This window comes from Ipomoea nil, unplaced genomic scaffold (genome assembly GCF_001879475.1).
Source record: "Ipomoea nil cultivar Tokyo-kokei standard unplaced genomic scaffold, Asagao_1.1 scaffold2144, whole genome shotgun sequence".
NCBI classification, from domain to species: domain Eukaryota; kingdom Viridiplantae; phylum Streptophyta; class Magnoliopsida; order Solanales; family Convolvulaceae; genus Ipomoea; species Ipomoea nil.
The window spans coordinates 4,568,738-4,640,826 of NW_017618572.1; the positions used below are offsets into that span (position 1 = coordinate 4,568,738).

Here is a 72,089-nt window from a genome sequence, read left to right on the forward strand (position 1 = left end):
TAGGAGAGCTGTGAAGGGGAAAGTGATCGGGGCCATCAGTGAATCGTAGTGCATCCCGATCCACTTTCCCCGATGCCGTTCGATGATGTTCCCAAGCTGGCGACTGGTGTCGAACTCGACCCGACCGCTGAGTGTTGCGGCGATCTTGGCCGCCTCTCCTTTAGTCAGCTTACTCATCTGACGTTCGACGTTCTCGCTGTTCAAGAACTCGAATCCGCCCGTGGCCGGTACTGCCGGGTCAGCCGGGTCCTCCTCGACCGGCTCTGCAGTGTTTTCTCGATCGTCTGCGTGGGGCTCGGCTTGGGGGTAATCGCCTATAACTCCAGTCGACGTGTTCCGAATGCTTTCGGTCGGGAGATCTTGCCAGCTCGTTGACGTCTCCCCGCTATCTTTGCTCGAGCTCCCTGATCCGCTTGAGCTAGATCCTGACGTCCCAGACGAGCTCGACGATCTTCGTCGCTCGGGGGCTCGTTCGGGGGCTTTGTGTGGTCGTTGAACGACCTCTGGTGAGTAGGACATTATGTCCACCTCTTCGCTGATCTCCTCGACCCCATCGTCATAGTCCGCGATTGACACGTTCTGGCTGTCGGAGTCTGACATTTTGTCTACCTAAAGGCCGGTCGGGGTTAGTTAGGGGCTCGGGATGTTTGGGTCGAGGTCAGTTACCGCCTACGACTGGCTATGCGGAAACGTAAAGCGAGAAATAAAAGCTAAGGACCAGAGAACTTACCGAATGAAAATACTTGAAGGCTTGAAAGCTAGTTGCTTGACCGATCTACTGAAATGCTTCGCTTGAGACTCTCTGAGTGTACCGACCGATTCAGGAAGATTGGGAAAAGTTCAAATGAAGTCCCCAAAGGCCTATTTATAGTAGAGCATTTGGGCGGGAAACTAATCCACTTGCATGACGTGACTGCTCCTGACTCCGAGGTGACCGTTGCGGTCGCAGAGGCTGGCAGTCGTCGACGCGTGGCGCGAGGGAATGACAGCTGGTCGGTCGGTTTGACGGCGGGCGGTTGGGCTTCTTCATCCCGTCCCGTTTTTTCCCGGACGATCAAAAAGGCACGGGCTGGGGGGCTCTTGGTAGGGAATATCCCGACCGACATGCCTTCGTCCTTTTGTTCTTGTTTGTGTAGGTTACAGGTCGGATTTCCTAGAAGAACCCGGTCGGGCCGGCGTGGTCGACCACCGAGCGGTAGCCCTTAGGCGAGAGAGCTGAGAAGGGACACGTGGCAGCGCTACGTGTTGACAGGCAGGGCACCTGGGAGGACGACACGTGGTTGCTACGTGGGTGACATGCCGGACGGCCGGACTTGTGTCTCCGGCTTCGCGGCTATAAATACCAGCGATAGCTACAGTGTGGGGGACTTTTGGACGATCGATAGGTTGTTATCAGAGCATCCCGACCGCAGTCAATCGGTACTCGGAACAGCCATTTAGATTGTACTTTGGGCCTTCACCTTGATCAATAAAAGACGTTTATTTGCTTTAATTGGTCTTGTGTTAGTTTATTTACCGCTTACGTGACAATTAACACTATCAATATTAGAATGCTTTTAACAGATTTTCAAAAAAAAAGAAAAGAAAATGCTCTTAACAGGTTGGATGGGATATTAATATTAATTCAAAATTATTAATAATTAGATAATTAGTAAGTAATAAGTATGTTTTTAGGAAAGTAGATATATTTTGTTAATTAGAAATAAAAGAGTTTTCTAAAAACATTTAAGTCTTAGATATTTTGCAAAAAAGGACCTAATTAATATTGATTTTATTTTTTAATGATGTGTCACCTCCTCATTCACCGTTGGTGTATAGCATCTATACACCGACGGTGCATCAAATATTAATCCATATATAAATACAATATGTAACACCAAACAATAATGATGATAATAATGCCCTGACCGTTACATCAGTTTTGTATTGAATGTTCATAATGCCTACATAATATATATTTAGAACACTCCCCCTTGGACATTATCTTGCCATCACCATGCCTCATTAAAAACTCGCTAGAAAAACCCTGTGGGAAAAAACTAGTCGAGAAAAGAGTACAAGGTATATGGATAGTATATTTGAATACATTCATGCCTCGTTAAAAACTTCACTAGGAAAACCACGTTGGAAAAACCTAGTTGAAGAAAAGAGTACATGATATTCGTAAACTCATATATTGTACGGATTGCCTTGTTAAAAACCTTAACTTAAGAAAACCTCGTGGGATAAACTTAGTTAAGGAAAAAAAAGAGTACAACCATAAGCATTCAAGACATAATCTTCAGGATTTTGTGGTTTGTGTATTTAAGTATTTGCCTTCAAGGCATAATCTTCAAGATTTTGGGATTTGTGTATTTAAGTATTTGCCTTCAAGGCATAATCTTCAGGATTCTGTGATTTAAGTATTTATATACAACTCCCTCCATTAATATATCATATTCATACCTCGTTAAAAACCACACTAGAAAAACCCATTGGGAAAAACCTAGTGAAGAAAAGAGTACATGGTATGTATATGCTGCAAAAAGTATAATTATTAGTCATTTTAGGACCCAATCTACAGGATTGACTCGAGTGGATGTACTTCTCATCTCCCCCTGAAGATACAATCTTCAAATTTTACATTCTTTAAAGTAAAATTATCGTTTCAAAAGGTTGTAGAGAAGGGATATGGTACAATCTTCAGAATTGTCATTAGAATTTAACATATTTTCTCATGATCATCTGGACAAATAAAATTATTTATTGTTTATTGTTGCTCCCCCTGAAAACAATAATTTTCTTAACCTACGCATATCAATCATATGGATATTTTGTAGGTATACTTTTGCTAACTTGTCATTGGAGCAAATCTTCTAGACAAATATTTTATCACTCTTATGGAGTTCAAGTGAATCAGGATATTTTATATCATGAAAAACTATATACGTTTTTATTTGTCCCAAGTATGATGACTTCATTTCAAAAAATCATCAATATGAATATTTGTACATTGACTTGCTATTCCTTATCTCATCTCAGAACTTAACAGTCGTTATAACAAAGCGAGAGCATAGTAGATTAATGATGAGATGAAAATGTACAAAGTGCATCTATAAGAACAAGTAATGATTATAATATATCAATCCAAGTCATGGCATTTAACACAATGCCAATAGGAAAATACTTGGTGTACTCCCATTTTAAACTCCCAACTTGTACTCTCTCTCACATGCTTTTGATGTAGACATTTTTCTGTGGACCCACATGATGAAAACAACCAATCCTGATTTGCCACATCAGGGAGTATAAATGAGGGAGTAGAATTTTGGGAGTCTATGTAGTAGAACTCATGCCAATATTCAAATGACTTCTCAAAATACGTATTTTATACCCTAAGGATATTAATGGATATTATTTAACATTATTTCCTTTTCTTTCTAGGAGAATCACCAAATCACTCTTTACAAAAATAATATGCGAATTTGAGAATTTTCGGTCTCAAAGAAAAGGGTATTCAAAATGACGTTTTGAAGTATCAGACTTCTGGTCCTGAATCATCCTTTTAGGTTACAATGGTCCTTATCTACTTCGGGAGATTATTTGGACATATACTAAATAGTATGTGAAATTCCTTTTAAAGAAAAGCTCGATCTACATGTCGATATAATACTTGATTTTCCATCTCCTTTATTTTACAATAAGCTCCTTAATAAGTACCTAATGATACATAATTATTTTATAATTTCCTATTTTAAGATGAAATTGTTGGGAATAACACCCAAATAAGTGTGGATTATTTCCATCCACAATAAATTGTGGAGTGAGGTTTAACTCCTACAAGTGTGGTCCTCTCCACCACTCCCCTATTTTAGTGGAAATTGAATGGCTAAGAGAGGAGGAGCAGGTAATTCCATAGCTATAAATACCCTGCTCCTCCTGAGCTCTAAACGCTCAATACATTCTTCTCTTCTGCAATCCTGAGCTTCGGTGTTAACTGGTCGAAAGCAATCGGTAAGACTGTTACCGTCTCCGGGCAATATTTGCTTTTAAGGTAGTGTCTTGCGCACGTCACCGATTGATTCAGGATTTCTTCTATACTCAGCCTATATAAACAGTAGCCTAGATCTACGACATATTCTGACCAATTTTCCAACAGTTAAAAGCAAATATATGTGTTTAAGTTATCATGTTAACCTTCGGATCTAAACCTCCTCTGACCTCGCCAAGCTCGAACCTCTCACCGGTCTAAACTACCGCTGGTAGGAGATTAAGATGATGATCCACTTCAAGTCTGTCGAACTCTGAGCTAAGTATTATTTCTTTAATACATGTGTATGTGTTAATTCTTTTAATGGGTGTTAGAAATATTTTCATGCGTCATCACCAAATTATATTTCATCTTTTGGTTCGTTCTCTTCAGTGTGCACAACATGAGGATTGACATAACTAAGAGATAGTTAGCTACATGCTTTTCAGCACACAAAATTATTAATATTCTGTATATCTTATAACTTAGTCATTATTAAATCTTGTGCTCTTGAATTTAAAGTGTAAGCAGTTATAGTTACGATGATGATATATCACATAATTATCTTTTATAGCATATTGGTCTTGAAGAATTGAAATAGCAAGATCATTATATTACTTAAACATGCTCTCTCACTCTTAACATCCAAGATATAAATGGTTAATCTTGATGATCAATATCTCATGCATATTGTTATGTCTATGTGTAGGCATGTGTTTCTTGGATTTAGTGTTGTTCGAAAATGTTATATATGATGTTCTTCACAAAATGAGATCAAAAAGTGATTATGCATTAGATAACTGGGGAACATAAATTTAAGTGATGCATGATTAATTTATTAGTGGGGGCTATTTGTTCCTTCAAATTGAATATGAGATGCATATATAATTATATATCTTTGTCACATGGTTTTAAAGATTTGAATCATGTACTAAAATTATTTGTATAAAGATATAATAAGTATATATCAAAGTCTTTGGTTGCAATTTGTTTGTAGCATGGAGTTGAAGAGTCATTATTCATGTATACTCTTTGCATAGCTCAGTCTTACCAATGAGATTTGCCTCCTCATATTTTAATATGGCACATGCATACTTATATGATAATAGAGTATCATATGCAAATGATTGTCTTGAGCATTAGTAGTCATATATTATTGGCATTGATCATGTCCCTTAAAATTATCATAATGACATAATTTAGAAGATGATTTGCCTATATCTTTGCATTCAATTGATTATTATCTTTTGAGAGCATGTTAAACGTGAAATATATATTGTGACAAGCATTTTAAAAATTACCATTCCATATTCTGTATGGTGAGTGCTTTGAATATTATATAGAAAATTAATAGCGGTTTACACAAAGATAAGTGAATTGTTATTTTTCACATGTATGAGCTTTATGAATTTGTTGTGTTAGAAGTGATGATTTAACACTACTGCTAAGTGATTAAATCATCAATATGATATAAATCCTATAAATTGTGTACTTATGCACATGTCAATTTACAACATTATGTGTTATTATTGTGGATATGTTACAAACATTGCACTATTTGATGAGATACATACTATATTACAGTCACATAATCTTAAATATTTAAATTGTGTACTGAGTTTAATTTCAAAGGCTTTACTCACATTTATGGTGGTAGCATGGAAAAGTCATTGTTCTTGAATACTCTGTCTAGGAAGATGGTTTTTAAGAAAACTTCGGTTTCACCACTCGACCTGAGAGTTTTAAGAAGTAGGGTGTTGATCATGCAGGCTAGTTAGAGCGCCACTTGATCTTCACCTGAAATAAGGTTGACTCTCATATGTTATTAATCAAAGCCTTGCAATAGAAATTGTTGAAGTACTGCAATAGTAATATTGATCTGCATCCTATGAATGCTTTATATGAGTTTTAATTTTCTCAAAGGAATGGAAAATTATGCAAGTGGCAACTCTGAAGTCTCATTGTTGAGAGATATTTCCGAATAAATATGAGCTCGAACATATTCCTTGTGTATAACATTAATTTCTTATAAGAATATGATGTGAAATTTATGATTATGTTGTTCAACTTGATGTAGCATGTGGATAACATTATTTCTATGGCTTACTAACAATGAGCGTTTATATATATATATATATATATATATATATATATATATATATATATATATATATATATATATATATATATATATATATATATATATATATATATATATATATATGTATATATAATTTAAACTCTTGGTTGAGTCATATAGAAACACCTATAATTCCTAATTAAAGGGTAATTGTGATCAATTGAGATAACCAAGTTTGCTGAAATATATTCAACTGTTGAGCATGTATCAGGCAGAATGCGAAGCTTCTATAATGCTCCACAAAGCAAATTGGAAAAACTCAGTCTACAAAGGAGCTAATGTTGGGCACCAAAGATCAGTCTGGGTAAGAGATCAAATACATTTGACAACAAATATTTGTAAGTGTTGCATTGTGGGGGTAATAAACTCCTTATATTTTCATCAAAAGTTTCTCAGTGGTATTGAGAATAATGATGAAAGAGAATATTTCATGTTAAACATGAAAATATCAAGGGATTATTTACGAGTAAACAAAGTACTCGTCAAAGTGCATGTAAGTTTGGTCAAGAGAATCAACTTACTTGAGGGCTAATTATGAGGATTAGTCGCTGACTCATTGGAAGGACTTAAAGTCCAAGTGGTAATGAATTCGTGGTGGATCCTACTTCTGTGGTCAAACGAAGCCATGAAAAGAGTTACAAAATAGTACACTAGTTGGTCATTCCGACAGTGTGTGTACTTGTGAGGTTGAGCTACAGCTCTTAATGAATTCATAACTCTCTGAGAAAGGGTGGTTTTGTTGAGACAAACCTAATGAATTCACCGCATAATGACATGAGTACAAAGTGCTCTTGGTGACTTATACTCAATTGGGATGGTCTATGTTGAGGTAGACCTAAAGAGATCCCTAACTTGAGTAGAAAAGGGCTAACCGCCTCTTATGAAAGATAATGGGGTTATCCCAAGAAGCTGAGTGGCTAAGAAATATGTTGATAAACGTGGAGTTTTGGGGGTGTCTAGCTAACACCTTCACTACATATACATTGTGATTCACAAACTGTCGTTTGCATTGCAAAGAACAATGCCTATGATAGAAAGAAAAGACTTACAACTGATTTATGTACTTAACTACTCTATAAGCCTTTAAAGGTGGTCTATACTGAGATAGACTTGATAGAGTTAAAAGTGTATATTGAGATGGACTTGACAAGACATAAAAAACTATAATGCGATTAGACTTGTCAGAGTTAAAAGTCTATGGTGAAATAGACTTAGACATGGTGGAAGTCTATATTAAGATAGACATAACAGACTTGTATAAGCTAGATCAACAATGGAGAATGAATTTATACCTCTTGATCTAGTTGGGCAAAAAGTCGAGTGGCTGAGAGACCTACTGGCAGACGTGCCATGGTGGGGGTGTGCTACACCGTCTATGCCCGTACACTGTAACTCACAAAGAAGGCACATAACGGGCATACATGAGTCTGTAAGACAGTTGATTACAACTGGAGCACTCACATTAGAGTATATGGAGCCCGAGAAGAATAGCAAATCCTCTCGCTAAAAGACTAAATAGAAAGGCCGTCCTCGATACATGGAACGAAATGAGCTTAAAATCAACAAAGTAAGCCAAGCTTACGTACTCATAAAGCAACTGAACATGAGATGTTCTAAGCTAGGGTCTACACAAAGGTAGACCACAAGTCAAAGAGTTTGACTTCCGAAGAACCTGCATAATGGGTGCTGATGTGTGCACATGAGTTCAAAACTACCTCTCCTTTGCTAGTTCAAGATTCAATTCACTACTAAGGAGAAAGTTACTCAAGTCACTACGTGTCAGTTCAAGGTTTAAACCACTGGCATTAAGGTCAGCGCTCACTTCCGCTCAGACATCGACCTCATTCACACTTGTTGAGTGTGTGGGGGATGTTGGGAATAACACCCAAATAAGTGAGGATTATTTCCATCCACAATAAATTGTGGAGTGAGGTTTAACTCCTACAAGTGTGGTCCTCTCCACCACTCCCCTATTTTAGTGGAAATTGAATGGCTAAGAGAGGAGGAGCAGGTAATTCTATAGCTATAAATACCCTGCTCCTCTTGAGCTCTAAACGCTCAATACATTCTTCTCTTCTTCTCTTCTGCAATCCTGAGCTTCGGTGTTAACTGGTCGAAAGCAACCGGTAAGACTGTTACCGTCTCCGGGCAATATTTGCTTTTAAGGTAGTGTCTTGCGCACGTCAGCGATTGATTCAGGATTTCGTCTATACTCAGCCTATATAAACAGTAGCTTAGATCTATGACATATTCTGACCAATTTTCCAACAGAAATTACTCAATCAATTGCTTCACTATTTTAAGTTGAGTAAAGCATTTGTACTTCAACAACAAACGTGTTGTGATATTTACTTACTTTCATTTTTGAGAATTATAAATCCATCAAGGATTTTCAGATAAACATTAGTGTCTAATGACCCATAATTTCTAGGTCATGACTTTAATAAACTATCTAAATTTATTATTCTGCCAATTTTTTTTTTTTTTTGAAAACCAAATAAGAACTTATTATTAAATCAAGTGTTCAATACAAGAAGGAATAACATCAAACCAAAACATAACATCAGTTTGAGAACGAGCAGCCCTAGCAAGAACATGATATTCAACATGGGAGAATATACTTGATTATGGGTTTCTACGTTAACCCTTAGGCTACAGACTCGCTTTATATCTCACCACCTTATCATCCTTGTTTTTCCTTTATACAAACACCATTTGTAACCTGCAGGGTTAATACTCCAATGGTGTATAAAAGGAATTATTAGTGAGTTGAGCTATATATGCCTTTAATTGCTCTTTTTATACGTTAATCAATCTAGGCGCTTCTGGCACCTAGCTCTGGATCCAGATTGTCATATAATATGAGAAATTTTGAAGGCAATTGTGTTGTCGACAACTTATAACATTTTTCAAGAATTTCTCCCACATATATATATATATATATATAATAAAAGTAATTTTCAAAATTAACCAGATTATAGTCATTTCCCAATGATATTTATATCTGGTTGTTCCGCAATCCAGTATTATGATTATTTGGTGCACCTATAAATTTACTGTATTTTTCTCGTCGTCTGGACGATTGTCTTAAAGATATAACTTTTTAAGATTTTTCAAGAGCTCTAAGATTTTCAAGAGTGACAAAGATTATTTACTAGATCTTGTTATTTGTGGATTCTTTATTTTCTATCCCAATGAATCTCTCGCACTTCTGGCATCAAGGAGTATCGATAGATATGGTCCAATTTTGGGGAATGTGTATAGGACATAGTCACTCTTTTTATGAAATAGATTTATTTGGAAGATTTATTTCTGAACTTCCGGTTCAATCTAATTGGTACGTGGATTTAATTTTTGAAGATCATTTCATGAAATTTCTCGGCATTCCATTTCAATTTTAATCATATCTCCTCCTAATGCCGTGAACCGATCTTCATGCAGTCTACGTATCCATCGTGTCTCTCTTAGGGGCTTTAAATATTGGAGACAACAGATGGAGGGTTAGATGGGTAGACTATGGTGGTTATGTAATAGATTGGACTGCATTCATAAGAATAGAAACACAGATTTGGGAAATGTTTGTTTGAAAACCACGTATTAGATGTAAGGGGGAAAAATGATATGCAGTGTGCCGAATTTTTATTTTTTATTTTTACATAAATATTGCATTTCCCCACCAAGTATCCGACACATTGGAATTTTGAAAAATAATGGTTTAGCAATAAGTCATAACTTTATTAATTAGCTAAACCATTTAGCTATGAGGATAAGGTACTTGATGCTCTGCCTTAATGTTCAATGTCGTCATATAATAATCGTCAAAAAATGGACGAAGTTCATAGGATAATTCGAAAATTAGGCATTATCCATAAGATACTAGATCATATCCGTCTTTTTAGATAATGAAGAATGAGCAACATATGTCTACTCATTAGATGAAGGATATTTGATCAAAGTAGGATATTTTATCGGATGAAGGCATTTCAATTTATAAAAAAAAAAATTGATGGAGTAAAAGTGAAGCTCTACCCGAACCCACAAAGGAAACTTTATCAATAATTGCAGGAAGAAGTTAGATGCTTGTATAAAGATCTTCCAAAATAAAACATCACTGAAAAGATGTTGAATGAAAAAGTAGGTCATCAATATGACCACCAAGAGTGTTTGCTTCAGGCAAGGCAATTTGGTTGGATTTAACATTGTGATGTTCATTTAGGTTTCAACAAAATGCTTCGGGGTGTGGCACGCACGTGATCGGTGCCTTTTTCACTAACAATTTGAAGCATATTTGCTGCTGGGCCAGAATTATGATCATATGAATGTGGTTGTCGAGATGGATCATTTCGCTGTTTATTCTAGTTTCAAAAGTTATTGTTCTTGCCACCTTGGCCTTACCTCTTCCCTGTCTTCTTCCTCAGCCCCTCTTGGTGTTGCACAATTAGGTGACATCGTGTGCTTCAAGCACCGGTGTAGAGCCAACTGGGCTTGCATTATAGATTTGTGTCAACAGGTGGTTGTGTTTGTACATTTATGAGAGGATGTTGGTGTGGAAAAAGAAGACAAGATCTCGCCAATCAAATTCGTGCCAGAAAAAATCTGCTTACACAACTTTAGTTGGGACACAATTTTGCGTATATAGTTGATTTTTTTTAGAGTCAGGCATTTGATTTAAAGTTTTGAAAGATCAAGGTAAGGCAGTCTAATTATGATTTTAGAAAGGACCAATGAATATGTGCTAGTCAAATTTATCCTTCGGGGATTTCTATAAGGCATAATGGTCCTTTGTAGGAAGGTATTCAGGTGGCGTAAAAAAAATAAAGTGTTGGCTTTCTGGGTTGCGTTGTTCATGGACTTCTCAACTACCGTATCTTCAAATTGACGTAGGATCGAGATAAACTTGAACAAGTGTGGTAATAGTAGCCAGGATGTATAACTTTCAAATCTATGCATATTAAGTCTGGCTAAATCGGAAGGTCCACTTGTATAGCATAATGCATAATCCAAAAAAAAAAATTATGCTAATATAACAGAATATGCATAGAAATTCATAAAATCATATGATCCAAATAGCAATTTCAATTTATGAGCATATTCAATTCAATAATAAATTGAATGGCAATTTGAAAGCAATATAGTTCTCAATGCTGTAAAAAAAAAAAAATCAAATTGCTGGCCCAAAACAATTTATACATATAAATCAGGCTCAAATAAAACATGTGGATAAATATATCACAAAAAAATTGCCCATTGAAAAAATAATCCATCAAAATATGCCCAATTTTATGTTATTTTAAATGGACCAGATCTGGAAGAATTGGGCCATAACCGACCCGACATTATTATAAACCATCATCACTTTCTCCTCTTAGGGTCCGTTTGAAAACCCGTAAAATGACTTCTGGAAAATGTTTTCTGAAAAATGAGTCATTTTCCAAAAAATATTTTCCTTTCCGATGTTTGGCTACACAACGGAAAACTGTCTTTGTGTGTTTGGTTCATTTTCCAAAAAATGAGCACGAAAATAAAAAGAATTGAATATTTTAAAATTTTAATTATTTGATACTTTTGATAAAATTCTTATGTGAATAGAAAACATATATATATATATATATATATATATATATATATATATATATATATATATATATATATATAACATTTTTAAAAATGTAATTTTTAAGTACGAAAAAATGAATATTATTTATAAACTTTATTTTTTTTTTAATTTTGAATTTAATAAAAAAAAAATTTGCAGACCGGGCCGCAGGGCCCGTCAATCCGCATGGGGCGAGCTATGGTTGCATGAACCCTAGCCCACGGGCTTGGTGAGCCGACATGCAAAAGCCCGTAAAAAATTATGCCCGAAAATTTTTGCATGTACATCACTAATGACTTCCCTAAAAAAAGAGGGAAAAGTCATTTTACCCCAAAACATACCCATTTTCTTTTGACTAATGCATCATTTTCCATTGACTTCATTTTCCTCCTTCTTGTCAAACACTGAAAACCCGGAAAACATTTTTCAGAAGTCATTTTCCGGGTTTCCAAATGCACCCTTAATGAAAAACAACCCTAGCAGCCTGCTTAAAGAAAAAAGAAAAAAAAATGCAGCCGGAGAGAGGGAAAGAGATGTCAAGAAGAACAGGGGTCTTCTTCCCCAGCCGCGTCATGCCAAAGAGCACCACCGCACGCTCTCCGCCAAGGGAGGAGCTGAGCCGGTCGACGATAGACCAATACCGCCACAATAGGGACGTCGCTAGTTCGCGATTGCGACAAAATCAACGGTGAGAATGGAGGTGGGCGAACGACAACAACCTTGATCGTCGCCGCCTCTGCCTCCCTCAGCCGGAGTCACCCAGGAGCGCCGACAATACTGACGAAAAACGGTGGATGCCAACGAAAATGGCCTACGCCGCCGCCACAAATGTCCGTCAAAAGGGAAAACGACGAATGCACCATCACCATCTCGTTTCAAAGAAAAAGGAAAATCCATAATTTTCTTCTGAGCCGGGAGTTGCTTCTGGAGCTCAACCTCAACGGCGAGAACCCGAGGCGCCGATCAGGACCCGGTCGGCGACAACCAAGATGCCGACCAAAACAAAGGTCGCAGATCAGTTAAAAAAGTAGGTTTTGATCGTTTTATAGTTTTTGACAACATATATACAGGATATGATTTTTGGGACAACTGCGGTAGATTGGTTTTGATTCATTCCTTTACGTTTTGGAATATATATATATATATATATATATATATATATATATATATATATATATATATATATATGTGTGTGTGTGTGTGTGTGTGTGTGTGTGTGTGTGTGTGTGTGTGTGTGTGTGTGTGTGTGTGTACACACACACACATCTATGAATAGTGATATTGTTGTCTATATTTAAATACAAAAACAACCATATTCATATTCACAAAAGGCATACAAATTGTATAGTAGAAGCAATTGCATATTAAGACATACAAATTGCATATTCAAGAAAACATACAAATGCATATATCAATTATAAATGCATATTCGAGTAAAAGGGGATTTGTACCGTTCACCGTAATTGAGCTGCTGATAACATGTTGTGAGAGATTATGTCCGATGGCCTTTAGCTCCTAACCCGTGAATTGAGACCCAGAGACAAAGAGCAGGAAAGTAAGGGCACAAAGTAATGTATAATTCTCATTCCAACCAACTATCGGAGGTAGGACATTATTTGAACAGGAAACAGTGTGGAGCAGTTGGTTGGAGTGCTCTAAAACTGGATATGGCAAAGGCTTATGATCGTATGGAATGGCCCCTTTTTGAAAGGTATGCTCGTGGCCCTGGGTTTTAATGATAAATGGGTTGATGTCATTATGGTATGTGTCACTACGGTATCCTATAACTTTCTGGTGAATGGGTCAAGTAGTGAATCACTTATACCAACCAGGGGTTTACACCAGGGTGATCCGTTATCTCCCTATCTGTTCATTATTTTTGCAGAAGGTCTTTTTTTGTTGTTGCAACAAGCACAAGATAGGGGATTAATACATGGATGCTGGTTAGCTAGGGGTGCCCCCTATCTCTCATCTTTTCTTTGCGGATGACAGCTTATTATTTTTTAAGGCAACTGTGCAGGAGGCTAATGAGATAAAGGGGTGTCTGACGCTATATGAGAACTTGTCTGGGTAAGCTGTAAATTATCATAAGTCCAGTATATGTTATAGCAAGAACACGACCGATGAGGAAAGGGATGGGGTGGTGTCAGGGCCGTTCCTAAGAAAATTGAGGTCTTGTACGAAAATTAATATTGGCCCCCTTTTTGTATAATTGTATATATATAAAACATATATTGTATTGTATCAAAATATATAATAGTCTATAAAAAATTTATTATTTAAAATTTCACTTGAAAAGTGACATTCTTCTTCTTCTTCAGCCATATTTAGATGTAAAATCATTCACCAATCCATTGAGTCTCTTTTATAATATAGTTGATCATAAGTAAGATTTTAACAACTTTAACTTTAAAAACTTCTTTATGCATAAACAACAGTAATGAAAATAGTCAAGACTAATTGATATTGCAATTGTAGTATCAAAATACAAGAAATTAGATTGTTATTCACCAATCGAAAAAATTCCTAACTAGGGTTAGTTATTGAATTAATAATTTTAAAATTTTAAATAAAATTGAAGAATTAAAATATTTAATTATTTACATACCTTCATCCTTTAATCGTGAAGAATAAAAAAAAAATTGAAGATGCCAAATGCACAAACAACGCACTTCAAATTAATGATTACTGAGACCGAATTCTTGTGTTGTGAATACAAATCTTGCTTGTATGCATTATAATAAGAATAAGAGTAATTTTTTACTCTTTGTATATAATAATTTTTACAATAATCAAATAGGCCCGCCTCAATTTCTATAAGTTATAGGACTATAACTCTATACGTAAATCAAGTCCTTAAGAATTAGGAATATAAACTTTTTAGAATTTTAGACCGTCTTGATTTCTTTATACATAAATTACACCTACACTAATATATAAAATATAAATATAAAATAATATTTATTTTAATAAAAATGCCCCCAAAATTTGGGGACACAATGCACATATATACTACGTATATAATATTTGGGGCCCCCAAAATTTGGGGGCCCTGTGCGCTAGCCCTGGCCAGACATGGCCAGGGACGGCCCTGGGTGGTGTAGATATTGGGAGTGGTTCAGGCTCCTAACTATAAGAAATATCTTGGTTTACCTTCTTTTATTGGCAGGAATAAAAAAGCGGCATTTGCCTATATAGAGGACAAGATCAGGCAGAGAATAGGATCTTGGAACAAGAAGCTCATGTCGCAAGCGGGTAAGGAGATCTTATTGAAAAGTGTGGCTCAAGCTATGCGTACCTTCTCAATGAGTGTTTTCTTGTTGCCTATAACTGTTTGTACTGCTATTGAGCGTCTTATGAATAGATATTGGTGGGGCTCAGGAACTGATCAGAAAATACACTGGAAAGCTTGGGATAAATTATGTATCCCTAAGAAGTATGGTGGGTTGGGTTTTAAAGATCTGAGAGCGTTTAATGTGGCACTGTTAGGTAAGCAAGCTTGGAGGCTACTTACCAATACAAACTCATTGGTGTCAAGAGTCTACAAAGCAAGGTATTATCCCAGACAATCTTTTACTAATACAGTTCTAGGAAATAACCCAAGCCACTGCTGGCGAAGTATTATGACTGCAAAGGGTTTGATTTGTAGTGGGGTAAGAAGGCGGATTTGAAATGGAAACTCTACCTCTGTGTGGGGACATCTTTGGTTGCAAGATGAAGAGGATCCTATGGTCCGGACAGAAATGCCACCCCAACTGTCCAATGCTAAAGTGATTAATTTAATTGATCAAGAAACAGGAAAATGGGATCATGATTTACTTACTGATATCTTTGAACCCAATGATGTGGCTAGGATCATAAAAATACCAATCTCCCCATATTATGATGATATGTGGTACTGGCATGGGGACCCCAAAGGTTGCTACTCGGTTAAAAATGGGTACAGATGTATTGTTGGGAATTATGAAAATACTACAAATATGGGTTTTACCAAAGGGCTCACATTATGGAAGCAAAAGATTCCACCCAAATGGAAAATCTTACTATGGAGAGCTATAAGTGATATCCTCCCTACTACTAACAATTTACTTATAAAAAGGGTAGAGGTTGATCCGGTGTGTGATATGTGTGGAGTTGCCAATGAGGATATTATGCATTCATTAGTCTTGTGTGATTATACAAAGACCATTTGGGCACTATATAACCTTCCATCCCCGAAAGGCCCGAATATTGTGACAAATATTTTTTATGAATGGTTTAGTGCAATGTTAAATATTCTAGATTCTGATGGAATTATCTACGCAGCTGCAATTATTTATCATCTATGGAGGGCTCGGAATGGTGCGGTATGGGATGCGTGTTTGCCTCGGCCGAGAAGGCTTTTGGCCACGGTTCAAGCCTCCATCGCTGCATGGAAGTAGATCCACGGAAACATATAAGGAGAGAGCGCTGCTCGTTTGATGTCAACAGCTGCCAATATTAGATCAGGGTCACTGCCACTTACTGCCCACAGTACCGAACGTGTACATCAACCAAGAGCGCCCAACAATGCTACCCATCGCTCTACGGTGCATCAGGGTTCAGTACAATTGCTGGCCAAGTGCTACGTCGATGTCGGCTACCATCACATGGACAATTCTGCTACTGTAGGAGCAGTATTAATAGGGGCAGATGGTCGATTTATTTCAGCTTACAGTGCACCCTTACCACATTGTTTTTCTCCACTAATGGCCGAGGCATACGCATGTAAGGAGGCTCTATCTTGGTTACGTGATCGTGGAGAACAGACTATTGAGCTCTATACTGATTGTCAAACACTTCAGAGTTATTTGACCGCCCCACATCTGCTGACGCGGTCACACATCGGCTATGCTATTGACGGATGCAGGAACTATTTATCTGCTTTTACTTTTTGTCGTGTTAGTTTTATTCCTAGATCGCAGAATTATTTAGCACATAGTTTAGCTTCTACAGCTTTTCAGTATGATACAGCTATGTATTGGGATACTTCCCCACCTGATGCTATTTCAGCTTATCTATAAATACAACCCATTGGTTGACCTTCCAAAAAAAAAAAAATACAATATGTAACACCAAACAATAATGATGATAATATCATAATAATGCCCTAACCGTTACATCTGTTTTGTATTGAATGTTCATAATGTCCACATAATATATATTTATAACAAATTTTATTATTTCAATTATTTCTTTCTCTCTCTCTTTTTATTTATTTTTATTTTTTTTATTTTTTTAAGTACTATTGACTCTATTATAAGGTAGTTTCTGTTTTATACTTTCTCTAACTATTGCAGCCCAAAGAGTCAATACCCAGCATCGCTCTAACGCTAATAAAGTTATTGGAGTATATTAGGATAGAAGTAATAGGCAAAGTAGTATTGCTATGCACTCTGCGTACAAGAATCAAAGTGTGTCCCTCGTCTATCACAGGGCACGCTATTTATACTATAGGTGCAACGGCTACTTTGTTTAGTGTAACGAACTCCTAGTAATGGCGAGTCTACATTAAGTGCTGCATAAAGTGCTAAAATAAATGCCGGCGACGGTCTCCTCTTAAGTGTGTTGCGATTGTTATGTGTCTCTTCGTCTCCTTGGGTCGGGTATCGTGTCCTGCCCAATTATCTAGTTGTCACTAGCCCACCTACTCCCGAGTTGCGAGGATAGACAAGTTAGCTTGAGACTAATAATAACTGTAGTAGATTCCTAAATTATTTTGGAATCTAATTCCTAAATTAATTTGGAATCGATAAATTTTCACTTTTGATCCCTTGACTATAATACATATATCATTTTTGGTCATTGACTATTAATATTTTAAAATTAGATGCATGATTATGTAATTTGTATTACAATTAGTCCTGTCGTCCAATTTTTCAGCCAAGTTTCCACCTACTATTCTTGGAATTTCAATGAGAAAAATAAATTTTCCAGCAATAGTTGGTCGAAAATACCCTTTTAATTATAACATATTATTTTTCTCGTTGAAATTCCGGTAATAGTTGTCCAGAAATTTGACCAAAAATTGGATGTCAGGACTAAATGTGATACAAATTACAGTCATGTACATAATTTGAAAATATTAATAGTTAAGGATCAAATGTGATACAAATTACATAGTCATGCACTTAATTTGAAAATATTAATAGTTAATGACCAAATTTGATACATGTACAATAGCAAGGGACTAAAATTGATATTTTGTCTTTGGAATCCAAGGATTCTTTATATACATAAATATTTTTATTTTCCAAATATTTTCCCTTCCTTTTCCTTTATTTCTAAATATTTTCTTTCCTTTTTCAGTGTCTCTTTTTCATATAAAATCCTACTCATTAATTTTAATCATGGTTTCTTCACAAGCTCTTGCCAAACTCCTTTGCCTGGTAAATTTCTTTTTTTTTTCTTTATTTTTTTGGGGCGCTACTTTGATCGAGGCGCGTCTCTCAACCGTGGACGAGGAGCGACTTGATAAATTTTTTCGACTGACTGTTCTCTCTATCTTGCTAGATGGCATGCCTCTGAGTGTTTCTGCTTGTTGACCAAGTTAATGTTCCTTGATTTTATAATGAATGTGGTGTATCCAATTTATGACGATGACCTTCCTAGTGATGACAAGGAATACTTTCCAGAGGATGACTATCTTACCCATTATTTTGACAATTTTCCCATCTTCCTTATACTGTTACTAGTAGCAGTTCCTCATATTCTAGTTTCCAAGTCCCAAAACCTCACTCGAAAAAAGAGGAGGCGGGTGTTAGATATACAATAGTCTAACTATAATAAACCATAGTATACGAGAAACCTAACCTCGTATGATAGCGGAAGCGTAGCCGTGTTGATCTCCAGCCATAGTTGATGTTCCTGTTGTGTTGCCTCTTAACGGTAGACCGTTAGCCATGTATTGCCTCAGACCTGACTCAGAACCCTAGATGGTGTATTGGTATCTACTGAGCGGTCTGAGTACCGTAACTGAATGTGCTAACATCCATAATCCTGTATCCCATCAATCCAAGTTTATATTAGGCACAGAGTTTGGTTGACTAATAACTACTAGTTATTAAGTCCAACCAGACCACTTAATAAGCCTAGTAAACTTGCACCACTTAATTAAGGCCCTAATATATAATATATAATATATAATATATATTATTAGGGAAAATATTACAGCGGGGCCTCCCACTCTCTCACCGACAAGTCCGTCATAGAATCCATATGATCTTAATTAGAGCTCTAGGATTTTGAGGAAACCCGAGGTCTTGTTGGCCTCGACATTCTCTTAACCCCCGCCCCCGCCCCCGAGCCTAACTCTAATATTACCAATCCCCGACGAGACACTTATTTTGGAGTTTACCTACTGTCCATGGCGATGGGGTTTCGGTTTCCTCTCCACAATTTCTTAGTTGAGTTTTTGAACTACTACGAGATAGCTCCGGACCAGCTTGTCCCTAATGGTCACCAAACAATTGTTGGCTTCCTCTCCTTATGCCGTGAGAGGGAGGTTCAACCCCACCTAAGTCTTTTCCAAGCCTTATTTTTCGGTTGGTAGGTCCACTTCCCCCGAGAGTAAATGCTTTGTTGCCATATTCACCAGCTCTTGCTTTAGGATTTTTGAGTACCCCTTTATATCTCATGGTGCCCTACCTCCGTTTAACGTCAAGTGGGGATCCCAAGTGCGGTGCAATCCATCCTTAGACATGGGTTCTTCTGTGTGTAGGGATGTGGCTATACTAATGAGGGCTAGTCCTTCAAAGAATCCTGATTGCTGAAGTTGTTGACTTATAATTTTTGAACTTATAACTTGTAACTTTTATGTTGTAATTTGGATAATTGAACATTTGGTATTTTGGTCATATGGAGTTCAATTGCCAGTTTGAACATTTGGACATTTGTAAGTCACTAAGTTGTAACTTGTAAGGTGTAATTTGAACATTTGTCATTTTGTTGTAATTTCTGAACTTGTAAGTTTGTAAGAGCATCTCCAATATGGTAGTGTTCTTGATTTTTCAAATGGTAAAAACTAGGATGGGAAGTTTTTAACAAATGTGAGGGAAGGGTTTTTTAGTCTGGGTTGCTCATGCAAAATGGAGATTTTGTCAGATTAAAAAAAAATAAAAAAAAATAAAAATAAAAAACATAATAGTGAGATGTGTTTGTGTCTCATAGCCAACCATTGAGCGCTTGGTCCAGGTGGGGCGTTTTAGAGGGCTATGTTTTTTTTTTTTTTTTTTTAAATTAACATGATTTCTGCAACCGCCAGCTACGTTTTTTTTAAAATATATATATATATATATATATATATATATATATATATATATATATATATATATATATATATATATTTTAATTTGATTTATCAACATTCTTTAAAAAAAATTAATTTCATTTATTTGTTTAATTTAATATTATTATTAAATTTATAATTATTAATTAAATTAAAATTTCTTAATTATCAATAATATTATTATTACATTTATTATTATCAATAATATTGTTATCAAATTTATAATTATAATTACAATTATAATTTTTAGAATGATAATAGATAAAGAAATAATTAAAATATAGTGAGGTAAAATTGTGGATTCACAAAAAAATTGATCATTTTACATTGTTCTATACTTTCCTTAAGTATAGCAGCCGAAAGAGTCAATACCCAATCACCAGGGTTCGGTCTTTTGACCTTCCCTCAAGCGGAGCTACAAAAGTGTCATATGAACACAAGGTGCTTGGTGTCTATCATATGAATTTTAATTCTTCCCCAATATTAATTTTAATGACCTATTGGATTGCATTGCAATTGTTAACAATATAATGTATAAATATAGTCCATTTATTTCGCACTAAACTACTATTGTATGAGGATATTCATTTTAATGGGTTATAAATACTAAGATATATATATATATATATATATTTTTGCTTTAATAATTTAGTCCTTTAGCATTAATCAAATAAATAAACTAAATTTAGCTATTTTACAATAAAAAATTCGGTCATATTTAACCCACGGAAACCAACCAAGAATCTCCGGTTTCAGTTATATTGATTATTGTGATTGGTCAGTCGATTTTGGATCAGTTATGAAGGTCATTAACTGAAAATCGATCGATACTCACTCTTACTCTCATGTCCCTCTATTCTCCACCCAACTACCCTTCAAACCATTGACCAAATAATTACTATGGCCCTGTTTGGTAAAAATAGTTAGCCTATAGACCAATTTTAGCTTATTTGACCACTATTAGTTATTTGACTTGGTTTAAAAATCAATATAATTGTTTGGTTAATTAGTTTTTTTTGTACTCTAAAATACTAAAATTCAAAAATCTACTCAAAGCAACTTTTCCAATTAGCTTTTGAGAAAAGAAATTATACCAAACAGCTATCAACTAACAGCTAATTTACCAAACACCTTTTTACAATCAGCTAATGTTGTCAACTAGTTATACCTCTAATTAACCCAATCACCTAGCAACTAATAGCTATCAGCATGGTTGCAGTAGGTGCTAGGCGCTGGTCGGGCGCCCGGGCAGATCCTAGCGCCTAGGCGGGCGCCAAAAAAATAGTGGGAGACTTGCAGTTTGAAAATTTTAATGAGGCTATTTTCAACATTCAATCAAATAACAGGCTATTTATATCGTGCACCACGACGCACATATCAATGTGCGCCCAGGCAAAACGCGCGCGTTTCATGCTGACATCGCTCCGTCCATCCGAACAGACCAAACCTCATTATGTGTATTTAGTTAAAATTTTATGTTTATGGTGTTATGAGTTTATGTGTATTCAGTTAAGAGTTTATGTGTATTATGTTAACCAAACCCATTATGTGTATTCAGTTAAAAGTTTATATTTATTATGTTAAGAGTTTATGTGTATTATGTATTATGTTAGATTATGTGTATTCTGTTATGAGTTTATGTGTATTCTGCTATGAGTTTATGTGCATTCAAAACAGCGGATTTTTTTTAACAACTTAACAAAACCACGTCGTTTTGGGAAGCGCAGGACACAGAGTGCTATGTGCGCCCTGGTGCACGGTATAACGATTGCAAATAACACACCCAAATAAGTGAAATAATGATAATTCATAAGTCATAACATCAAAATAATATTGAAAAATAAAAATACTCAAATATAAAATACTCAAATACTTCAATCAGCCAAGCGAGCATGGGTTGTTGCATCATAATAAGTTACAACTGCTCAAAGATCTACTTGAATCAATGGGGGTTTGTGTAGATAGTGGCACTCAAGAGGATCAGCTAGCTGAACAACTATACCAAAATCTGATGCATCAAAGATACTTTGTTGTGATAGATGACATTTGGAGCATTGATGCGTGGAATTCTGTCAAAGCTTGCTTTCTTGATAATGCAAATGGCAGTCAAGTATTGTTGACTACTCGCTTTGCAGACGTGGCTACTAGTATCAGCTTTAATAATGACTTTTCTCACCAAACACAATTGTTAGATCAAACTGAGAGTTGGAATTTATTTTGTGAAAAGGCAAACAAATCTGGCTATGCTGAGTTTGAGGCGATTGGGAGACCCATTGTTGAGAAATGCAAAGGATTGCCTCTGGCAATTGTTGTGGCTGGAGGTTTATTTTCCCAACTTCATACGCTAGATGAGTGGAAGAATGTAGCAGAAGTTCTAAATTCATATGCAACAACAACAACAACAATTGATGAAGAATGCTCAAGGATATTGTCATCCAGTTACAATCACTTGCCTCACAACTTGAAGGCTTGTATTTTATATTTGAGCGTATTTCCAGAAGATGAAGAGATCCATGTTAAGGAAATTGTAAAGTTATGGGTTGCCGAAGGACTCGTAAAGGCATCTGAGGATATGAGCTTTGATGTGGTGGCTAGAAGGGGCATGCAAGAACTCAATGATAGGAACCTAATTATTTTAAGTCAGTCAAGCAGTTGTGGAAGAAAAGTAAAAGCATTTAGAATTCACGATTTATTGCATTCTTTTTGTGTGAGGGAGGCTAAAAAGGAGAACCTTCTGCATGTTGTCTACCAAAATGGGTCTAGTTCCCCTCTGAAAGATTTTCGATGGGTAAGCATCCAATCAGAAACAGTTAACGGACAAACATTATATTCTTCTTTTAAAAACTGTCGATCCATCTTCCATTTTGCAGGAGGGGAGAATATAGTTTTAAATTCGAAATTTGGCGGCCTATTAAGAGTACTCTATAATATTGGCTGTGATATGGCGTATCTTGTCCATTTGAGATGCCTATTATCGTCATGGCTGCGATTTTTAACCATTTCAGATCCATTTAGTTGGAATCTTCAAACACTTGGAGCTTTTAGTATTCATAAGATGAGCTTTTTAGAGTTCCCACAACTGCAACATTTGCGTAGTTCCAGAGGTCTGAGTGATTTTCCCATATTTTTTCATCAAAACTTGAAGAGCATTTGTGGGCTGATTCCTGATCAATGCACAAAAGAATTATTAACAAATATTCCATATCTAAAGAAGGTGAAGATTCGATGTGAAGATGGTTGGAGTGATTGCATTAATAACGTTGCCTATTCACACCAGCTCCAGACTCTGCATCTTTTTGGTAGATTATTAAGGCGTCGGTTGGTTATTCCAAATATTAACCACCTTGTTTGCTTGAAAAACCTTATGAGGTTGAGGTTTACGGAGTTAAGATTTGAGTGGGAGGTAATTAATATTCTTAGCAAGTTGCCTAAACTTGAGGTGCTAAGGATAAACAGTTGTATGTGCATCGGTAGAGTGTGGAAACTATTGGAGAAGGAGAATTTCGACCAGCTAATTTATTTGGAAATTAGTTTCGCTCGTTGCTATGGGAAGCAAGTGCTTGTCATTTTCCAAATCTTGAGCGCCTAGTCCTAATAAAGTGTACGCAACTGGTAGAGATTCCAGCTGAGTTTGCAGAAATTCCAAATTTGAAGTCAATCGAATTGAATCGTTGTCTTCCTTCTGCGGTGGATTCTGCCAAGGAAATTCAAAAAGAGCAACGAGCAAAGAAACTATAATATGGTTGTCATTGAGGAAGACACAATACAGGTTGGTCTATCTCCCTCCCTTACTCTTTTTTTTTTTTTTTTCTTTTTTCCAAACTTGATTTAGTTTCATCATATCCTAATAATTTGTTTTCAATGATTCATGGTAGCCTCGCGGGCTCTCGCAATGATAAACATATTTGAGTTGATCCATATTTCAATATATGAATAATAAAAGTAAGGTATATATGTTTACAGTTTACCTATATGTATCCTCCTTAGCTTCTTCATTTATTTCACTCATGTTTAATGTTTAGTGCTTGAAACCTTCAAAATCTGCTCCCTAGCCAGCTACTTGTAAAACAGTATTTGTTTGTGAATTTTTCTTAAATAACTTTCCCCGTCCCGCGCGTGAGTGATGAATTACAAAACATCTATATATTATCTTCAAATTAAAGTGATAAGAGATTTTTATCAAATTATATGATATAGAGAATTAATTAGATATGTTCCTGTTGTAATGTTTGGAAATGATTTGAAGAGGAGTTAATCACAAGCTAAGGTATAACAATGTACATGAAAGGTATGGTAGGTCAAACTAAACATGTTTTGGTTGCGTTGATGATATGATATAGTCATGTTTGGTAAACGACTGTTAGCTGATTGTGTGAATTAGAGGGTATAACTAGTTGATATATAACTTTAGCTGTTGTAGAAAAGTGTTTGGTAAATTAGCTATTAGCTGATAGCTATTTGGTATAATTTCTTTTCTAAAAAAGCTAATTGAAAAAGTTGTTTAGAATAACTTTTTGAATTTTAGCATTTTGGAGTTGCAAAAAATTAATTAATCAAATACTTATATTGATATTTTAATTAAATCAAATAATTAATAGTGGTCAAATAAGCCAAAATTGACCTATAAGCCAAGTTTTTACCAAACAAGCCGATATAGGTTATATATGAGCGTGTCTGGAATGCAAAAGAATGGTTAAATTTTTTGCTAACATCCAATTGAGGATGCTCTAAACCTCATGTTGTTCCTCTTTTGGATCAAAATTCAAGATAAACCTTGGACCACTTGTCTAACTATCCAATAACTTTTTTTTTCTTTTATTCTTCCCAAAAAGAGTGTATGCATGTTTGATCAAAACAAATCCACACTAAAATCTTCCTAATAAGGCTCGAACTTATAACTAAGAGTTTTGATCTTAGTGGTATATATTTTTGAGTAAATACCCAAAATGGTCCCTCGACTATAGCTAAATTCACAAATTGGTCCTCAACTTTCAATTTCACCCAATTAAGTCCTTAACTTTGTAATTTTAACACAATTTGGTCCTCTGTATATTTGACCGTTTGTTGACTGTGATTTTTGAGGATATATATGTAATTTCATGGTCCATCGTCGGTTTTTTAAGGTTCCGGTTGCATTTTCAGACTACACTGTTACATTTGAATCCACTGTCGAAAGCAATCTACCAAACCCGGTCACCTTCTTCATCCTCCCTTTGGATTCAATGTAGTTGAATTCGTACAGAGCGAAGAAGACGACGTGTTTCCGAACCGGTGCAACGTCATCCTGGAGGCCTCCACGTGCTCCGACGAGAGCTGAAGGTTCTTCTGGAGATCGTCGATCACGGTCAACAAACAGTCAATTAGATGGAGGACCAAATCGTGTCAAAATTGCAAAGTTAAGGACTTAATTGGGTGAAATTAAAAGTTGAGGACCAATTTGTGAATTTAGTTATAGTCGAGGGACCATTTTGGGTATTTACTCTATATTTTTTGTATGATAAAAGAAATTCACAATCACTATCTGAGAATATGCATGCACTGGTAAATCCTGCCTTGTGACCCTAACCGACAAAGGATCACAAAGAGATAAACAAGCCTAAATTACCCATAGTTGATCAGCTCAAACAAAACAGATTGGGTTCGAACTCGTGACCTTATGGTTACAAGTTTGTATTTGGAACTCTCTTGACTGGGTTACTATCTTAGTGTTGTACTATTTCTATTGGAACTGTTCCTTAGAAAACATCCCAGGCCTACTTTCTTTTTGCTACATGGAAAACATGTATCCCTTAATAAATAGGCTAACCTCTTTTTCAAGGTTTCAACTATGTAAAATTTAATGAATATCACTAGGGAAAAAGAAAAAAAAATTGTACAGTAGCAGATATTAATTAGGAAAAGGAAAGCTAAGCTGATTACAATTAAGATGGGAGAGGATGGATGAACTATGAAGTTATGAACAAGGGGGGTTGTTTGTGTTCTGGGATTTCATTGAACTCTTGCACATCCAATATCTCCACCCTGCGGTTAGTCCTTTTCCTTATCTGGATTGCTACATCTTGTGGCACAAATCTTCCACACACACTCACTCTGCTATGCTTCTGCTCTATCAAATGCTTCTCCAACTCTTTTTGTTTTTCATCAACAAAAATACAGCTTCTTAGCAAAAGAACAAATCAAAAAGAGAGATGGGACATGATATAATATGAAGGAATATATATATATATATATATGTGTGTGTGTGTTCTATGTTTGAATGTTCTCACCTAAGGGAGTGTTCTTATTTGAACACAAGTCTATATACATATTTACCTGGAATACTGAGAAGTGCCTTTCTAACTTTCATCAGACAGCCATTGCAATCAATCTTGATCCTCATCACCATGCAACAAAATATCTGCTTTCATCACTGTTAAACATAGTGCTCCTTTCTTGGGATTGAAGATATATAATTTCTGTAATTTGATTGAAAAAAAAAATAAAAAAATAGAGAAAGTATTTTACCTTCTCTGTCATGGTGAGTCATGAAGGTGGAAGAGGCAATCCAAAATGAATGATTAGTTTCAAATAAGGGAGAGGATGAAGGTAGGGGGATGATCTTAAAGGGCATGGATGAAATGTTGAGAATAAGGAATTAAGGATGAAGAGATATTCTTTTTTTTTTTTTTTTGGAGTACTACTACTGACTCAATTACATTGTAATATCTGTCCATACATACTTTCTCAACCTACCGAAGCACAAAGAGTTAATGCCCCCCATAGCGGTTCAAACCTGTGACATTCCAATTGAGAGAGCTGAGCTACAGTTATGCCGCTCGACCACAAGTTCTTTGGCATGAAGAGAGATTCTTAAGCATTTGTTTTATTTATAAAATAAATATGCTATGCTGAAATTGGAATATTGCATCTGTAGTCTATGTTGATTGTGGTGGAATCTGATTCATTCTGAGCTAACTGGAGAAGGGAGATGAAAACTTATGCACACGTGGGCATCCTATTATTCTTGAATTCTTGTTTTTTTTTTTTTTTTTTTTTTTTTTTTTTTTATCCAATATTATTTATATATCATGAACATGTGCAGTGTAGGAAAGAAAGCATAAGTCTTTTAGTACCAGAAAGCATCAAGTTCCCAAAAGAAAAAGGGCATCACTTCTTTTTGGTGTCTGATACTTGTAGGCTATGCAGATTTGTCGTCTGGGAAATTTAAGCTTGTTTTCTAAGCAGTTTTCCCATCCTTTCTCACTTTTCCAATGTTATATTGGAACATCCTTCATTTATATCTCAAGTTCAACACTATCTAAATGGAAACACTCACCATTAATGCTTCCAAGCATACTACTTATTTCTTCTTTTGGCAATTGTTTTTTTTTTTTTTTTTTTTTTTTTGAAAGAATTGGAGTGAGAAATTTTATGTGTTTTCTAAAAATAAAAAATAAAAACATTCAAGATAAAATGAAGAGTAATATTACTCACCAATGTCCGTGCAATCTAATCCTCCACTTGACATTAAGGTGAATTTACTCATCTAGACTAAGTATAAAGAGATTTATTAGTTCGAGTAGTAGAACCTAGTCAAAGGCATAGTAAACCACATATCCCTAGTTCAAAGGCAAGTAGAACCAAATATGCACTTTACCACAACAGTCACAACCTATTGGAGATTTTCATCAGTTTTCAAAAACAAGCAATACAGATTTAGGGATTGTTTACTTCATTTCTCTGTTTTTCATTTCTCTAATTTTATGATTTTATTAAATACAATCATTCCATATAGCATTTTTACATTTCTATAATAATAATAATAATAATAATAACAATAATAATAATAATAATAATAATAATAATAATAATAGCAAGAAAAAACTGAAGCAAAGGCGCATCGCAGGCCATTCAAACCAACGACTTCTTGACCAAGTGTACTGTTCACCCGTGTTTTCTCCATCCCTCCATTTGGAGAAAAGTGTACATGAAGTGGGAAAATGAAGAAGAGTTAAGCAATTAGAGTATAGATTTTAGTAAACAAGTTTTCCATTTTCCATTTTTTCACTTCTTCAATTCTATGCTTTTCCAAAAAATTCTCCAGTTTGGTAAACAATCGCTTAATCTCCCTTAATATCTCTCTTCCAATGGTAGACCTTGCCCCAAAATGCATCACAATATCTTTACTTAACTTTCTCATCCACCTTTTGCATATCATCCTCACACAAAATAGTGGGAGACTTACCATCAGACCCCATTATAGCTGAATGAGGGTAATACCTACAGCCATTATCCTATGGACCGTTTATGGGCAATTTATATCATGGACCAGGGTCCAAATAGCGTTGTGGACTCTGGATTGAAACGATGAGATACAAAATTCCTACTTATAAAATACAGAATTTCATAACACAAGACACAAAAAATCACAACACAAGACATATACACATTGATGTAGTAAATACCCTCAACGTATATTGCGTGTATGGAATATGTATAGAAATTGTATGAAGAATGTATGAGGAAAAATGGCCTAGAGAAGCCCTCTCTTCTTGAATGTCTAGAGAGAAAGTAATATCAGTAGAGAGAGAGATAAAGAGAGAGAGAGAGAGAGAGAGTGTGGAGGGGAAGTGGAAGTGGAAGGGCCCCTTGCCTTGTTTGGAATCTCCTTTTTATAGGTCCAACTATTGACTTTAGCTATTTGACTTTGACCTAAACCGATTATTATCCAGGGGTTAGTTAGAATTGTTTGTTTAAATTCTTGTCCACAGCTATAACTTCCACCCACTGTTACTAACCTGAGCCTGTTATTGATTTTTATGAAAGGTAAAATTATCGAGTAACCAGTGTGTTTTTCATCTTTACACCGTCACCAACCATGACTGGAGGTAGTTCCGAACATACTCTCAAGCGCATGCGCTCTGATTTATACGATTCCCGAGCAATTATCCCACTATCCCGAGCCAACTCTACTGCTTCGAATGACAAACCTAATCATGATGGACGCTGAAGCCCACGCTACTCAGCTATTCCCTCATAACTTTGAATGGTTATCTTTATCTTTCAACCCACAGTTTACTGCTGGTCTTACCAGCATTACTATGCTTGGATCCACGCCCGACGTCACTCAGAGGCTGCCCACTGTCTGTTATTATGAGATTCATGTGGAGAACCTCCGCCAAGCCTTTACAATTGTGATGACTACATATCTGAAGTGAAAGCTTTACCATTCGCAGCGACTGATGCCGAAGTTGAAAGGACGATACATATCATTGTGAATGCCTGCACTGTGTGCTAAGTTGTGCACCATTCACACAGAACTTCAGGACCGTGCTGCCTGATATGCAACATGCCCCACCTACACCAAGGAATGCGAGCTACCCCCTTCCTTTCACTGATGCGATCGAAAATTTCGTTAAGTACACTCCCCATGATGTAGTTGAGAACATTATTCATGTGGCTACATATCCAGAGAACACTATGAACAAAGACAAATTAACTCAAAACTGGTCAAGCTATATCTACAAAAGCTACATCCCATCTTGAAGTCACTTGGAATTCCTATAAAATCAATCAACCCCTCCTCTTGCGAAGGAAGTCTCTGGTGGACTTATAAGGTAATTTATGCTGATGAACATTTTGATTTTGAGTGTATTTTTCCACCGAGCAACTACTCGCGCCAAACCGCCATGTTGGTCGGCATCTTTGCCCATACCAACCAAGCCGATGATGCTGCCCTGCCCATCATTGCACACCCTGAGAATCATGAGTAATACTCATACACTACGCGTTCCGCAAGATGCATGTTGGATTCCAGAGCAACCTCTTCGCCGCACTGTGTTACGCGAACCACGAAGAATGGTGCTCTCTTCTTTGGCGGTTAGGAGAGGAAAACTCCATTCTTCGTGGTTCGCATGACAAAGTGCAACAAAGAAGTTGCTCTGGAATCCAACAGGTATCTCGCGAAAGCGTGTAGCATACAACTCCTAATTCTCTGAGTGTGCAATGATGGGCAGGGCAACAAACATCACTGGCTTGGTTGGTCTTGGCAAAGATGCCGACCAACATGGTGATATGGCACGAGTAATTGCTCGGTGAAAAAATACACTCAAAATCAAAATGTTCATCGGCATAACTTACCTTACAAGTCCACCAGGGACTTCCTCCTTTACAAGAGGAGGGGTTGACTGATTTCACAGCAATTCTGAGTGACTTCAAGATGGGATGTAGCTATTGTAGATATAACTTGACCAGTTTTGAGTTGATCTGCCTTTGTTCATAGTGTTCTCTGGATATGTAGGCATATGAATATTCCCCGGGCTTAACCTCCATGTACGTTCCATGCCTGCGGTTTGTAGTCGAGTTAGGGTTAAACAATTTGAGTCAAAGTCAATAGTTAAACCTATATAAAGGCCATTCCACACAAGGCAAGGGGACCCCTTCCATTTCCTCTCCACTCTCTCTCTCTCTCTAGTCTCTACTGATATGACTCTCTCTAGACATTCAAGAAGAGAGGGCTTCTCCGGGCCATTTTTCCTCATACAATTTCTATACATACTCCATACACGCAATATACATTGAGGGTATTTACTACATTACAAGTGTTATATATTTGTTTATTTTTTAAATCTGATTTAGGTACATAATTTGTGTTCATAGACAGAATTTAAAAACACAAGACATAAATTCATAACACAAGACACAATTACTAATTTGTTTCAAGTACAGGATTCATATTCTAAAGACAGAATTTCATAACACAAGATACAAAAACTCACAACATAAGACACATACATACACCAGAATCCATAGTGCACTGTGTACACCAACCCATGGCATAAGGATTAGCATTTATGCAGGGCACGAGGGCGGGGTGGGGGCATTAGACTCCAGTTTGCCAAGCTATCAATTATAGCTCAGCTTAGTTAATTTAGGCCCAAAATTGTTACCTAATGCTTCAGAATTCAACTGCCTATATGTCATTATCCCTCCAAGTATTTATATGAAAAGAATAGATGGTTAAAAAGCATTTTTCCAATAACCGATAAGAAGGTTTGCCCTTACCATTTTTCTACATTTCAGCACAGACTATATACTACAGCACACAATGGTACTTTGATTCCTTATTGAAAAGATGCTTTCAAGTTTCAATTTCCATGAGTTCTGGATATCATTTATGACTACCTGGAGATAAATAAGCACTAATCATACATAAATAAATGCCAATATGCTGCCATAAATCAAAGACATTATAAGTTGCTGCAACGGAATATAACATAACCTATGTTGGCACTTATAAAAAAAAACATACCGGAAACATTTATTGTAATGCAAAAACGAGAGTTCAGCTCATGGAAATCTTATATAATGTAAGGCACCTTTGCAACATTGAGAACAATAATACTAGCAGTAGCATGTGTTGATGAATACTAAAAAGAAAAACGGATTCTTTTGAGGCCAACCATTCAATTAAGGCACTTACAAATGTTTGTTTTCTATGGATCCAATATTTTTCTATACCAAATGTCAATTATAAAACCTCTAACTATCTAATAAACTAAAAATTAAGCTATGCTCTTTGCATACAACCACCATATTTCCAATGTGCAAGTACTCTGTAGTTTGCTAAGGAATTTGGATTTATGTCTGAAATAATGATTAAAGTAAACTTATCCTTTCCAGTTTTAATTAACTAATCCATGTTGAAACTTGAATGGAGAAAATACCATTCAAAAGGATTTAGCTAGTATTTGATGCTCACATGATGCAGACTGAGTCTCTGCACCATGAGTGTAGCCCCACCAAATTGCCTTCTAAAGCATGTAGTAATTATGAGTTGATTGCTCATTCCTTCTACTTGAAAGGAATTTGGCACTCTATCTGGAACACATAAATAGCATAATTTAAGTACTCTAGCAAAATTAAGAAAATGAATGAGTAGAATCAAGGTCCAAAACCATAAATCATATGCGTATCCTTTACCTCAACATGAAATATAATAACAGCCAATAAGCTGTTACATAATGATGATTATGTAGTGCTGCTGTGGAATCACCCCCTCATATCTGTCACTGGTAGACATTTTTCTGTCTCTTCTTCAAGGAATGCTGACTTCTACCCAAAAGAAACTGAAGAATCTTTTACAGCAATTTATCATAGAGACCTCCGATTTGAAATCATCGCTAATGACTATTACCACATATCTACTTTGTTCTAGCTGATCCCAAATGTAGCAGGTAGTGAACAGGCTAATGCTACCAGTTTTGCAATAGAATTTGATCATCAATTGATGACTGAATGAGCCACATCCTTCATTGAAACCAAGATATCCCCTGTCTGCAATGTGTATCAATTGTCACTATAGTTTCAGTCTTCAAAATGAGAAATTTGTTCCTTTTTGAGTTCTACCCAATCGACCTAATAAGCTTCTTCATTTAATGTTGATTCCTCATTAGCAACATAAGAAGCATCTTTTATTTGCCTAGTCAGTCCTCCCAACAAAGAATAAATTTCACACCTTTGACTGTTTGAGGTGTCTGCAACCATAAAGGAGGAAAATCCAGCTCCCATATCAATCCAAGCACATCCTGGATCTTTCCTCACACCTGAGTCCCTCATTAAGGTCCTCACTTTAGCTAGTTTGTTCCAACAACCAGCAGCAGCATACATGTTTGCTATCAAAACATAGTATCCTGAATTATCTGGCCTCATTTCCAGCAGTTTCTCAGCTGCCCATTCCCCTATCTCGGTATTTCCATGGATTCTACACGCCCCAATCAATGTTGCCCACATTGCAGCTGTTGGCTCAAACGGCATCTTCTTGAGAACATGTACAGCCTTTTTTAGTAAACCTGACCTCCCAAAGAGATCAGCCATACAGGAAAAATGCTCCAGTTGAGGACTTATACCATAAACACTTTGCATCTGTTCAAATAACTTCTCTCCCTGCATTACAAGACCTGAATGACTACAGGCTGACAAAACAGCAACCATGGTGACATGATCTGGTTTTAACTGGGACCTAATCATGTCCTCAAAAAGTTTAATTGCAGCTTTTCCTTTTCCTTGTATACCATATCCAGCTATTAATGAAGTGTACGTCACTGTATCTTTCTTCCTCATGGAGTCAAATAGTTTCTTGGCTACAGAAACTTTTCCTGATCTTGCATACATATCCAGAAGAGCATTCCACAATAACAATTGTTCCTCAAAACCTTCATGCCTTGTAATGTAGCAGTGAAACTCTCTGCCATGTTGCAGATTTGCAACCCGAGCACACAGGGGAAGTATGCTTGCAATTGTCACAAAATTTGGTTCAAAGCCAGAAAACAACATTTCTCTGAAAAGGAATGATGTTTCTTCATATTTATCCCAATGTGAAAAACCAGATATGATTGAGTTCCAGGAAACTATAGTTTTTGTCTCTTTCAACTGAAAGAGAATATATGCCTGTTTTAGACCTTTGCATCTGGCATACATAGTGATTAAAGCATTTGTTACATTATCAAAATTCTCAAAATAATTTCGAATTGCCAAACAGTGAATTTCTTTCCCCAACCTTAACAAACCAGTCTGAGAACATGCTCCTAAACCTATAAGAACAGCCACAGGATCCAACTGAAATCCACAATTTCTCATCCGAGAGAGCAATTCAAAAGTCCCAGTAAAGTTGCCCGTTTTTGAGCAACCACCAGCTACAGTATTCCAAGTGATAATATTTAACTCAATACCATTAGCCATCATGTTTTCAAAAAGATCTATGGCTTTAATCCATATACCATTAGAGGCATATCCAGAAATGATTGAGTTCCAAGAAACTTCATCCTTAACTGGCATTTGTTCAAAAATATCATGGGCAACATCGAGTTCCCCACACTTAGCATACATTGACACTAAAGCATTCTGAACAAATAAGTTTTTCTCTGGTGAACTAGCATCTATAGACTTGTGAACCTCCCTTCCAAAAGCAAGATTTACCTGTTCACCACAAGCCTTGAGAACAGATGGATAAGTGAAATTATCAGGCCAGATTCCCTTACTTACCATTTGCTTATAGGCGGATAGAGCTTCCTCATAGTGCCTATTTTTCACATAAGAAGAAATAAGGAGATTCCAGGGCAAAGGATGCAAAATGTTTGAAGTTTCAGTCACTTTGTGAGCATCAAAAAGTAAATCAAATGTTGTGTAGAAGGTGACTATTTTAGGAACCAACATTCGATGGCGTGCAAGGCCAGAAGTAATGATGTAGGCATGGAGTTGTTTACCCTCACTAAATGACTTGAGGTTAGTACAACATAACAAGAGAGATGATAAGGACTGTAGCACTGTGTCACATGGGGATTGTAAGGGTACATGCAACTGAATAAGACCAAAAGTTCTAACAGCTTTTGCTAAATGGCCTTGACTGACAAAATTTTTCAAGGTCAAAAGAAGGCAATCCACCATAGATTCATCATAGGGCATATGAGTCCCTACGATAAGTTCATGAGAACTAGAAACAAAGGACTCAATATTGTTTTGAATGTCTGATACTTTAACACTTTGTTTCCATTTCTTGGGTATGAATTTTTCAACTTGGAACAGAGAAAAGTTTTTGGGTAGCAAGTTAACTGCAAAGGGCATAAAATGTAGATGATGAGGCTACCAGAACAATTAAAGGGTGCTGACTGCATGACTGCACCCACATTCGCAACATCCTGAACAAATAACACTTGCAACAGTTCAATCCCTTTGCCAACTGCACCCTGCAGCACATTGACAATGCCACCAGAAAAGGAAAAGGTAAGACCCAACAAATTATATATTAAATCAAACACAAAAAATAATTCATTAAAATTCAGCCTGATTTGGATTTGTTTCCCAGGTTGGTTTATTCCTTTCTTGGCAACATGTTAGAAAAAAAGATTTGCATTGAAGAAGAAGAAGAAGAAGAAATACAGGAATATACTTATATTCAGTTGTGTCCTCCAATAAAATCAAGGCATACTCATCAATCTCACGGCTCCCACACATCGATCCTTATAAGTATAATTGAACTACTATTTAGTTTCTAAAGGAATTCCATAAAAAATCTTTAAAACTTCTGCTAGAACTTAAACTTTAATTGATATAATTTTTTTGGAAAAAAAAAAAAAAAAAAATCTATTGAGCAGAACCGAGCATAGCTATGGAGGATTATGACTGTAGAATGTTATTTCAAAATTTAAACTTGATTCAGGAATCAAATACGAATTATTGAGGCTCTCCATAATCATTATGTTCATACCAAAGTCCATTTTGAGAAATAAATTAAAGAGCTAGACTTTCAACATCAAAATAAAAATCCAAAATTTACCTTCGCGGTTGGGCATTTCCATGGAAGTCGTAGAGAACAGTCTGGCCCCACCCCGCTGGTGTAATAGGCGCCGCCGGTGGGGAGCAAAATAAGGAAAGAGGAAAACCGAAAACAAAAGGGAGGTGGGAGTTGTTTTGAGACCATGGAGGGTTTTAGGGGTTTTGACTATAAAATCATTTGGTTGACTTGCAAGGGAGGAAAATGAACAGATGGGAATTTTAAGGTTACTCAATCGGTTAACCGTTAACCGAACCGTACTCAATTAATCGAATCAAAATTTTTTTAGTTAATCGGTCAATTAACCGATTAACCACCTATTAATTGAACTTTTTAAAAATTAAAATTTAAAATCTTAAAAATCACCTAAAATAATAAATAAAAAATATACACAGGACATCTACAAGTAGCATTCCATTGACGCACTGGAAACAGAGTAACAGTCTAGAAAATACACAGTAACATACACTGGAAATAGAGTAACAGAACATACAAACTCAAACATACACTGGAAAGTGGAAACTTAAAAAATAAAATTTTATTATTAGCAACAAAAAAAATAAAAATAGTTCACACAACAAAACTTGTTAACAATGAAGTATTAATAGTTTAGAAAATATTAAAAAAAAACAGACCTTGTACTCTGGTGGACGGCTGCCGTGAAGTCGTGGTGGCCAGGAGCAGAAAAGAAGACGGACACAGACTGGGCGACTGCCTACCGGTGGACGAGCAAACGGAGCAGCGAGCCAGCAATTGGCGAAGACAGAGAAGACTCAGAAGAGCGCTGCCGCAATGCCGCTGACTACTCCTGAACAGAACTGGACCTGGTGGTGGTTGGCCGCCGGACGCCGGTGGAGAGCAACCAGACGGCGGGAGAGTGGCCAATGGCCAGTGGGAGACGAGAGGGAGTGACGAAGTGGGGAGTGTGGGACACAAATTAGGGATTGGTTACTTGATTTACTTCCTTACAGATACAGAGTGTCTGAGTTACTTAGAAACCGTTTGGTTCACGGAATCTTATATTATTCCAATAATAAGATTATTTGATGTGTTTAGTTGAAGTTGTGAGAATGTAATATTAACTTTTTTGATTGAAAATTATATTTTAAATTATATATTTATATTACATCAATTACTTAAATGTTCTCATAAAAATTGAAAGGTATAAACTGCAAGTCTTTTTTTTTTTTCTTTCATAATTCAAAATTTAACAAGATGCTTCTTCTACTACTATTACTAATAATAATAATAATATAATAATAATAATAAGTATTATTATTATTATTATTATTATTATTCACAAACCATAGAACACTAGGCCATCCCTGTAATAACAAACATGCAGCACAGTCCATCCAAAACCAACTGTACAACACCGTCTGATCTCTGTCTGATGAGGTATAAATGAGAGCAATTTTGGAATATTGAAAAGTAATTTCACATTACTTAAATAAAATTTGGTAATCAGATTACTTCAAATATATCCCCATTTTTTACGTGACAGTAATCTTATATTACATTCTATCTCAGATTACCTAAATTAAACATGGTAATCCAACATTACTGATGTGGATAAAATCGCTGTGTATTGATACGTGTAGGTTACAATAGAGTTACAGACAGACCGATCGTATATGATGACCGGGATCCTCTCTAATCTAGTAAGTCACCTCATCCAAAAGTCCCTCTCTCTAGCATTTAATGCAGTATTTATAAGGGTCCTAGGGAGCTGCGCCCGGTCCCCCGGCATGTCGGACACGTGGCGCGCATGCACCGGGTGGAGGGGAGGCAGGCATGCGACCGTCCACGTGGTGCGAGGCTTCTGCTGCTGTCAGGCTCATATCCCAGGCGGCTATACATCCCGGTTCCCGGTCGAGAGCTCGGGGGCCTTCCGGAGGCGCCCCTGCTAAGGGACTGATCGGGCAAACGGGCAAGTGCCCGTTTGCGTACACGACCGGGCAGGACGGCCGGGTCAGAAGGTCGACCCGTATGGCCGGTGTATATTCCCCATCAATTACCTTTCTAAGATTACCTTTATATATTAAAAACTTCGGTCAACTGTTCAGTTAATTCGGTTAACCGATTCTTTTGAACCGAATTAACCGTTAACCGAAGTTTTAAATCTCCAGGTCCCCTACACCCCTAGGTATACCCAAAAAAATTTACACAGAATAACGTATTGAAGCACAAAGAGTCAATATCACTCGAATAGTCGAACTCTAACCTCTCATTTAGAAGAATCACTTCATGCTACTAGACCACACGGTTATTAGCATTTGATTCACTTTCCAATAATTAATAATTTCAACTTTATAATTATAATTTTAAATAAAAAATTTAAATAACACAATATAATAATTTTTAAATTAAAAAGGAATAAAAATTAAAAACTAAAAAATATACCCCGTAGAAAAAATAATTTGAACTCATTGAGCAAATAACCATTGAGGTCAAACAAAACAGAATCTTAGTGAGACTTTTTTTTTTTTTTTTTTTTTTTTTTTTTTTGGAAACAACTATCCCACATTCTCTACTCATCAAAATGGCGTGTGACTAGCATGTTTATGTATAGGTTTTTTCGAAGAGAACAATCTCTCCACAAAAATCAATCTCCCTTCCCTTCTCTTCCTCTTTTCGTCTCATTCTTTGGTATTGGAGGATGCCCTTGGTCAAAATTTTTTGATTATTCTAATTTTTTACTTTACTAGATTGATAAATTGATTTTCCCACATAATATTAACACAAAAATTATTAAAATAATATAAGGTATGAAACTACACAATAATCCCCTTAAACAACTCTAAATCGTGTGGTTATACCGATGAGAACTTATTGAACTGTATTAGATTAACACTGATTACAACTGTACGGACCGAGGGAATATATACAAGAGAGAATCATAGGGAAACTAGGATAGGAGTCATAATGTGACTCAAATACATAGAGTCTTAATACTAGTCCTAATACTTCTCCTAAGCACATGGTATACTAGTAAGTAGTAACATGTAGTTTGTCTCTAAGAAAAGAAAATCTAGGACTAGGTAAAGTTTTAGTAAATATGTCTGCAAGTTGATCTTTTGTGGAGATAAAATTAACTTTAATGTCTCCAGAAGCAACTTTATCTCGAACGAAGTGATAGTCAATTTCCACGTGCTTGGTATGAGCATGGAAGATAACACACATATAAGTAGCACCAAGATTATCACACCATAATTTTGGAACAGATATACCTGACACTTTAATCTCACACTTCCTCAAAAAGTCATCATCGAAGTATTCAATTGGAAGAGATGGAAACCTTACCCAGACTAGCAGTTTTTCTGTTTTATTCGTCAATGGGTCGAAGTTCGGCTCTCATCCAGGGTCCTTCGAATCTTGCGAAGTCGTAATCCTGTTGGCTCTCAAATTTAACCAAGAAATAATCGTGCTCCATGCTATTAATTCCATCTGCGCTTTGGGCTTCTAGAAGTGTTGAAGTCTTCATAAATGATACGCATATCCTATTGAACGTCCAAGAACATGAACGATCAGAGAGCAGCGCCAAGGCTTCCTCAATCTTATTTTCTCTTCTCTTTAAACTGTTATCAGGGGACACATAATGTCATTGCTGGTTTCACGCATTTCCTCATCTTCAGAGACTTCATCATCTTGTGTCGTTTTTTCATGCGAGCGAGTAGTGCGTAATCCTCTTAAAGCTTGCCTGTACATAGCCGTTGGTGGAGTAAGGAACTCCTATTGCTGGTCACCCCTCTCAGACTGGGGGGTTTTTGATTTTCTACTGCCATCGGAGTGTTGGATCCGCCTTCTGGTGCATCTTCAACTCTCTTAGTTCTCTTCGTGCTGCGCTCTAGTAAGTCATATTCATCTGTTGCTCTCCCTTAATTCCCTCATTGTAATTAATTGCCCCGTAATGATCTAGTTATTTGATTTTTTTTCCACATATTATATATATTAAAAAATTAATTAATCAAATTTGTCTCATACATATATTTAATATTAAAATTTTTTACTCTTTCCTTTATATTTAAAACAAAACACATGAAATAATTTTATCAAACATATAACACATTATACAAATTCTTCATTTTTAGTTTAATTCCCAATGTAATCTTAACTTATAAAGGCTAGTGGTCATTATAGTCTGTAATTTGTATGGGCATGAACAATTGAAATATTTAAAAATTTCATGGCATACATGCATGCATGTATACCTTAAGTGTTAAGGAAAAGAAATCACGTATTCATTCTAGCAAAAATTTTCTACCTTCATTTAGTCTTGTATTCTTGGTTGATTATTATTCTCATTGATTTTGTTTCCTTTTCTTTATCTTATAGTTTGTATATATAGGAGTACATCCTCTGTAATGAAGAAGAGAGAAAATATACAGTTCATATATCTCTTAACATGGTATCAGAGCCAGGTACTTAAATCTAGTCTCAGCTAGTACTCTGATCGACGCCCTCCCCTTGCAAAGTTCCTGCCGTGCGCTGCTGCCGCCATGACAGACAAGGAGGTCGCCGACGCCGACGTCGACAAGAGGGATGCTCACCACGAAGACGGCAATGTCACGATGGTACGACGTCATCGTATCTCTCCATACGATCTTTCTCCCGGTGATAACTCGGGTATGCTTCTAACCCAAGGTGTTCTGAAAGGAGATAATTACGATGAGTGGTCTAAATCTATGAGACTTGCTCTTCGTGCCCGGAAGAAGTTTGGATTCATTGACGGATCTATACCCTTGCCTGTACCGGATTCTGATGATGTGGATGATTGGTGGACGAATCATTCATTGTTGGTATCATGGATACGTAACACGATTGAACCAACGTTGCGTTCCACGATATCTCATGTTGAACTTGCTTATACTCTTTGGGATGATTTGAAGGCTCGTTTTTCTGTCATTAATGGGCCAAGGGTTCAACAACTTAAGCGCGAGTTGACGGAGGTCAAACGAAGGGGTCTCACCATAATGGCTTATTATGGTAAAATGAAGAAATTGCGGACGATCTTGTTGATGTGGATCGTTATCCTACTTGTGTGTGTAAAAATTACACATGCAAAATTGATGCTGCTTTAGCCGAAAAACGTGAAGAAGAGCGTGTTCATCAATTTTTGATGGGCCTTGACGAAGGGGAGTATGGTTCTATTCGCTCACAGCTCCTGTCTCTTGAACCCCTACCTACTGTGAGTCAGGTTTATAATATTTTGGTCCCGGAAGAGACGGCTCATGTCACGGTCCGTGGTATTAAAGGAGGCACCGATGATGCTGCAGTATTTGCCACTATCAAGGAGATTACATGCACCAACCGCAAGAAGCCCGGACATACTATTGACACATGCTTTAAGCTAATTAGCTATCCGGAATGATGGTCAGGTGGTCGGAACGGAGGACGTGGTGGCCGTGGAGGAGGCCGTGGCAGCAGCCGCGACGATGGGAAAGCCGGCAGGAACGACGGTCGCGGCATAACCGGGCAGCATGCCGGCGGACAGGTGACAACACATGCCACAGCCACCGGCGCGTCTTTCACCGCTCTTCCGGACTTCGAAAACCTTACTCCCGAGCAATGGAATATAGTTCGTCATGCCTTGTCTTTATCTCCAACAGGGTCAACTTTGAACGAATCGTTGTCAGGTATTTCTTTACCTCGCTGGATTATTGACACAGGGGCATCAAATCACATGACAGGGAACATTAATTTGTTGAGTAATATTAAGCAAACAGACCCTTGTAACATTGGTTTTCCAGATGGAAGCCGGGTAATATCAGTGAAATCAGGAACGGTCTGTTTGACGGACAATTTAATTTTGATGAATGTTTTATTTGTTCCTGTTTTAAGTTGCAATTTGATATCTGTTTCCCAACTGACGAAGGACTCGAAATGTGAAGCACGGATTACAGACAAATCTTGTGTATTACAGGACCTAAAGACAACGATTGATGTGGGTGAACATAGAGAGGGACTTTACTACTTCAAACAAGATGGAAAACAAAAAGCGTTTAATGCGGTTAAGGAGCATATTTTTGATTTATGGCATAAACGTCTTGGACACCCCTCATCTTGTGTTTTGTCTTTTGTTCTTTTAGCAGGCTCTGTTAAGAACAGTTGTTTAGATAATAAATGTTGTGAGATTTGTGTACGCGCTAAACAATTACGTGCTAGCTTTCATATTAGCATTCATAATTCTAGTGGAATTTTTGACATAGTGCATTGTGATTTATGGGGTCCGTATAAAACACAAAGTCTCAATAGATCTACATTATTTTTGACAATCGTCGATGATCATTCTCGCGGAGTTTGCATTAGGCCTGGGCACTTCGGTTCAGATTACCGAACTGGTTCGGTTCGATTCAGTTTCAATCCGAAGTACCGATCGGTACTCGGTAAGGAGAAACCGATCGGTTCGGTTCGGTTAAAAACCAACCAAACCGATCGATTTTTTTGAAATATATATATATATATATATATATATATATATATATATATATATATATATATATATATATATATATATATATATATATATATATATATATATATATATATATGCAACTATTCATGCACCTAGGTGCAACTACTTATAACTATATGTGCAACTACTTAGAACTATACGTGCAACTATTTATAACTATAGGTGCACTTAGTATTGATGCTCAGTGTAAATTTTTACTTGCACCTATAATACATTTTACATGCACTTGTAATACATTTTACTTGCACTTCGATGTTCAATTATTTACGAAAATGCCACCGCGCTTTTTAAAAAAAATCAGTGTTTCTCATCCATTAGATCTGGACACGTGGACGGACAGAATTCATTCCTATTTCGCTCCTGGGCAAAGCATTCGCACCTGAGTGCGATTATATATATATATATATATATATATATATATATATATATATATATATATATATATATATATATATATATATATATATATAATAACTAATATTCTAATAATAAACTATTAAATTTTTTCAGATCTAAAGTTTCTAACCAGTTTTCTTTCACCCTTTCATAGTTTCATCTTTCGACAGTCACGAGTCACAACCTCACATCTCACCCCTCGCCGTCTCGCCCTCCGCCATCAGCCATCCGCCATGCCTCCGCCAACCGCCACGCCACCGCCATCCGCCACGCCTCCTCGGCTCCTCCCTTGGCTCAGAGCCTCAGACCATAGCTAAAGTGAAGGATACCCGCGACCAAGGTAATGTTTGCCTTTTCTACTTTATATTTTTTAGTTTTATAGTTTATAGTTTATACATTTTCTTATCTCAATTTGAATAGTCTTGAATTTTGAATTAGGACTTTTATTTAGACTTAGTGTTCTAGAATTTCAATTTCAATTTCATTATATTCTATACTTGTAAGTTCTAATGTTGTATATGACTTTATTGACTTGCATAGTTATGTACTTGACTACTTGTATTCAAGAATTTCATTCCAGTTCACTACTGGAATTTAATTCAATAATTCCATTAGTGAACTGGAATGGCATTCCAGTTCTTCCAGTTCACTTAAATTCCAATTCACTGGAATACTCCAGTGAACTGGAATTCCAGTTCACTGGAATTAATTCATTCCAGTGTGACGGGGAATTTAGAATGACTCCAGTCACTTACCTTTCAAGTGGATGACCCATTTACATTCTAATTTGATAATGCAGATGGATGATTCTTCATCTTGGCATCAAGGGAACATTCCAAGTGACACTCCAAGTAGCACTCCAACTTTGCCAATTGAATAATCAGTGGAACAAAAAAGAAAACGTTCGGGTTTTCCACCGAAACCAATTGCTCCAAGGTCTGAGGTATGGAATCACTTTACTAGATTGGATGACAACATGGATAAATATAAATGTAATTATTGCCATAAAGAATTTAAGTGTGCAACAATGGGTGACACTAGTAGCTTGAAATTACATAATCAAAGATGTGTTGCATTTAAGGACCATCTTGATAGTGCAACTCAAAAGAATCTAACAATACATGAAAGTGCAAGTGTTGTTAAAGGTGGTAGTAGTAATATTGTGGCGGTTGGGTTTAATCAAGTGCTTGTAGGAGGGCAACTATTAAGATGATTATTTTGGATGAATTGCCATTTTGTTTTGTGGACGGGATGAGTTTAAACAATTCTGTAGTGTTGCTTGTCCAAAATTTATTATCCCTTCACGAAGAACAATCACAAGAGATGTAGTTGAATTGTTCATGAAAGAAAAAGCTTTATTGAAGAGCATGATTAGTGAGTCAAGGGTTTCTTTAACTAATGATATATGGACTGCAAGTACTACTACTGTCAGTTATATGGTTATCACTGCTCATTATATTGATGTGAACTGGCAGTTGCACAGAAAAATTATCAGTTTTAAACCAATTTCAGATCATAAAGTGAAACAATTGCAAAAGAACTTGAGAATTGTTTGATTGATTGGGGTATCACCAAAGTTTTTACTATCACAGTTGACAATGCATCTGCTAATGATAGTGCACTTAGGATTTTCAAAAGTAAAGTGAAGTGTTGGAGAGAGGATCCTTTGATACTGGGTGGAGAGTTTTTGCATGTGCGTTGTTGTGCACATATTTTAAATTTGATTGTGTATGATGGTTTGGTAGCGATGAGTAATAGTGTGGTTAGTGTTCGTAATGCAGTGAAGTACGTGAGATCATCCAATTCTAGATTTCAAGCATTTCACATACGTGCAGAGCAAGATAACCTAAGCAGAGGGAGTTTGATTTTAGATTGCAATACTAGATGGAATTCTACTTACCTCATGTTGACTACAGCTTTCAAGTATAAGGCAACATTTGATCGAATGGTTAATGAAGATAAATTGTATGATGCTTACTTTAAAGAGGATGAAAATGGAAAGAGAAGGGTTGGGCCGCCATCATCAATTGATTGGGAGTTTGAAGATTAAGTTTGATAAGTATTGGGAGGGGTCTGAGATAAATAAATTGTTGATTGTTAGTAGTGTATTGGATCCAAGGAGCAAGATGAATTTTGTGACAATTTGTTTTGAAAAATTGTATGGCAAAGATACACCAAAATGTTGTGAAATGAAAGAAGCAGTAATGGATATCATGCGTAAGTTGTATGAGGTATACAGTGCATTCTATGCTAAACCAAGTGCAACTACAAGCCAAAGTGGTGGTGGAAGTGAAAGTGGATGTGAGACTGTAATTCAATCTTTTGTAACTAGTGAATTGGTTTTAGATGTTGGTGATGTCGCACCTGTTGGGAGTATTTTTAACACGTATGCCACCAATATGATATGTGAAAAAGGAGATGTGCAACAAACATCAAATGAGTTGGATATATACTTGATGGAAAAGATTGAAAGGCCAACTCCTAATAGATTGGGTATGCAATTTGATATTTTGTCATGGTGGAGGAAAGAAAGTATGAAATTCCCAATCTTGTCACAAATGGCACGTGATGTTCTTGCAATTCCAGTTTTTAGTGTTGCATCAGAGTCTGCTTTTAGCACTTCAAGCCATATTTTAGACCAATATCGGAGTTATTTGACACCGTATATGTTAGAGGCATTGATTTTGACACAAGATTGGTTGCGGTTTTCACTCCAATATGATGCAACAGTAAGCCTGTCTCAGATATTAGAAGAAACTCAGTTTATGGATATGCTTGCAGAAGGTAAGTGACAATTCTATATTTTATTATGAATTTATATATAATATATATTATATTAGTTTATGCTTCAATATTTTATTACTTTAATTTGTTTTTGCACCTTTTGTTTTGTTGTACAGAGAAGGGCAACTTCATATTGATCCGTGATGATGGATGAACAACTTAACAACATAAGAGTTTGGAATTTGGATTGCTATGTTGATTGTGTTTGAATTGTTATGTTGGTATCTAATATTTAGATATTAGACTTTGGATTTGGGTTATTTGATGTTTTATGTTTGTAATCTTTAAACATTGGATTTGAAGTTTGAACTATGTGATGCTTCATGTTTGTAATGTTTGAACTTTGAACTTTGAACTTTGGATTCTAAGTATGTGATGTTTTGGTAATTAGATTGTTATTAGTATGTGATGTTAGTATTTAGTAGTATGTTTAAACTTTGAATTTCTATTTTGTTATATAACGTTTAGATTTTAGATGTGGATTATGTGAATAGGTATTGTTTGGTAGTATGTTTGGAAAATTAGGAAATGTTGAAATTTGGGGATCGTAAAGTCTTAAATCCGAACCGAAGACCGAATAGAATTAAATTCGAACTGAAACCGAACAGAAGCCGAACCGAACTATAATGTTAAACCGAATGGTTTAACTTTTCTAAAACCGAAAAACCGAAATCGAAAAAACCGAACCGAAGACCGAAGTGCCCAGCCTAGTTTGGATATATTTGTTGCACTCAAAAAGTGATGTGGTCCTATTTTCCAACAATTTTGTGCTATGGTGACCCGTCAATTTGAAAAATATGTCAAGTGTGTTTGGAGTGATAATGGGACAGAGTTTGAAGGGTTGAAAGAATACTTCCATGAACACGGAACAATATATGAAACATCTTGTGTTTCCACGCCTCAACAAAATGGAAGGGTTGAACGAAAACATCGTCATATTCTCAATGTGGCACAGGCGCTCCGATTTCAGGCTTCTCTACCAATAAAGTTTTGGGGCGAGTGTGTTCAAACATCGGCATATCTCTCATCAATTGGACACCCTCTTCATTGCTAGGGGGTTGCTCCGTTTGAGAAAATTTATGGACGTGCTCCACCATTATCTTACATTTGTGTATTTGGTTGTAGATGTTTTGTGCATAATCAGAAGCAACATGGAGATAAATTTGCTGAACGGACTTTTCCTGGAACATTTCTTGGCTATCCTCCTAGCCAGAAAGGGTGGCGTGTTTATTGTCCACACATAGGAAAAATTATTGTTTCACGAGATGTTATTTTCTCGGAAAATGTGTTCCCCTTTCTCGCAAGAAACAGAAGAAGACTCGGAGTCGCCACTTCCTAGCCTGGACAACCTCATCCCCAAAGAAGGAGAGGAATGCGTGGAGCTTGTCTGGCCTGCAGCCGGTGCCAGGCCAACCGCCGAACCAGCAAACCAGACTGGCGACTTGCACGTGGGCGGTACTGCTGCCGGCAGAGACGAGGTGGCAGTCGCGGAGGTGGGCAGTACTGCTGCCGGCAGAGACGGGATGGCAGCCCCGGAGGCTCCAGTCCCTGTTCTAGTTTATCCGAGTCTTGATCAAGTTGCTGACCCCGATGCACAGGGCAGAGGATGGTGAACACGTATTCCTAGTGTTCGCCTTGCAGATTATGTAACATACATAGTTATTGGAGCGCCTGACACGTTATGCAAGTATCCCATCACCATACGGCTCCTATGAAGATTCGTTGTGACAGTACCGCTGCTCTTCACATTGCAGCGAATCCAGTTTTCCATGAACGAACAAAGCACATCGAGGTTGATTGTTACTTTGTTCGTGATGAGCTTTTACAGGGTGTAATACAAACGGTGCATGTGTCTACGACACAACAGTTAGCTAATATTCATACAAAGGCGTTGATGGGCAAGACACGCATGGAGTCTCTTATTCCCAAGTTGGACATTTCTCTGTTACATGCTCCAACTTGAGGGGGGATCTTAAGAAAAAGAAATCACGTATTCATTCTAGCAAATATTTTCTACCTTCATATAGTCTTGTATTCTTGGAGGGGGAGAATTATGTGGGAAAGGAATTGTAATTCCATGGGAGTTGAATTACTGGGAATAAAGTGGGAATTTAAATTCCAGTGTTTGGTTGATAGGAATAGAATTACTGGGAATTTCAATTCCATTGTTTGGTATACATGGGAATTGAAAGGGAATAAGTAGTATAAAGTCAAAAATGTCCATTATTGTTGTTAGACATTATTTTTAGGTTAAAAAAGGAAGGGGTAATTTTGACTCATCACTATCTTTTTTTCCCAGGAATTAAAATACCAGGGGGGACATGGGATTTTAATTCCATGAAAATGGGGGAATTGCAATTCCCTCCAACCAAACTACGAAATTTAATGGCCTTTGGAATTAGGTGGGAATTAAGTGGGAAGGGAATTTAAAATCCCTCCAACCAAACGCCCTGTTACAAGGCGTTTGGTTGGAGGGAGGGAATTATGTGGGAAAGAAATTGTAATTCCATGGGAGTTGAATTACTGGGAATAAAGTGGGAATTTAAATTCCAATGTTTGGTTGACAGGAATAAAATTACTGGGAATTTCAATTCCAATGTTTGGTATACATGGGAATTGAAAGGGAATAAGTAGTATAAAGTCAAAAATGTCCATTATTGTTGTTAGACATTAATTTTAGGTTAAAAAAGGAAGGGGTAATTTTGACTCATCACTATCTTTTTTTCCCAGGAATTAAAATACCAGGGGGGGACATGAGATTTTAATTCCATGAAAATGGGGGAATTGCAATTCCATGGAATTGCAATTCCCTCCAACCAAACTACGGAATTTAATGGTCTTTGGAATTAGGTGGGAATTAAGTGGGAAGGAAATTTAAAATCCCTCCAACCAAATGCCCTGTTACAAGGCGTTTGGTTGGAGGGAGAGAATTATGTGGGAAAGGAATTGTAATTCCATGGGAGTTGAATTACTGGGAATAAAGTGGGAATTTAAATTTCTGTGTTTGGTTGACAGGAATAGAATTACTGGGAATTTCAATTCCAATGTTTGGTATACATGGAAATTGAAAGGAAATAAGCAGTATAAAGTCAAAAATGTCCATTATTGTTGTTAGACATTAATTTTAGGTTAAAAAAAGAAGGGGTAATTTTGACTCATCACTATCTTTTTTTCCCATGAATTAAAATACCAAGGGGGACAAGGGATTTTAATTCCATGAAAATGGGGGAATTGCAATTCCCTCCAACCAAACTACGGAATTTAATGGCCTTTGGAATTAGGTAGGAATTAAGTGGGAAGGGAATTTTAAATCCCTCCAACCAAACGCCCTGTTATAGTTTGTATATACAGGAGTACATCCTCTGTAATGAAGAAGAGAGAAAACATACAATTCATATATCTCTTAACAGTAAGATTATTCCACCAATATAATAAACTTCATCCCTTCCAAGATCAGCAAATTACAATTAAAAGACTAGTTGGAAAATGAAGCATTTCTTAGTAACAATATGAGAAAAATGCACTCAACTTGGGAACGTAACATTGACTGCAGATTCAATTAATGACTTTGTGTCAGCCTTAAATCTCAAACTCAGTGTCTCACTTTTGAGGTGCTTACAATTTAGCGAGAAAATTAATCACAGAAAATTTTAAGTTACACCAAAAAACTAATGACCTTGTGCTCTTACTAAGAGCATCCCTAGTAGTTGTAATTTTGATAGATGAAGTTTTTGTAGGTGTGATTAAAAAATAGAAGAAAAAAAGAAAGGAAAAGAAAAGCAAGTCTCACAAAAAAATTAAAACAAAGCTTTTACGTGCAAGGTGCGCTAAATGCATGAACAAACGCTGCCATTTCTCCACGTGGTCCCGCATGTTCGGTTCAAAAACCTCTTCTTCTGCAAAAATCCAAAAGCTTCTCTCTCCTCCACACCGGTCTTCCTTTCTTAAAAACCACACCAAGAATTTATAATGTGGAAGCCCTAACTTGGGATGCCCTAAGAGTCGACTTGCATACTTTTACAATATATTATTATTATTATTATTATTATTATATCAAAATATATGTGATGATCTATGCAACTTTGACGGTTGTTCCGGTGACAGATTGTAGCCCGGATGTGATACTTGCGTGCCATTGTCTTGGCGACATTATTACAAGTTGAGTGGACGAAGATTGATGGGCGCCGGCGACGGAAGTAGTCTTTTCAACCGGCGAAGCCGCCGCCGGCGACCATTTCATAAGCATAAAGCTGGTCTTCCTCCAAGGCCCTATGTGAATCCTTTGCTCCGACGCTGATTTCTTGGCAGCATCACACACTGCACGCACAATCGCATTCAAGTACTCACCTTTGCCTATGTACATTTGTGGCAATTGCTCTACCATTCTGCAATACTCTTCACATGATTTTCCCATCTTGAACTCATCTCTCAAGTTCAACTCTATCACCAATGGAACTTGCTTCTTCCTCCCTTGTGTGCTCACAATCACTTCTATGTATTCATGTCTTCCTACAAAACACAAAAAAACACATACATTATTGTACGATCATTCCTAGTCAAAATGTTGAGCATCATATATATAAATAAATAAATTATAATTAACCCGGACTGTAGTTGTTCGAATACTATTCGTTTAAATTTTTAGTTGAGATGTGTTAGGCTGAGGTTGGTCAGGGACCAAGCTAAGTCTAACAATTGGTGGCTAGAAGGAATGTTGGGCGGATGCCGGTGAAGGGAAGTTCAACACTTCTATCTAGAAAATGTGGTGGCGATATATAAGGAAATAAAGTTGTGTTTTCGCGGTGAGCTATAGTTTTTTGCCTAGTAGTAAGCGCATATGATTCTAACAAGTGGTATCCGTGCAGTTAAGATTTGTTGGACGAAGGGCTAAATCCAGCATCTTGCCGGCCTCTCGAAAATGTGATTGTGCCTTTGTTGTGATCAGCTATAGCTTTCGGCGTAGTAACAAGTAGTATATGTGCAGTTAAGACTAGAGGGTGTTGTGAGGTGAAATTGTTGGGCGGAGGCCGGTGAAGGGCCAAGCCCAAAACCCTTCATCTCGAAAATGTGGTGGCGGTATATAAGGAAGTAAAGTTACACATTCGCTATGTGGGCTATAGTTTTTGGTGTAGTAGTAAACACTTAATCCTAAATAGAATACATAATTCAATTTGGTATTAAAGCACTCGCGTCAACCATGATGTACACTTTTAGTTGAGATGAAACGCTATATATCTTTACATTCAATTTTGACTTCATGTTAATTAGATGAAAGAAATGAAATTACCTCCGAGCTTTTTGTCTGTTTGATTCCACTTGGATGTACAAAGGGTTGCAGTGAATCCCTTGTTGCGGAGCTCATTCACAGCTCTAAGCCTCAAGCACTTGGCACAACTCTCCAATCTTGGAAGAGGGCATTCACAATAATTATTTGTAGTTGTGGTAACCCTTTCTATGATTTTGTATATACCTTCTCGTACTTTTGTGCCACTCAACTTGTAATTCTCCAGAATTTCCTGAAACATTATTCATGTATGCATGTGTTTTTATAATTAGTGTACGTACGTGTATATGTATGTATCTAACATGTAAGCTGTATGCATGCATCATGCATGCATGTTACAAATGTTACATAGAACAGTGTAAATTAAACACCAATACTTGTTAAAAGTGAAATGCATTTTTCATTGCTTTAATTTATTACACAGCTTATTTTAATCTCTATCTTTAATTGTTGCAAAATACACCCTTTAATTAACTTTACATAAAAGTTATGATTTTCATCCCTTTAACAACTGAATCATGAACATCCATTGTGATTTGCCTCATATTTCATGTTTAATGAGTAAGTACTTTTTTTTTTTTTTTTTTTTTTTTTTTTTTATAGTAGAAATTACATATGAATATATATAATGCTTTTTTTTTTTTTTTTTCCTATTGAAAGTTCATGATTTTATTGTTCGAGAGATCAGACAAATTAAAAATTGCAACATTTTTTTTTTATAAGATTAAGATGGGCAACAACTAAAAGATTAGAACTGAAATGACTATATAAATCTATGGTTTAGGGATTGTTTTTATTTAATATATAAACCCTAAAAATAGATATATTTTTAACTTTAAAAGTGGAATTGACACTTTTTAAAGCAAATTTTCAATCGATGCTAGCTAATGCCTGTGTCTCTTTTACCTCCCTTACGTTGATACTAGTCTAGTAAATTATCTTCCTTATAAACATTCTTTTTATAGTTTCAAGAATTTGTATCCTTAGTTCATTCCTTCATTAAATTAACTAGAATGGAAAAAGCTAATTAATTAAGTTTGGAACATCCTAAACCTCAAGCTAGCTACCAACGTAACTGTCCGCACGCTGGTTCACTAGGCAGCATTTAGGAGAAGAAATCAAAGTTCGAACCTCGGTAGCAAGAGTGTACAGACCCTTTGTGCTCACCGACATTTGACTATGTCTGTTGAGCTATTAAGTCACCCTAATCTAGTACTTCCAAAATGCTCTGTTGGGTGTCGGGTGGGGATTCAAACTTTTTGGGAGAAGCTAGCAACGCCCAAGTATCTCCCCAGCCAGCAGCCAAAAATTTCTTGGAGGATTGGAGACTCACAATCACACTTACAAGTGGTGATTAAGTATTGTGATGGGACTTGGGAGGAGAAGAGAAAATATGGCCAAAGGTTAAGACACAAATATTGTGTTAGGCCAATTTTGAGAATGACAGGTGAGGTCTAGATGTATCGTAGCAGCCAGAAGAGGACCAAACGTTTTTTTCGGGCTGAAATAATATAATTAAAGACAACATCTCAATCAAAGGAAAAGGAGATTATATTATATTATTAAATTATTAAATGTCACCGGCAGTATGTGGTACTGGTGAAGGATTAGACCCTGATTTTATTTTCCAAAAAGTTAAAATTATTGGTTTAGACTTAATGGAGAGGTCACTGCTATGCCCACCCAAATTGGACAATACTATTCTTGATATTTTAGAATGGCCGGGGTGGGGGCTATGTTTATTATGGAAAATATATGTTAAACTTTTCTAATCATAACAAATTATACTATATATGGACCATATACATTGTTCATATGACAATACTGACCACGGATAAATGTTCATTTTAGTATATTGAATATTCATTTTTAATATAATAAAAATTTATATTTTTTATAGTATATCTAAAAATAAATCTCTAGTATACAAAAAATAAACCTTCAGACAATGAATATTCAATATAATAAAAATGAACTTTCAATATACTAATAATGAACTTACAATAAAAATTGCAAAATCATTTTTATGTCCGGCTGCAGCTCTTAAAATTAACTAAGTAGGAGTAAAACTTATAGGCTCTGTTTGGTAACATAGGTAGCTTATTAATTAGTCAATTTTAGCTTGTTTGACTACTATTAGCTGTTTAACTTGATTAAATAATTAACATGAGTGTTTGGTTAATCAACTTTTTGTAACAATTTATTTTGCTCCAAAATGCTAAAATTAAAAAAAAAAAAAAAGTTCAAGGGGTAGTTTTTTTAATTAGCTTTTTGAGAAAATAAATTATGCCTTTGATCGTTTTGCATGTAATTAGCTATAACTAACATCTAATTTATCAAATATCTTTCTACAATCATTTAATTATATAAGCTAGCTAATCAGACCCGCTAACCCAATCTACTAACAGCTATTTGCCAAACACCGGCTTAGTCTATTTTTTTAAAACACATATATAAATTTAACTTATTTACAATAAACTAAGTAATATAAACAATTATTGTTACTAATTCTAGTTAATCAAATAATTAATATAAGAGTACCTGAAGCAAGGCCTCTTGTGATTCCCAATACAAGCTCCTGACCATGGAGCTTTGTGCTTCACTCCCAGCAGCTTCTGCTTCTGCTTCTGCTTCATCATCATCATCATCTACGACACAGTTATCATCACAGTCGTCTTCTAATGAAAACTTACAGGAGGAATTTCCATTATTACCAGCAAATTGCTCTTCACCATTTGGAAGCCTGTATTCATCGTCATGTGCTCCAGGATTCTCAGCAGCTGCAGGCAGGATACCTTTGATGGCCATTGTGCATTATATTGCTTTAGGGGTTAATTAGGTGAGGAGTGGGGCAGGAAGAGTTAAAATAGATTTTGATGAAGGGATAGATGGGGTGTCCATGGGGGTGGGAATATATATATTATATATAGGCAAGTTATAGTGGTAACACGCGATACATGGGTATGTAAAGCTTGAGAGTATAATTGATGATAAACAATTGTGAATTTAAATTTAAAAAGATTGCACTTAAGTTTGTTGTATTGTAACATATAGGTGCAACAAATTTGGTGCACTCATTTTGTTTTTGGAATCTTGAATACAATCCTAGATATTATTGGTATATTCTCAAGTTTTGAATAATTAAAAAAAGAGTTAATTTCATTTTTAGTCCTAAACTTATAGGTGTCATTTCACTTTTAATCATTGTTTTTATTTTTTTAATAATCGTGTTGGTTCTAGTATTATTAATTATGACTTGATTAATTTTGGTCATCCGTTAACAAAAATGTTTAAGTGACATTAAATACAATGATATTTTGATTTTTTGATATAAAGTGAGTTGATTCACTATATTTATATACCCGCGCGATGCACGGAAAAAAATTATGTTATTATAAATATAAATAAAAAATAGAAAAACTAAAATATTTTAAATTATTTAATATAATAATATTTTTGAGCTTCCATTGGTCAAGTATTTATTATTTTTATAGAATACAAAATTACAATTAAAATTAAAATTAAAATTAAAATTTTGTATGGTTAATATAATCTCTAATTATGTGCATATTCAAATAAACTTATAGAGATAATTTACATAATTACATTGATTTATTCTTAATTGTATTTCATCTATATTATAATTTTCACAATACAAATAATAACTAAGATAATTACATTTGGAAAGCAAATTTCAAATTTTGTATGTGTAAATTTAAACTCTAATTGAACACATTTTTTATATGATTATATAATATATAGCTATTTTATTTTTCAAAAGTATATTTTTTATATGATTATATAATATATAGCTATTTTATTTTTTAAATGTTGTGCTTTTTTTATTTTATTTTATAATAAAGGATGTTGTGGCATTAATTGTAACATTAATTATTTCCCAAACCATATAGCTTTATTATATAAAGGATTTATTTTTAAGAAAAAAATCTCTAATTCACGTGTCAGAATGCTTCTGTCTTCTTCAAGTGCAATTCACTTCTCCACAGAACAATGGTAGACAGAACACTCTGATCTATGAGTTAGAGATTTATTCATAAAAATAAATATATAAATATAGCAGGTCAACCTACTTTGTATTAAAAAAAATCAAAATGTCATTGTATTTAATGCATGCCATTTAAATATATTTGTTGACAGGTGTAGGAAATAAGGTTGGAAAATCCAATAATAATCCTACGAAAAAAGATTATTATTTTATGGAAATTATGGGAAAGACGAATGGATGATTCGGGTTGGTGGTTAGCACGAGTCGAGCGAAATACTGTTTCCTTAAAACCTTATTTGCTACATGTAATACCCCCGATTTTACCAACATTTTTAAAACTTAATATTCAACGATAAAAACTAATCATCAAAGCAAACAAAAGCGGAAGCTATTTAAAATCGGAAAGCGTTATGCCACACCCATAAACCATGGGTGCACAGGCTAGGTCTACAACAATCCATCAAAACAGTATATTGTCTAAGGCACACAGGCCACGTCTAACTAAGGCTCACAGGCCCAAAACAAAGCAACTAGAGGAAGGGAACTACACTAGCTACCAACAACGACTAGCGCGCTCCAACTAAGCAAAACCTGTAAAAGATAAGGGATAACACCCGGTCAGCGAATGATGCTGGTAACCCATCAATACGCGTTAAATAGCATAGTATAGATATATATATAATCAAAAGCGTTTGAGACCGAGGAATACAGTATATACCATTTAAAACCAAGAGAGGGAATTAACATAAAGAACTCATCACACTCTCAACAATAACGAGGATCATCAACATCAACAAGACCACAAACCACAACAACAAGAGACAACACAACTCAAGATGCACCCTACCATTCACAAGGTAGAATACATCAAACACATGTTCATAAGCAAGGGGATCACACAATCACATAATGACAATTTCATGTTTCAAGTTCCATAGTTCCAACCTTATGTCCGGCTCCAACCTTATGGCTACCCCGACTTTATAACTAGTTCCAACCTTTACCGGCCTCCTAGTGTCACCCTGTACTTTTGAGTCCAACCTTATTCCTCCTGGGACCGTCGTCCCCCACCAATCTTTACCACCAATCTCAAAGTACACGAGGGTACTACAAAGTCACAATATTACCACCGATCTCGAGAGCAAAGCTCAATAATATTACCACCAATCTCAATCATAATCACACACAGTCATCATCATCATCAAGAAGATTGAGGCTCATCAATAGCCCAATCGAGTATCACAAAGGGTACAACGACTTGCACAAGATCACATCATAAGGATCAATCAAGAGACTTCAATGAAAATATGAAGCAATACTCAACATCAAACACTAGTACAGAAACAATTATTCGCGTCCAAAGTAAAGCATAATTCGCGTCCAAAGTAGCTGGGACGCAGATGTCGGGGACGCTGATTGTATATACAATCAGCGTCCAAAGCTACTTTGGACGCGCAAAATGATAAATCGCGTCCAAAGTTGAAGAACTTTGGACGCGACTTATCTGATCCAAAGTTGGTCAACTTTGGACGGGCAAAGTCAGTATCTCGCGTCCAAAGTTCTTCGACTTTGGATGCGATTTATCATTTTCTTTTAATAAAATGATAATTCGCGTCCAAAGTTGAAGAACTTTGGATGCGAATTATAGTTTTTTATTTTTATTTTTATTTTAATTTGTTAATAAATCCAGTTTTTTTCTTGTAAAAAAAAATTATTCTCATCCTGTACATGCAGTCACAGCCACTACCACTTCAAAGCTTTCAACTAAAGTTCAATACATCATTACCAACACTTTAGCACTAAATTGAACTTCAATACATTCAATTCACAACACTTCAAAGTTTTCAACACATGTAAACTACACTTCAATACATTCATCAATACATCATTACCAACACTTTAGCACTAAATTAAACTTCAATACATTCAATTCACAACACTTCAAAGTTTTCAACACATTTAAACTACACTTCACCACATATGTAATAAGCTAGATAAGTACCAACAATACATATCAAACAATTAACTAATATAATTAAATCATAATTCAAAAATTTATATACATTCTTGAGTAAAATATTTAGACCAAACCTCACGAATCTCATCAATTTGCTCTTCTGAATAATGCTTTCTATTAAATAATAATGCCTACAAAAATTTAAAATAATCAAACAATTAGTTTTAACATTAATAAATTGTAATTTAAAACTATTTACTTTTAATAAATTTTACATAGCATATCTAAATCATCAGAATCCCAACATTGAGTACATATTTCATACATGAATCCCATCACATAATACCCGCACTCCACACCACCCGGTTGTTGAGGACACTACAAAATATGAGTTTTTATGTATATATATTATTATGTTAAACAATAAAAATATTAATATGAAATATGAAAGATATATATACCTCAATGTGAGTCCAATCAACGTTGTTTTTAGGTCTTCTCCCTCCTAAAGTTTCAACCGATCGAAATGCCCTATAATATACAATTATAAATAATTTATAAACAATAATGGTTAATAATTCTCAAAATAATATATATATATATATATATATATATATATATATATATATATATATATATATATATATATATATATATATATATATAATGTACTTACACATTCAACGTGGCCTTAATCTCCAATTCGCGATTACATGGACGGGAGTCTAATATATAGACTTTTCTTAATGGAACAGAAATAACTAGAAGCATCCAATGATATCTACGACATTTAAATAAATATGTTAAATGTTATTCACAAATAATGCAATTAAGTTAAATAAATAATTAAAAATATAAATTTAGTTTTCTTACTTTTCATGGTATGGAGCTAAACTGAAGTTTCGATCCTTCTGGTCAACCATGGCATTAACAAGATATTTTGTGACCTTATCAATATCCGCAAGTACAGAGTCACAACAAATAGTCCTTGGGCAGAGGAATCCAATTGTATTAACTCCAATTTTGTCGCACATCCGATTAAGACATCTACAACATATGTAGATAATTAATAAAAATGAAAGACTAAAGAAAAGTTTTTAAATATAAAAACATTATAAAAAATACTTACATTATAAATATTTGTAATATGGTCACATCAAGCCATTGCATCGCCAACATGTCTTTAATATCTTGAAACATCACGTGAATGAAATCCACATCTTGATGATGGAAGATTGCCTCCTCTAGGTCCATGTTAATGTAATCTAAATCGAAAGGCAAGTTTCTAACATGTCTGACCAATTTTTTAGATTTATCTCCCAATTGCTGCAGTGTATCATCATCAACAAGAAGTGGTCGTAATTGTACAGCAGATTGATCACCACTTTTAAAATTCATCATTCGGGTTTGTTTTAGATTTTCCTATGAATCAAAAGTAAAAGACTTAATAACAAGTAGATCGAATATCAGATATTCAAAATATTAAAGATATTGAATATTATCTTAAGTTTGTTGACTTGATCAATAGAATGACAACTGCTCCGAGTTGGTGTGCCAACTTTTGGACTTGCTTGTACATTCTTCATCAAATATTCAAGTTGGGATTGCATCAAATCAAACTTGGGTTGCATATCTTCCATTGTTTCTTTTCTAATCTTTTCAGCCACTTTGTCATATATTTTCTTCTCTATGATCTTCTCCATATCACTAACTGAAACAACCCCAGCTGAATTTCCATGACTTATGCTCTCCGGTTTACCAAACACATCCCGAATATTGGAGTGCACTCCAACACCTCTCACATAGCCACCGTACTCATTGGTGCCAAGAGCTGCTGTCAATATATCATTTTGCCTTTTTGGTTGGAATGAGCCTTGACTTATCTCTTCACACTTCTCGACCTATATTTCAACACAAACAAGATTTAAAATTTACATGTTAGCTAGTAATCTCGTCAATAATATATATATTTAAAGTATTTATATTACTTACAATTTTATCCAACACTCCCTTCGTTTTTTCGTTGGGAATGTAATAACTTTCATCTTCAGATTTTTTAGATCGCGCTCGAACCCAATCCAAACTACGATCAGTAGATGATATGGTCTAGATAATAGCAGCACAAGAAGATTGTGAAGACAATGGGTCGCATATCAACCACTGCTTTCCAACATAGCCCATATACCCTAAATAGTGAGGATGCACATTTCGCTAAGGATGGTCAATATGTAAAAAGGTTCGATGACTCATGAACACATTTTTCCTACTGTTTTTCAACTAAAGATCAACTATTTCATCTTTACAAATAGGGCATGCCTTAGCCCCTTTAGTAGTATACCCTGACAAGTTACCATATGCTGGGAAGTCATTGATTGTGCAGAACAGCATGGCTCGTAAAGTGAAGTTGGTTTGACTATGAGCATCAAATACTGTCACACCTTCATTCCACATCTTTAAATCTTCAATAAGTGGTGTCAAGTACACATCTATGTCGTTTCCTGGTTGTTTATGACCAGATATTAGCAATGATAACATGATGTACTTGCGCTTCATACACAACCACGGAGGAAGATTGTAAACTGTTAAAAGAACTGGCCAAGTGCTATGGCGACTGTTCATGTTACCATGAGGATTCATTCCATCTGTGCATAGTCCAAGCCTAAGATTTTGATTTTCAGCACCAAAATCAGGAAACTTCTTATTAATGTTCTTCCACTGAGGAGAATCGGCAGGATGTCTCAACTTTCCATCTTCTTTTCTCTCACTAGCATGCCATTGCAAATTCTTCGCATCCTTTGCATTTGCAAACAAACGGTTGAATCTTGGAATCACCGGTAGATACCACAACAACTTCGCTGGAGGACCTTTCTTCTGCTCACATGCATCATCGAGCCCTTTTCGTTTATAACGCGATGCTCCACACTTCGGACACACATGCAAGTCTTTGTTTTGATTCCAATACAAAATACAGTCGTTTGGACATGCATGGATCCTTTCAATCTCCATACTCAACGGACATAACATTTTCTTTGCCTCATAAGTTGAACAAGGAAGTTCATTCTCATTAGGAAGCATGCCCTTTAAAAGCTCTAATAACTCCGTGAAACTCTTATCACTCCACCTATTTTTTGCTTTTACGGTATACAATTTAAGGACTGTTGTTAACTTTGTAAATTTACTACATCCAGAAAACAAAGGTTTTCCAGAACTCTCAAAAACACTTTCAAACTCTTGAGGCACTTCATTCAAATCTCCTTGCATATCACGCATCAATTCATCTAGCGATCATTGTCTCCATTTCCAACATTATCTTCATTACTTTGATCTTTCTCTACATTTTTTCTACATTCTCTTTGATTTGTACTGTTACTAGTAAGGACAGTTTCACCATGCCATATCTACCGGTCATATCCTAGCTTAAAACCACGACGTATCAAATGTTCCTTAATTTGTTCAGAACAACGAAACTTTTTTAGATTTCTACAATCATAACAAAGACACACTATATAATTTTCACCAATTTTACTTGCATATTCCTCGGCAATTTTAACAAACTCTTGAACCCCATGAACATATTCAAGTGTATTGCGTTTTTTATACATCTAACTCCGATCCATATCTCCTATATATTGTCACACAACAGTTAAGAAATGATAAATGAGTTAGTTTCTTAAGTTATAACTTAAAGGTTCAAATTAAAGCTTTAACTAAATAATTTTAAATTAACTAATTCATAAGATAATGGTTGGTCAAATATGATTCCAATACAAAATAAGAGAAGTACTTTAGTAATTACAAGTTCATATCATATTTTAGTTTACAAACTATGCTTAGATGCATTAATTTTCTATTGTAATATATGGTACTACGAAGTTCACGTACCATAGTTCGTACCATAGTTTTATCTTAAATTTGGAAGCAAATGAAGTTGATAATCTACGAAACCTCAAGAAGTATGAATAAAATATGAAACTAAACAATACTCTATAGCCCTATCTACCAAACATGTACCACCAATCACAGTTTATTTTGCACAAATTTGTCAATAATGCCTAACATATACAACAATACACAACAAATTTGTCAACAATGCCTAACATATACAATAATACACAACAAATTTGTCAACAATGCCTAACATATACAATAATACACAACAAATTTTAAAATAAATGAACAACAATAACAAATAACAAAAAAATAATTAAAATAATTACTGATTTTCAAAAAAATAAAAAATAAAAACTACGTACGACGCACCTGCGGTCAGCCGGCGGCCAGCGTTCATAGCAGCGGCGGTGCTTGGCGTGCGAGGGAGCAGCGGCGAGCGGCGATGAACGGAGGCGTCAGCGGCAGCGAGCTCGGGCGGCAGCGCCGACGAGCTTGGAGATGGAGAGCGCCGATGAAGCAACGACTTGAACGGGAGTGGGAGATGGAGAGCAGCGAACGGCTAATGGACGGCAGCGAAGGCTGGAGAGCGGCGGACGGCGATTCGCCACTGCTACAGACGGCTGGAGGCTTCTGAACTCAATTTCGATTGTTAGGGTTGAAGGGGGATTAGAAAGCTAATTCGCGTCCAAAGTTCGCTACTTTGGACGCGAATTATGTACGCATTTAATTTTCGCGTCCAAAGTTTGCAACTTTGGACGCTAATTATTTTTTAAAATAAAAAATAAATTATATAGTGGAATTTTAATTATAAAATTGCCTCCGCACTACACACTTTAGGCGTCCAAAGTTCAAACTTTGGACGCGAATTATTAGATTTTATTGATATTTTATTGTACTAGTGAAAGGACTACAATCCATCATCAAAATGACTGACAACGCAAGTTGCCAACCCCAACAAGAAGGAACAAATACACACATACTAGCAAAACAACATCAAACTAACATGCTCATCAAACGGATAAACCAAAAGGGTTCCACGAACTTAAAAACTCATATTAGTCCAACGAATGACAAAGTTGAACCCTTAGCACGATTCAAGACACCAAATTCTAATATGGATTCCTAACACATCGTTCTAGATATACGAAACATCAAGAAGACTCACAAATAGCTCAATAATTGAACAACGGGAGGTCAAAACATCAATACCAAGAAGAAAAGAGTCATGGGGAACAAATCCCTGCCTCAACCACATGTGTTCCTCGCGGGTGGGGCCACGGGTAGGCCCCCACCCGTGGGCCTGCTCGCTGGGTACATACCCTGAATCACCACGTTCCCCGCGGGTGGGGCGGCGAGTAGGCAACTGCCCGCCGTTCCGCCCGCCGGGGTACAATGTCTGTACACAATTTCCCTTCAAGGATTTTCATCAACAAAGTCAAGTTCAAGTCCAAAACACCCAAAATCTCACACACAACAAAGATATGACTTGAACCCAAGAAATAGCCAAGCAATGGCATTCAAGAAACCTAAATACAAGCTCTAAACATGCATCATCACAAGATCATGCATCAAATCTCACAAATCACATCAAGAACATCAAATAGAAGCCAATAATCATCATTTAGGTAAGAAAATAAGTTTTGTATAGCATGGGTTACCTTTGTAGCCTAACAACTTCTCCTTTCCACCCTTTTAAGCCTTTCTTAGAGCTCTTCTTCCTCACCAACTTCTTACACAAACCAAAGCACAAGAAAGATTCTAACTTTAGATAAAGACACCCAAAAGATGGCTAAAAACACTAAAAAGCTAAAACCAAACAAGAACGAAGAGATAAACACACAAACGATGAACAAACTCACACCTCACCGCACGTCCTAATAAACTTAAGTCCTAACACTAAGGCACATAAAGGTCAACTTAGAGTCTTAAATCACACTTAGCTTCTTAAAGTTCAACTCTTAACATCCTAGGCTCAAACCTAGGCTCTGATACCAACTGTAACACCCCCGATTTTACCAACATTTTTAAAACTTCATATTCAATGATAAAAACTAATCATCAAAGCAAACAAAAGTGAAAGCTATTTAAAATCAGAAAGCGTTATGCCATACCCATAAAATATGGGCGCACAGGCTAGGTCTACAACAATCCATCAAAACAGTATATTGTCTAAGGCACACATGTCACGTCTAACTAAGGCTCACAGGCCCAAAACAAAGCAACTAGAGGAAGGGAACTACACTAGCTACCAATAACGACTAGCGCGCTCCAACTAAGCAAAACCTGTAAAAGATAAGGGATAACACCCGGTCAGCGAATGATGCTGGTAACCCATCAATACGCGTTAAATAGCATAGCATAGATATATATAATCAAAAGTGTTTGAGACCGAGGAATACAGTATATACCATTTAAAACCAAGAGAGGGAATTAACATCAAAGACTCATCACACTCTCAACAAGAACGAGGATCATCAACATCAACAAGACCACAAACCACAACAACAAGAGACAACACAACTCAAGATGCACCCTACCATTCACAAGGTAGAATACATCAAACACATGCTCATAAGCAAGGGGATCACACAATCACATAATGACAATTTCATGTTTCAAGTTCCATAGTTCCAACCTTATGCCTGGCTCCAACCTTATGACTACCCCGACCTTATAACTAGTTCCAACCTTTACCTCCTAGTGCCACCATGTACTTCTGAGTCCAACCTTATTCCTCCTGGGACCGTCATCCCCCACCAATCTTTACCACCAATCAGAACCGTATTACCACCGATCTCAAAGTACACGAGGGTACTGCAAAGTCACAATATTACCACCGATCTCGTGAGCAAAGCTCAATAATATTACCACCAATCTCAATCATAATCATACACAGTCATCATCATCATCAAGAAGATTGAGGCTCATCAATAGCCCAATCGAGTATCAACAAAGGTACAACGACCTGCACAAGATCACATCATAAAGATCAATCAAGAGACTTCAATGAAGACATGAAGCAATACTCAACAACAAAGGACTACAATCCATCATCAAAATGATTGACAACGCAAGTTGCCAACCCCAACAAGAAGGAACAAACACACACATACTAGTAAAACAACATCAAACTAGCATGCTCATCAAACGGATAAACCAAAAGGGTTCCACGAACCTTCAAAACTCGTATTAGCCCAACGAATCACAAAGTTGGACCCTTAGCACGATTCAAGACATCAAATTCTAATATGGATTCCTAACACATCGTTCTAGACATACGAAACATCAAGAAGACTCACAAATAGCTCAATAATTGAACAACGGGAGGTCAAAATATCAATACCAAGAAGAAAAGAGTCACGGGAAACAAATCCCCGCCTCAACCACATGTGTTCCCCGCGGGTGGGGCCACGGGTAGGCCCCCACCCGTGGGCCTGCCCGTGGGGTACATACCCTAAATCACCTCGTTCCCGCGGGTGGGTGGCGGGTAGGCCACTGCCCGCCGTTCTGCCCGCCGGGGTACAATGCCTGTACACAATTTCCCTTCGTAGATTTTCATCAACAAAGCCAAGTTCAAGTCCAAAACACCCAAAACCTCACACACAACAAAGATATGACTTGAACCCAAGAAATAGCCGAGCAATGGCATTCAAGAAACCTAAATACAAGCTCTAAACATGCATCATCACAAGATCATGCATCAAATCTCACAAATCACATCAAGAACATCAAATAGAAGCCAATAATCATCATTTAGGTAAGAAAATAGGTTTTGTATAGCATGGGTTACCTTTGTAGCCTAACAACTTCTCCTTTCCACCATCTTAAGCCTTTCTTAGAGCTCTTCTTCCTCACCAACTTCTTACACAAATCAAAGCACAAGAAAGATTCTAACTTTAGATAAAGACACCCAAAAGATGGCTAAAAACACTAAAATGCTAAGAACCTTACCCTTTCCTATGCTTGGGAAGAAGAAAGTAGGAATCTTAAAGGAGGATCTTGTATGACTAGAGGTTCACCTTCTTGCTTGAAGACAAAGCTTGGTTTTTCTTAGAGAGATGCTAGAGTGTTTGAGGCTTAGGCTTGGATGATGAATGAATGAAATGTCTTGCTAGGGATGGCTTGAACAACAATTCATTGGTGAAAAGCCACTTTTACCCTAACTAAGGTTGGAAAGACAAGGGGGCAAGGGTACAAACCATAAGGTACAAGGTACACTCAATAAACTTAAGTGACTAGTCCAATTCTAGTCCCTCGACTATTAAATTTCAGGATTTTTAGAAATGGATTAACAAAGAAAGCTTGGATTAATTCCTCAATTAATCCCTAATTAGTACTTAGATTTACGGGGTGTCACACTACCTCTCAAAAGTGTTAGGAGCGTTGTAGCCTAGGTTTCACCGGATAAAACGTACTACGGTTCAATGTTTGAGCACCCAAACAAGGAACCAACGAACAACAGCAAAAGAATGAACACAATAAGCAAGAAAGGAGTAGAAGCAGAGTTTCGAGAGAGAAAAACAATATTTTCTGGTTATGAAAATGTTCTGCTCTACCACTACTTATATAGGGGTTGAGGAGTTCAATAGTTTTCAATATGGCATTTAAAACCAGCCTTGTAACTCCTGTAACAGCAGGCCATTACCTGATCTTTAATTCAAAAATTTAAAAGGATAGAATTAATTCCGTCACAGTTGAATTAAGGCTCAATGGGAGGACGAATTGTACTAACAACGATTCTGGTTGCTTTGGCTGAACCAAGCAAATGCCTCTGGTTGTCTCGTGCTGTTGATAGGCCGAACCCATCAACTCGTGCTAACTACTGACCATGGTTGCAGCAGGCGCTAGGCGCTAGTCAGGCGATCAAAATATTATGAATGCACGACGAGTATCATATGAATTGAATGTGCATGGGTGCTACTCTTACTACAATGATTGTATAGGCTATTTGTTCGCTAGCAATGAGGATGTTGATGTAGTTGGTAACATAGAACACTAGGAAGGTTAAAGAACCGAGTGCGTTCAAAAGGATAGTGGGCGAAGATTTTGCTATTTTATCGGGTTTTCACGTTCAAATCTGGACTAATTTGCTATTGGTTGCATTTTTCCTTTTAAAACATTGATTCAGTCAGCGTAAATTAGATGGTTAGTGAGATTAGACTACAGTTCCCACTTGGGGCATGATTTTCATTGGAGCCAAACCATATATAAATATATTGGAAAAATTGTAATTTATGCCTCTCATAAATATGTCAATTATTAATGTCACCCCTGAATTATTAGTGGTGTAAATGTTGCCCCTCAATTTTCAAAATGTGACATATATTGCCCCTCCACTGAATTATTAGTAGTGTAAATATGGTTACCCGTCGTTTTTCCTGTTCGAATACCACATTTTTTTCCTCCATTTTTATTTTTTCATTTGTTCTCTTTCCGTCAACAACAATGTTTCTCCTTCTTCCTATTAGGGAAGGGACAATAGGATTATTTTAAATTTATAATATTTTTAAAATAAACCTACTCACCTTTTTTTTTCCCTTCTATTTTTCAACAATTTTCAAGCGTTGATTAGGTTGATATACTCAATTCTCACTTTATTTATATCGAACCTCCCTATTTTGAGTAGAAATTATTCATCATGCACTCGGAGTTGATGAGAGTAACACGTGTTAACCGCCCTTCCCTTCATGCACAGCTATTGTAGGTGTTGATCGTCTAGCAATACATGTCAACCCAACTGACAATACAATACCAAAACCGTTCTTTCTGCCTCTTTCTTTCAATTATCTCAATATCTCATCATCATCTACATCTTTTCTACTCTCTCTCTTGAAAGAAGAAAACTCAAAAGGCCGGCCGGCAAGAGAAAAAAAGCAAATTAATTAAAATGATGGATTTGGTGAACTCAGTGCTGAACTTGGTGGTGCCGCCGGCGAGCTTGGTGATGCTGGCGTTGGCATGGCCGACTTTGTGTTTCATCAGCGCCTGTGAGTGGCTTTACAACCTTTACTACGGGGAGGAGATCATGGAGGACAAGGTGGTCGTCATCACCGGAGCTTCTTCTGGTATTGGAGAGGTACAAACTTTAGTAATTAGTGAATGTTGGGCGGAGCTTAGTAAAGGCCAAGTCTACCACCCAGTGGTTGGAAATCCTCAGGCTCTGCCTGATGAAGGGCTTAAATGGGATGGTCAAGTCCAACCTTTAACGTTTCAAAAATATGATGAGGATCTAGAATGAAATAAAGATACACATTCCCTACGAGCTATATATAATTTTTGATGTAGTAGTGGTAAACACTTGATTTAACTATTTAAGTGAAAGATTAATGGTTGATTATATATATAATGGCAGCAAATTGCATATGAGTATGCAAAAAGGAGAGCGAACCTGGTGTTAGTAGCACGAAGAGAGAACAGATTGCGGGCGATCAGTGAGAACGCTAGGCTGCTGGGTGCAAAGAATGTGTTGATCACAGCCGCAGATGTTGTCAAGGAAGAAGAGTGTAGGAGATTCATCCTTGAGACTATCAACTTCTACGGCCGTGGTAAGCTCCATCGCTAACAACTACATACTTCCTTCTACTTTTATAGCTGTTATCGGATTGAGTTAGGGGATTTGACTAATTCATAGTATTAATTGATTATAGAAAGATGTTAGCTAAATCATGTTAGTTAGTTGATTACATGCAAAATGACATTTTAAGGGTATAAAAAAGCTGCTTTGAGTTATTTTTTGATTTTTAAGGTTTTAGATTAATAAGCTGATTAATCAAACACAGGTGGTCCGGTGTTTAATCAACTCAAACCACTAGTAGATAGTGAAACAAGCTAAAATTGATTGATAAGCTACTATGTTAGTTTCGTGTTTTGAATTAATTATTTCTGGCTTTTTGGTCTGGTTTCCCTTTTGCAGTGGATCATCTTGTGAATACAGCAAGCTTGGGACATACATTTTACTTTGAGGAAGCATCGGACACAACCGTGTTTCCCATTTTAATGGTACGGTTGAGCTGACATTAATTATATTACATACACTCATAGAACTGAACAATATAATAAGTTTTGTCCATTATATTTGAATAATTCCAGGATATAAACTTCTGGGGAAATGTTTATCCTACCTATGTAGCCCTTCCATATCTGCGCCAAAGCAGAGGTCGAGTCATAGTGAATGCATCAGTGGAGAGTTGGTTGCCTTTGCCAAGAATGAGCCTATATTCGGTACGTGATTAATGTTTCTGTAGCTGTAACTGATGGATTAATATAATAATAATGTTTGTGATTGAAAGGTAGAGTGATTTTGATGATTTATGCTTGTTTTCTGAAATAATGAAATAGGCAGCAAAAGCAGGGCTAGTAAATTTGTATGAGACACTGAGGTTCGAGGTGGGAAACAGCATCGGAATCACAGTAGCAACTCATGGGTGGATCGGGACTGAAATGGCGAGGGGGAAAATCATGGTGGAGGAAGGTGCAGAGATGCAATGGAAAGAAGAAAGAGAAGTAATTAAGTCTACCTTCAATTCATTGCTTACATATACATACATACCTAGGGAAAGATCGAGCAGAGACGTTACATTTTTTTTAGTACTACACTCTATTATAATTTAGTATCTGTCCGTATATACTTTTTCAAACTTATTAAAGCACAAAGACTATGACTTCCTATTTGGGAGAATTACTGAGATGCCCACTACTGAAAATTATGAAATTTCCGACCACCTAAAAGTGATCTTAAATCAAGTCAAAAGCCTTGTTCCGACCACTTTTGGTATCTGGAAAAACTTTTGTTGCTATTTCCAACCACTTTTTGGTATTAACTTAATTTAAGATAACTTTCAGGTGGTCGAAAATTTCAGAATTTCCAGTAGTGGCCATTGAGCTACAAGTTACTTGGCAAACTCACTTAATTCCATCATTTTAATTAATTCCCATTGTGATACATGCATGCATATATAGGTACACGCAACTGGACCGGTGGAGGAGTTTGCGAAGCTGATAGTGTCGGGGGCATGCCGTGGGGATGAATACGTGAAGTACCCGAGCTGGTACGACACGTTCCTTCTCTACAGGGTCTTCTCTCCCAACGTCCTAAACTGGACGTTTCGTCTCCTCTTTGACAACCTTAGTGCAAGAACAACTTCTTTCATCGGCACTGGGAGGCCTATAACAATGGAATCATCATCATCTTCCTCACCATTGAGATTGGAAGCACCTTCTCCGGCCGGAAGACCTGTTACTGTCCTTCAACAGCACAAGATGGAATGAATGAATTGATCGAAGCCTCAGCATGCATGCAATGCATCCCACAGTACGATTAGTTTCGTTTTATGTCAGTTCAGTTTAGTTTGATGCAGTTTAGGTTTAATTTGTGGGTGTTTTGTTTTTTGTGTCTTTGCATGTTGTGAGAATGGTTGTACGTAGAAGTTAAGTTCATTTTCATTACATTACTCCCAGTCTCTGCACAGGGGCACAATAATAAATGGTACGTTTAATTTTTTTCCTCTATATCTCTTCTAGTTTTAGCAGCATGCAGTTTCTATATATACTGGTATTTTTTATGCACGATACTTCAAAAATAGGTGTCTAATATTAGTACTTTATATTAAAATTTTTAATTTATTTAAATTTTAGATATTTAAATTATTGTAAATAATAATAATATATGTAAAACATTTTTATAAAATTGATATATATATTTTAGCAAATAACTAATGTGTATATATTATTATTATTGAAGAAAATAAGAAAATATATGGTGGACGTATGTGTATGATAACAATAGTGGAAAAGATAACGGAAATTATAACGATAAGGATATGCTTATCTAAAATATTGTAAAGTACAATTTTTATAACATAATGTATAAAAAAATTTAATATTGTAAAGTACAACTTAACAATAGTGGAAAAGATAACGGAAATTATAACGATAAGGGTATGCTTATTCAAAATATTGTAAAGTACAACTTTAATAATATAACATATAAAAAAAATTTAATATTGTAAAGTACAACTTTTATAACATAATGTAAAAAAAAAAATTTAACAAAAAAAAAAAGGATATAAATGGAGGGTTCATTCATTCTTGTTAGGGAAAATGGCACTTTTTCTCCCTGAGTTATATACTTATAGCACTTTTTCCCCCTGAATTATTTAAGTGACTCTTTTCCCCCCTAAAATGTTAAATGGACATATTTACCCTTAAAATAAATATTTAAAATAAATATTTCATTTATTTTTCTTCTCCAACAAATTATTACTATAATTTGGTTCAAACCAAACAGATATTATAGCAACCAAACCAAAATATTCCAATTACAATTTAGAATCAAAACGCGATATTTAGAGTTTATTAAAATCGCAAATCGAAATGGCCGGTTCATGTTCCAAACTGAAAAATAAAATACATTTATTGTTGAATTTAGACTATTTTAAAATAAAAGATAAAATAAAATTTAAAATAAAGACGGTTCAAAATCACGAACCGGATCCGGAACTGCCGGTTCACGGTTCATGATCCAGTTTTTTTGGTTCATAAATTTAATAAATTGAAATCTAAATATTGGATTCTAGATCTGAATCATAACCGGAAACTTTTAATTCGATTGCTATAGTGTCCGGTTCAGTTCGAACTGAACCGTGGTCATTGCTACATATACACAATAATTTGTTGGAGAAATAAAATAAATAAAATGTTTACTTTAAGGGTAGAAATGTCAATTTAATATAAAATCAGGGAGGAAAAACCACCACTTTTAAAATAATTGAGGGGGCTAATGTGCTTACATAAATAATTGAGGGGGAAAAAGTGCTATAAGTATATAACATAGGGGGAAAAAGTGCCATTTTCCCTTCTTGTTATGTTTAGATGTGGCACTTTATTGGCTTTGATCATGGAGATGAATCATACTCCCTGTCTTCCTATACTAGCTTCTTTTATTACACGTGTAACGCCACCCAAATGCCATGTTTCAGTACAGTTTAGTTGTCATTTCCAAAACCAATAAAATTGTCTTTTTGTAAGGTTAACCATACATTCTACTACTGTGAGACAAAACCTAAAAACTATCTTTATATATATATATATATATATATAGATATATGTCAATGCTGACAGCAACAAATATCCGAAGACAGAGGCCAAAAGCTATAAGTCTACCTTTTCGAGAGGTAAGGTGTTAAACTTGATATTCTACTAATTCATTTTCGAGAGGCATAGTGTTGAACTTAATCTTTCATCTCCTCAACAATTTCATTAGCTACCAATTACTAGACTTGTCAAAAGTTAGTAGCGAAGACGTAACTTTATTTTTTTTATAAACTACTATTATATTTTTGAGAGGCAGGTCTTAAATTTGACCGTCTCAATCCAACCTAAACACCAAGTAATACACTTGGCCTTTTAACAGTCTCCGCCCAACACAAAGAGACTTTGAAATGATTCCAAATGGAATTTTAAAACAAGAATTACCTGTGTTTTTAGGACCAGATCATAGGATTCACTTTCAGGATGTCTTGGTGAATTGAAGACCAGATGATAGAATTCAAGAATATAAATCTGCTATAATACAAGAATAACAAAAACATTGGTGCCAAAATACTGGGACATAAACCTTAATTTTGCTCAATTTAATCCATGTACTTCAACCCACAAAACTAAAGTACAAAGACCAAATTAAACAAAATTATATACTACAATAACACCCACAAACATTTCTACCCTGTTCAATTGGAAACTGCAAGTGGCTGTTTTTCCTCTGGGCTAGAAGAATTTCACAATCAGTAGAATTTACCTACATATACAAAATCATTGTTTTCTATTTTTTTTTTAATTATTTTTCCAGCTATTATAGGAAGTTAAACTACTCCCAACAAATATACTGCCTATATGTTGATCAAAGAAGTGTTCATAAATTACATTGGAATTCATTTGAAAGCATTGGAAACAGAGTAAATGAAGTCCAAGAATCCTGTTCCTTTGAGGAGACCTTTACCAGTCAGAAGTTCGAAATCTAACAGCAATAGGAACCCAATCACAGCAGCTTTTCCATTTATCAACTCATTCTTTCCCGTGAAACCAAAGGCCTCTTGGCTCTCATCAACCACCATCCTCACCTAAAGCATGCACAAGGGGGTCTAGTTTTGAGTCCCGAGAATAGATTTGGTCAAGTGAGAAGAACAAAAACAAGAACTCGGTGTTAATTTTAAGTTTTGTGGTTACCTCATCCACGTTGACATTGGTTGCTGTTACACCAGGTTGAGCCTTCCCGCTGAATACAATCTCAGCAGATGCATCCTTCAGTCCCCCGCTCATGCTGATGTAAATGTTTTCGCTGTCCGTCTTAACGGGGTAAGTAAATAGGGATCTCAATGCAGGAGTCAGAACTCTCAGGACTGGATTCTTTGGGTACCATTCTTTTATTTCTCCGGTTCGCAAGTCAAATGTGCTATCAGTTGTTGGGCAAACGATACAACCATCCTGCACAAAACCGAATCATATCAAATGGAACATTGTAGAAAGAGCAAATACGATACACCAGAGTATGCTGCATGAACAATATTACGAGCTTACGTGCAGAACTTGATACGTTAAACGGTCAAGCATGATTGGAATAACATCTCATGTACAAAAACAACTATGTTTAGTAATATGAACAATGCTTTTAGTTTAGAGGAATCCGACAACATTTCTAGCCACATTAGTTATGATCCCCCAAGGGCATCAAACAACATATACCGCCTTGGCGATCTTGCTGGGACTCGAACCGCTTACCATTCTACTAAAAGCGCAGCGAAGGCACAACTTTATTTTTCCTTATATACGTCACATTTTCGAGAGGCAGGACACTGAACTCGACCCTTCGCCAGCCTCTGCCCAACAATCCATAGTCACCAATTGCTGGACTTGGACATTTATCGGCCTCTGCCCAACAG

The 72,089-nt window shown here is 36.2% G+C and overlaps 6 protein-coding genes and 1 long non-coding RNA gene across 9 annotated transcripts in view; 3 read left to right on the forward strand and 4 right to left on the reverse strand.

Moving 5' to 3' along the window:
• The first annotated feature begins 450 nt into the window (after positions 1-450).
• Positions 451-23,639, forward strand: LOC109148665 (putative disease resistance RPP13-like protein 3). The gene is made up of 3 exons (XM_019296399.1): positions 451-455; positions 1,194-1,195; positions 21,982-23,639. Exon 3 carries the CDS (start codon positions 21,996-21,998, stop codon positions 23,637-23,639), a length of 1,644 nt encoding a protein of 547 aa, XP_019151944.1. The 5' UTR covers positions 451-455; positions 1,194-1,195; positions 21,982-21,995.
• Positions 23,640-25,839: 2,200 nt separating this feature from the next.
• Positions 25,840-26,734, reverse strand: LOC109148701 (heavy metal-associated isoprenylated plant protein 25-like). The gene is made up of 3 exons (XM_019296437.1): positions 26,555-26,734; positions 26,363-26,447; positions 25,840-26,177 (listed from the first exon to the last, which is right to left on the reverse strand). The coding sequence occupies exons 1-3, from the start codon at positions 26,564-26,566 to the stop codon at positions 25,996-25,998; spliced, it is 279 nt and encodes a 92-aa protein (XP_019151982.1). The 5' UTR covers positions 26,567-26,734; the 3' UTR covers positions 25,840-25,995.
• Positions 26,735-30,694: 3,960 nt separating this feature from the next.
• Positions 30,695-35,492, reverse strand: LOC109148874 (pentatricopeptide repeat-containing protein At1g71490). Of its 2 annotated transcripts, XM_019296636.1 has the most exons (5): positions 35,364-35,492; positions 32,012-34,773; positions 31,756-31,909; positions 31,094-31,213; positions 30,695-30,931 (listed from the first exon to the last, which is right to left on the reverse strand). In XM_019296636.1, exon 2 carries the CDS (start codon positions 34,649-34,651, stop codon positions 32,447-32,449), a length of 2,205 nt encoding a protein of 734 aa, XP_019152181.1. In that variant the 5' UTR covers positions 34,652-34,773; positions 35,364-35,492; the 3' UTR covers positions 30,695-30,931; positions 31,094-31,213; positions 31,756-31,909; positions 32,012-32,446. The 2 variants fall into 2 exon arrangements, with proteins under 2 accessions (XP_019152181.1, XP_019152180.1); XM_019296635.1 differs by lacking the exons at positions 30,695-30,931; positions 31,094-31,213 and having other exon boundaries at positions 31,440-31,909.
• Positions 35,493-43,921: 8,429 nt separating this feature from the next.
• Positions 43,922-50,358, forward strand: LOC109148548. Its single transcript, XR_002048826.1, has 3 exons — positions 43,922-43,934; positions 48,301-48,307; positions 50,284-50,358. It is a non-coding gene; the product is annotated as an uncharacterized LOC109148548 (long non-coding RNA).
• On the reverse strand, positions 48,545-53,258 carry LOC109148547. 2 transcript variants are annotated; one of them, XM_019296285.1, is made up of 4 exons: positions 53,081-53,257; positions 52,841-53,044; positions 50,303-50,531; positions 48,545-49,524 (listed from the first exon to the last, which is right to left on the reverse strand). In XM_019296285.1, exons 1-4 carry the CDS (start codon positions 53,105-53,107, stop codon positions 49,088-49,090), a joined length of 897 nt encoding a protein of 298 aa, XP_019151830.1. In that variant the 5' UTR covers positions 53,108-53,257; the 3' UTR covers positions 48,545-49,087. The 2 variants fall into 2 exon arrangements, with proteins under 2 accessions (XP_019151830.1, XP_019151829.1); XM_019296284.1 differs by having other exon boundaries at positions 52,841-53,258.
• Positions 53,259-65,810: 12,552 nt separating this feature from the next.
• Positions 65,811-68,659, forward strand: LOC109148860 (11-beta-hydroxysteroid dehydrogenase-like 5). The gene is made up of 6 exons (XM_019296613.1): positions 65,811-66,229; positions 66,506-66,698; positions 67,067-67,152; positions 67,243-67,374; positions 67,492-67,656; positions 68,113-68,659. Exons 1-6 carry the CDS (start codon positions 66,041-66,043, stop codon positions 68,419-68,421), a joined length of 1,074 nt encoding a protein of 357 aa, XP_019152158.1. The 5' UTR covers positions 65,811-66,040; the 3' UTR covers positions 68,422-68,659.
• A 2,069-nt stretch (positions 68,660-70,728) lies between these two features.
• Positions 70,729-72,089, reverse strand: part of LOC109148861 — a 2,598-nt gene continuing 1,237 nt past the window's right edge. Inside the window, exons 2-3 of the mRNA XM_019296614.1 lie at positions 71,377-71,634; positions 70,729-71,270 (exon numbers count right to left, since the gene is read on the reverse strand). Of these exons, the coding sequence (XP_019152159.1) occupies positions 71,082-71,270; positions 71,377-71,634 (447 nt within the window). The 3' untranslated portion in view covers positions 70,729-71,081. The remainder of the gene's footprint in view (positions 71,271-71,376; positions 71,635-72,089) is intronic.

What these genes read in the sequence shown, in the direction of transcription:
- LOC109148860 (XM_019296613.1), top strand. Translation starts at nt 66,041, where the DNA reads ATGATGGATTTGGTGAACTCAGTGCTGAACTTGGTGGTGCCGCCGGCG. An exon ending in CTTCTTCTGGTATTGGAGAG is followed by an intron (nt 66,230 to 66,505) that starts GTACAAACTTTA and finishes ATATAATGGCAG; the next exon opens with CAAATTGCATATGAGTATGC. An exon ending in CAAGAATGAGCCTATATTCG is followed by an intron (nt 67,375 to 67,491) that starts GTACGTGATTAA and finishes ATAATGAAATAG; the next exon opens with GCAGCAAAAGCAGGGCTAGT.
- LOC109148701 (XM_019296437.1), bottom strand. An exon ending in GGCACTTCTCAGTATTCCAG is followed by an intron (nt 26,178 to 26,362) that starts GTAAATATGTAT and finishes AAAAACAAAAAG; the next exon opens with AGTTGGAGAAGCATTTGATA.
- LOC109148665 (XM_019296399.1), top strand. Translation starts at nt 21,996, where the DNA reads ATGGGGGTTTGTGTAGATAGTGGCACTCAAGAGGATCAGCTAGCTGAA.
- LOC109148547 (XM_019296284.1), bottom strand. Translation starts at nt 53,107, where the DNA reads ATGGCCATCAAAGGTATCCTGCCTGCAGCTGCTGAGAATCCTGGAGCA. An exon ending in CACAAGAGGCCTTGCTTCAG is followed by an intron (nt 50,532 to 52,840) that starts GTACTCTTATAT and finishes ATAATGTTTCAG; the next exon opens with GAAATTCTGGAGAATTACAA. An exon ending in AACAGACAAAAAGCTCGGAG is followed by an intron (nt 49,525 to 50,302) that starts GTAATTTCATTT and finishes TGTGTTTTGTAG; the next exon opens with GAAGACATGAATACATAGAA.
- LOC109148874 (XM_019296636.1), bottom strand. Translation starts at nt 34,651, where the DNA reads ATGCCCTTTGCAGTTAACTTGCTACCCAAAAACTTTTCTCTGTTCCAA.